A 68,187-nucleotide genomic window follows, 5' to 3' on the forward strand; every position below is an offset into this window, starting at 1 on the left:
GTACTTTTCTAGGAACGTTGACTGAGAAGGAAAAACCAAGGACCATAGCAAATAATGCAATGGACATTGTGTTATTTACTACCGGTGAGATCTAGCTAGCTCTTACAATTTCATGTCATACTGACGACAATTTTACCAAAAATGAAAATGCAAACTAGATCGTTGATTAGTATTTACAGATTACATCGATGACTCTGACTTTAGCGTTATTGTAATATAGATAGCTAAGCTAACTAAACTACAAATAGGTAAGCACTAACATCACGCAAAGACATCACAGACTGTGTCATTAAGGATAAGTCTTCAACAAGTCAGTGTCACTCGATTGTCACGGCTTATGTTAATTATAGGACTTCTTTAACATACATTTATTTACTAGTTAATTATGACAGATCCTTGCCGGCATCCGGTGGAAATTTACGGTGTAACATTCCAATGTCACGTTAAATAATATGTCAAAGTTTTTAATTAATTAAAAGATTGTACATTTCCAATCCTCACCCAAATTTACTACAATACATAAGTCCTCAATAGATTTTTCTACATTTGAATTAAAGACAAGTCAATCAATGAGAGATTTTTCCACATCTGTTTACTTTTCTGCATTTACTCGTTTTTAAGTTGCTTTATTTTACTTTAGTGTGTCTATTCATTTAAGGGCCAAAACTGACCAAGTCATAGCAATGATAATCGGTTGGTTGAATGATTAAATGTTGGTAGGAAACCAGAAAAGAACCAACAGCCAAGTACTCCAATAAATAAGTACTAAATTATTAGGAACAGGTATAGCTTCTCTTCAATCACACCACCCACCCTTGCCATTTGTTTATAGGTTCAGTTTCTAGATAGATAGCAAGAGTTTGGTCCCATACCGAAGTCCCAACTAAATTTTACTTGTTCAGAGCAACTTTCGTTTTCAAATTCCTTTCCTTGACAAAACAATCTGCTCGCACTTTCATGCACGCTGCTTTTACAACCAGAACTTGATTTTTTTTTTCCACCACTTAGAATGGCTTAAGCTAAAGCTATGCAGCAAGGAATAATAATAACTGATTAATTTATTACTAAAAACTAAGTCTAATCTTGTAGATGAAAAACTGCAAAATACAAATTCCATTGTCCTCCAGCAGAAGACTAATTCAGATTAAGGGGAAATCATTCAAAATCTTTTCCTCTTCACTCTGGAAATATCATCAAAACTGTCATCACTCCAAACTTGTCCACCATGCCTGAAATTATCTTCCTGCTCATCCATGTTTCTTGTTCTTCTAGGTGGCCCATTTCCATTCCTACCCTTGATCCTTCTATCAAAGTCCCTTTCCCTCAAGTTATTGCCTCTCTCATGAAAATCTGAATCATCTGAACAGAATCTATAATGTCTAGGCCCGTCTTCAGCATTTATATGAAAGTTCTCACCGGCATTGTTATTGCCATTGTTATAAGGAGGCCTGAAAGAACGCACAGGACCTCTTCTTTCACCAAACCTCCTCCTCTCCTCACCATTTCCTTCACCATTGTTAATGTTAACCATCCTACCAGAATGCATAGGCCCTCCACTACCAAAGTATTCATCATCATTATCAGATCGATCTCGGGGATCTACAACATCAAATCTTCTGTTTCTGATTAAAATTCTACCAGATGGACTCCTATTGGAAATGACAGACCTTGGATGACCATGGTCCCTTGCAGAGTCAATGTCCCTCATATCATTAGAGGGTCGTGATATAAATTGAGGCGAGCCATGTCTCCTCACCACTCTCTCCCCAGTGAAAACAGGTCGATCAGGGGATCTCATTCTGTCAACCCTGTATAATGGTGATCTTCTATGAGTGATTTCAGGGTGTCCACCAAAACCATCTGGAGATCTTCTTCTGGGGGACCTCCTTCTAGGAGATGTCCACTGACCAGGTGAACGACTCCTCGATCTGATGGGTGATTTTGAACGCATTCGAGAAAGACCACCCCTTCTCTGCATGGAAGAAAAATTCCTACCCCTTCCTCTTCCTCTTGAAAACCGACCATCCATTCCCTCAAATTGTTGGGGACGTGTATACACAGAATCTAGAGTATCATCATTAAAACCTCTCATAAATTTCTCACTATGCCTCATGCCACCTAACTCTGAACCATCCCCTCCAATACATCTACCACTAGGACTAACAGGTCTTTGATTCCTATGACCCATTTGAATGCCATCTCTTACTCCTCCTGGTGACCTCCTTCGTGGTGCAATATATGAGCCATCATTCAATGGCTTTCTACCTAACCGACCATTAACATATGAATCATCGGGTCCAGCATTATTGTACTCCAGATCATTATCAGCAATAGCAGATGAATATTTTGACCTTGCGCCACGGTACTGTTGATTTGGACCATTGTAAAATTCACCAGAATATTCACGCTCAGATTCCCAGTCACCACGACCTCGGCTATTAACTCTTCCTCTACCACGCCCAAAATTCAATCTAGAATTTCTAGTGGACATGTCTTGATGTCTTTCTCTTGAAAATCTGTGGGGAGCATCAATGTAAACTTCATCCCTGAAAATCAAAGCAGGAAAAGGGAACACTTGAGCAACTGAATACAATTCAATTAATAAGGGCAAAATGGTAGTAGTATATATATATATAGGACTAAAAGGCTAATAAGGAGAAAATAGTAGTACTGTAAATAGGACTAAAAGGCTTACCTTCCTCTGTATAACTTGTCACCGTCAAGTGTGTCAGGAAATACATCTCTTCCAGCTCGAGTTGGCAGCGATCTGCCTGAAATAGGCCTGGTTTTACTAGGGGATGACGAACTGGCAGCTCGTGACAGATCTATGATTCTTCCTTGATTACTACTGTTAGTAACATCTTTGGTTATATCTTCAGTATTAGCAGATCCTTCCATCTTCGGAAAATCTAAGTCAGTTTCTCTAACAGTGTCAGTTGTTTTCACAACCTCATCAGCACATAGAACATCTATCACATGTCTTCCATCAGTGGCTTGATTGCAAGGTTGTTCAGTCTCCTGAGTTTCAGAGACAATTATTCTTTCTAAAAGATCTAATGGTTTCCCTTGCGAAACATTAACTGGTCTCTTATCAGCAGCAATATCAGATTTTTCACCATCCATTGACTCTTGCACACACACATTTTTATCAATGACTTTACCAGGTTTCTCATTCATTTGAATGTCCACGTCATCTTTACTAACTATTTCATTGTGGATTACAGTCATATTGTCATTTTCCATCACACGAGATGAAGTGGGATAATCACTACTCACCACCACTCCTTTCTCCACTGGTTTATTATCATAGTTACTTAAGTCAGGATGTTCTGTTTCTCTTACCTCGCATATGGTATCCTCCACTTTGGAAGGTTCCAGTGGTTCTCGAACCTCACCATCCTCATAATCATCATCTTCAGTGTATCGCTCAGTGTCTACAGCAACAGTTACAGCATGGTTTTCATCGGACTCGAGACCAGAACCAAAAGAATCGTCTTCCAACATATCAGTTGACAAGGTTATCTTTTCTTCATCACTAACACAGCCTACACCGCTGTCTCGTGCATCAGTAGGCTCATTCATGAGTTTCAATCTGCAACCATCATGTTCATCGGCAACTTCTTTCTTGGTTACAATAGAAGAATATTTCAAGCCAGTAGTAACCATAGGATTAGAAATAGCAACTGTTACCAGCGGAACCTGCTCAGAATTTGAGGAAACTACGTCACATACTTTCTCAACATTGACTCCTTTAGCACAGCTATAATTTTCCAGTTGACCTACTATATTTTTACCAGTAGTTAATACTGCTGTACACACAGGTTTCACAGCAGGATGAACCACCTCTGCAAAAACTTGTGTTGAATTCAACATGACTGGCACTGTCATGGAAGATGAACATAATGACATTTGAGGCAACACTTTACCCAACTGATTTGTTGTAGTACTCTCTGCTGTTTTGGATCTTTCTTGATTACCCTCGTGACTTGGTTCGGATTTAATGAATGTAGAATCGACATTAGATGGCTTGATAACTGAATGCTGAATAAATTCTTTTTTGACAGCAACACTATCTAATGAACCTACAAGATGGGCATTGGCTTTTTTCAAATTCTTTTTCAAGTTCTCATCATACGGTTCTGGCTTTACCAACCTAACACTAGAAGTATTTGCATCACCAGCAGTAGCTGCCAGACTTGGCAAACTAACAAGAGGAGCCGCAACACCTGAATTTAGTTTAACAGATACTCTAGAGGGTTCCTCGACATACTTCTGAACAAAAGGCGAAAGACATAGATTACGTGGATCCGCACATTTATACTGCTGTCCGTACAGACCAGTTGAAGTAACGAAAGCTTTGCTCTGACTCTCTTTGCGTGTTTGGTTTACAGACACAGCACTTGTTGGTGGTGTCATCCCAGTCGAGCACGTTAACTGTTTCTCACCAAGTGCACTGTGACTAATATTCAACCCATCAATAGAAGTTTTAACAGAACTGGCATCACTCCCTTCATCCCATGCATCCATTGTAGTATTCAGATCCCAGTTTGCCCTGCTAGAATGCACACGAGTAGTGTCACTATCACTTTTAGCATCCGTATTTGAACTGTGAGTACTACTTTCCTCCTTGCTTAAAGATAATTCTAATGAGACAGGTTCTCCTTTCTCCATATTGGGTTGTATCTTATTAATATCCGAACTTGTAACAGACGAAAACAAGTGCTTCTTCATGCTTAAAGATAAAGTAGTACTTCCAGGAACTATAGGACTCTCTTGCTTAACTGTGTCTTGAACAATTTGTTTACTCAGATCCGCTCCAATGCTAAGTGCTAGACCATCTTTTGCAGCCAATAAGAGTTCGGGATTTGCCTTAATTGTTTGGGATCCTGAATTTTTCTCATTACCTTCATTGAGCATCACCTTTTCTTTGCTATTCACAACATCCAAAGTAGGGTTTGATTCCTCCCGCTTGGGCATAAGCAAAGAACTTTTTTGCACCATGTCAACATTTGTAACATCGGAACTTGATTTCATTTTTTCAATTATCGGGTTTCCAATGGTATCAGATAATCCGGCAGAACTGGTAGAAAGGGTTGAACCCAGTGATGTGGTTGAATGTTCCTTTTGCATAGTATGACTCTTTTCCTGAACCGAAGCCTCTTCCAAAGAAGCTTGAAGTGAAGGAGGGAACCTCCTTTTCTTGATAGGTGCACCTGCAATACTAACATTTGATAGAGTTGATCCTTGAGAAGTGCTTGAATTTTCTTTTTGTTGTAAATCAGTTTCTTCCGTACGAGGAGGTGAAGGAGACTGGATCAAAGGCGGATACCTCCTTTTCTTGATTGGCACACCTGCAACTAAATCACTAAACTGCCCAGCAAAGGACTTTATCCCACTCTGTCAATATAAGATCAAGTAATCAATATCCAAAATAGAACAAATTGTCATGGTTCTCTAATCAATCAATCGTAGTTAGCTGTAAATCAATCAGAAAGGAAATAAACACCTCTTCACGGCCTGAGATGGGCATGATTCCAATCTTCGCTATAAGAACGCTCACAAGTCAAAAACTTTCTTTCAAACTACTTCAGTTATGATGATGATTCAATAGCAACAAATCCTCAATAAAAAATATTCAAGTTAACAGAAAATTCCTGCATCGAATAAACTATTCTTAAACATTTCGTTCGAGATCTGTTCAACCTTTTAAAATACTTGTTCCACTATCCTTAGCCTCACTTCAAATAAAGTAGCGGGAACCTGCAAAAACAAAACATGTAAAATCTTAAACCACCTTAAAACCATTGATCAAAACAAAACAAACAACCTATGAAAATTTAATTACACCAAAATATCAATAATATACAATAGATCCAAAATCAATCAACCACGTGATCACAACAATTAACAAACTAACTAATTAATACTTCGAAAACATAAAAAATAAAAAAATAAAAAAAAACAGCATAAAAAACCAAGTTAAGTACTACTATGAAACCAACTACCGACAAAAAATCCACTCTAAATTACCGAACAAAAAACAAACTTTACCAACCAAATATAATCATATGTTGGAACAAGATCTGTGACGTTGAAAAACAGAAAAAGAAAAAATAAAACCCATTGAGGGGATTTAAAAACACAAAACTAAGAATCAAGTGGCGTGAACCGAGAAAACCCACAAGGCAAGAAACAGATCTAAACCTATAAACAAAAAGCGGAAAATAATGTGTAAAGGAAAGAATCATCATCGATAAAATATATACCGTAAATTGCAGGCCACGGAAGAATCAAACAGAGAGTAATAAAAAATAAAGAAAAATAAAAATCAGATCTTGACGATGAAAAAGAGGAATAGGAAGAAGAAGAAGAAGAAGAAGATAAAAACCTGATAAGAAAAACAAGGTTGTGATGTGAGAAAAAGGGTTTTGGGGTGTTGTTGTTCTGCAACTTCCACGAAAAAAGTGCGAAGAAAGAGATATAAACGAATCTCTTTATTCTCACGCGCGCACACACTCGCTCGCTCGCTCTCTTTGAAAAAAACTAGGGTTTGTGATTTAACGCCGAATTTATTGATTGAATGAAATTATTATTGACTTTGTGGTTGTGCAACTAGTGGAGGCTTTATATTCTTTTTCCACCGACGTGACGCGTCAACTATACATTGCCACGTATTCTTCTTTTTACGTGGTCAATACTTCATCGTTCATTCCTTATCATTTAATTTTGTCCGTTCGATCAAAAGTATAGACTTTTTTTGCTGGACCCTACCCACGTGTCGCATTCCTTCTACCTAATCTTCTCACGTTACCTTCCACTCAATTACTTATTTAAATATATTTTCTGGACAAAAGAGAAATAACAATGATAATAGAACGTTTTCGTGTACATGTCAAGTTGTCAACTAAAAAAAGTATATCCTATAAAAAATGGTTTAATTTGTTTTTCTAATTTTAATATAAAAGAAAATTTCAGTAACCAATTAAACGGAGTGACCCCTACAATCCAACAAGAGGAGTGCATGAAGTAAATTACACTTGGAATTAACCAAAACAAGATAAAAAGTGGCAGCATGTTCTTTCAAAAAGATTAGCTATGTATCAACACAAACATTAGCCACTCGGAAGAAAGAAGTGATGTAAGATATAATAGATAAGGGCAATGGTTAAGGAAATTAAAAATAGCATGTTTGCATTTGTTTCAATAATATTTTGACTTTTAAAAAGTTAAATTTATCACTTTTATCATTTTTCAATACTATATTTCTATTTTTATCCCCTTATCCAATGCCTCCAATAGTAATGGTTAGCATTTTCTAAATTAAAAAGATGTAAAAGATCATAGTTAAATATGTTTTTATCCTTATAAATATATTAATTTTTCGTTTTAGTTTCTTTAAAATTTTATTTCAAATTTTAGTTAATATCAGATTTTTAATCACTATTTTTTTTTTCTATTTTTAAGTAAGTTTTTGTATTTTTTAATAAAATTGTGTAGAAATATATAATATTATAAAAATCAATTCAAAGATAGGTAAGTGAAAAAAAATGAAAAAACCTCTTGTAAACGTAAAATTAATCTAAACTGCACTATACCCAAGTGAAAAATTATTGCCACCTTGACAAGACTTGGTATAAGTAGTGAGTTTTTCATTGCATTATTAACCACTAGCGAAAAGATGGACACTTACTTTCTGTTTTTTTTATTGCGTTAACGTTTGAAAATTATGAACGATATGTTTTTATAAAATTTTGATTTTGATAAACTAAAAATATAAATGTGTGTTGTTTTCAAGTTATAACAAATCAAACTGACCATAATTGTCTATTTTAATGACACCAACAATATAACTAAAAAATATAATCTGAATTCTTTCTTTTTAATGATACCAACAACAATCTTATTATAGAAAAGGTTGTTTAATTCAGATAATGAAAAAGTAAGTATGAATGTACTCATCTAGTTTGTTACACTTTTTAAATAATAAAGGAAAAACTTTATATATATATATATATATATATATATATATATATATATATATATATATATATATCGTGCTTGTTACATTTTTTAATTTTTTTTTTTTAAGATTTAAATTCATTCTTATCTATCTGTTTTATATTTTTTAATGTTTAAAATTATCCTTATCTATTTGTTATATGTGTTATTTATATTGAATATTAAGGATATTTTTGGAAAAGAATAAAGGCAACTCAAAAGAACTGAAAAATATTGTTTTCTTTATATAGACTATAGCCTTGGTTGTTTTCTAACCAAGACTACTCAGTGCGCAATGTAACGCCTTATTTCTATTAAAGCGATAAAACACGCGAATAATCTAAATATTCAATAAATAGACGCTACGCCATCAACAAAATTCAAACGACATGCATGTATAAAAATTCTCGACAGATGCAGCAGATATAAACCATATAATTCAAAAGCATACATGTTATGACGTCAACATACATCATCATCAAAATTCTCCAAAATCCCGACAACTGGGTAAATCTCCAAAACATAATAAATCCACAAGAGATAATCTAGAATAATCATAAACAGACACCTAGATCAGAGTCTATCCTAGGCTCTAAGGACACGATAACAGAGATAGCTCCCGCTATCCAAGCAACCACCAAGCAACTCACCAAAACAACTAACTCTGCATTTCGTCTACCCATCCATACAGACAGGTCGGCGGTCAAAACCACTGGGGGTAAGCTTTACATCAATCATAATCAATAAAATAAATTTGAGCATATATGAATTAAATCAAATTCCAAGTACTTAACATAAACGGTTAATTCAATATACACGTTCGCATAACAATCTCAAATATCACGATCAAGTACTCACCAAGCACACTTATCATCAACAATTATCATTCACAATCTTCAACAATTATCATTCACATACATTAATTACGACTCATGTCAATGTGCTATGCGCCTAATTCCGACACATACATGCATGTGGTACCAAACAACAACAACAATATGTTAACCGCACATCTGTAAGAGCTCTATTGTCAAAGCGGAAAAGCGGCGCGGCCACCCAAAAATTGACGCGGCGCGGTATGCGGGCGCTATTTCATAACGCGGACACTAATATATTTAATATTAAAATACCATACTATACAAAAAAAAAAAACTAAAATACCTTGCATATTACTTTAAATTTATGAAGTATCCATAATTTGAAATAAAAGCCACAAGTCTTAGACATAATTGAATAAAATCATTAGTATATATATAATAACAAGGACTAAGAAAGTATGAAAAAATATGTTTAGTATTAATATAAATGAAAAATTAAAGATGATTAATTTTTTTTTAGTATTAAAAACTATAATAAAATGTATTTAATAATTACTATCAATATAAATGAAGCATATATTTATTATTATTTTTTAACAATATATTTATTAATTTATTAATATAAATGAAAAAATTATTTTGTATTCATATTTAGTATTAACACCATTGTTATTTACCTATTTAAAATCTGTAAGCTAATGTCTTGTTGGGCCTAACCCAATGACACAATCTAATCAAGAATACATAACCCTAACTCAACTGTCTCATTTCAGATCTGATTTCCTACTTTCTCTCTCCCAGCCGCCACACTTTTTTCAGATCTGATTTCCTTCTTCATATTTTTGTACGATTTGCTTGTTTGACATAAATAAAAGGATGATGAAGAGAGAACAAAGAACAAAGATGAGATTTATTCCCATATCTCTAATCAATCTTTCACTTCTTCCCCTTCTTCTTCATTTTGACTGCGAAAAAAGGACGACGAAAAACGAAAGGAGAACAAATATGAAATTTTACCATGAGATTTTACACACGAAGCAAAATGTGCCCGCTTTGACCCGATTTCGACCCGCTTCACTTCATTGAAACGCGCCCGTGAAACCCGCTTTCCACAAACGCGTGACTCTGTAGCGTTGTGATGCGGCTCCTTTTTTTGGCCGCGATAGCGCCGGGAGCGGCCACGTTTGACAACAGAGTGTGAGAGTACACCTCCTTTTACATTTCTCATACGACTCGATATGACGATGATGCATGAACATAAGCGAAGACTCAATAATGCAAACTACTCAACATATACATACACTAACACAATGTAAAAGTACACCTCCAATTACATTGCTTAACTTCAACAGCAATTGCATTATCAAGCATTTACATCCACACAATCAACATATCAATTAAGAGTCAACACCAAAATATCATAATTCATCAACATGTATTCATTAATCCACTTCAACTATATCATATAGTTCAACAATGTAACACCCCGTTACCCAAAAACAATAAAATAGCATATAAACATCAGAGTATTTCACCAAACGGGCATGCTACATTGCAAATTCAAATTCTTAAATAGAAAATAAAACTATTTAATTCAACATCAGTCATAACTTCAAAATACTGCAGCGGAAAGTTTTGCATTTCAATAACAACCACAACGATGTAAATCTCCAACAATATCCTGGCATTAAGCCTAAACAACAAAAGTCAACCAACAAAGGGCCACATCATCAAGTTCCAAAATTTGATACATAGGAGGAAAACAACAATAAAATAATATAAATATTCTCATCCCACGTATCAGAGCCCTAGACACGACAATGAGCCACCACCAACTACTCAGGATCACCTGCAAGTTACCCATAGGAAGGGCAACGTTTTCAAGCAGAAGGGGTGAGATTCACAACAATAAATATAGATATTAAAAATCATCAAATGAATCTAACACCCTAATCAACAACACATTATCTTGTAAACATATATATGTATAAGTCACAAGGAACAACAACATCAACAATACACCATATAAATCACCCAAAATCACACATATAAATATAAGCATATGCATATACTCCACATAAATCACCAAACCATCATATATAAATATATATATACTCCACATAGTTTAAAATTAATTAAATAAATAATTAGGGCGTTACAAACAACTCCATACAACTTCTCATAATACAAGTAAAGGAGGAAAATACAACACCTTATGATAAATATCATATTCAAGACCTCACAATTAGTCACATATCTTCACTCAATCATATAAAACTAATCACAAAAGATTATAAGGTATTTGGCTTTAATGAATCGTTTTTGACAAAGTTCGTCTCTCATTTTACCATTTTTCAAGTTATCCGACAAAACAAAGCAAACACATTTGGGAACCTCAACTAAGTATATATACAAATTATATTTGAGTGCAGTAGTGTATACATCAACGTCTTACATGCCAACTCACTTAAATTTCAAAGTTTTCCCATGAACATTTTAGCACAACTTCACCAATTCCACCCATTTTCACAAAATCAACCACAACAACTTATTTCACATCACCAACTCATGATTTATGAACACCCAAGCTATGAATCATCAACAACAACATCTCTCAGCAACAACAACGTCAATTAAACATGATTCTCATCATAATTCAACAACAACATAGCACAATTCAACATTTATAGCACAATTCACAATATATCATTTTCACATACTATGAACATGCAATTTCACCAACAACAATTCAACTATCACCAATTTCATGTATTCAAACATATCACCATAATTAGAGCACGAAAGTCAACAACTATGAACAAATAATCACTTATTCAATTAAGCACTTAATCATGCAATTAATGAAAAATTACAACTAATTGATTATGGTTGAATTCTAACCCTCTTACCTTAGTTAGCAAAAATCCTAGCCCAAGCTTCAATTTAGCTCCTAGAATCTCCACCACCTCTTAGGTCTTCAAGTCTCCTCTCTTCTGACCCTTTTCCTCTTCTTTTGCACTTTCTCTCTCTACCACTCTCCAAAAATCTTATGAAATGAAAAATGAATGTTATTTTCTCTTAAGACAAGGTTTATATAGGTTATTATCAAATGGGCTTAACCATAATGCCTTAGTGGACTTAACCCACTCGATCACAATTCTAAAATGTTTTTACATTTAACGGTAAAATACTAACAACGGTCACTTACCGACTCACAACTATTTACCACTATAGTAACTTAGTAAAAATAATGGTTCTCACTTGAAACACTAAAATAATCCTCACTAGAAATTACTAATTTACCCTTCTAACACAAAAACCCATTAAAATGCACCCAACGATAAATAATCACGCACAAGCACATAAAACACATATCAAAACAATTAAAAATAAATCTAACGAAAATCAGACTGTTACACGCAAAACCTATTGTTTTCTGACGGCACCCGATGAAGTATTGGGCGGCGATCGTACTCCTCAAGTGTGGCATAAACTAGTTCATTCTAAGATATCTGTTTTTGCTTGGCGTTTACTCCATAACAGAATTCCTACCAAAACTAATTTGTTGTGTCGAAGAGTTCTTCATCAATATAACATTATGTGCATATGCGGTTGTGGTTGTTCTGAAACAGCGGTCCATCTTTTCTTAGATTGTACGACTTTTGGCAGCACGTGGTACTTGTTGTGGCGGTGCCGCATTCATCTCATTTATTCTTCAGATTAGATTAATTTGGCTTGCTTGTGTTTGGGTAATTTGAAAAGTTAGAAACAACCACATATTCAAGAATGTGGCCTCTGACATGTTTATTCTTTCTGACAAAGTGAAGTTGAACACATTTTTGTTGTTGAAATTAAATCAACTATCTTTTGATTTTAGTTATAATGACTGGTGTCGGCACCCGCTCCTTCTTTTAAGAGGCACTACTCTCATGACATTGTAAATTTTTGTGTGTTTATCTCTTAGCACGCCTTGTGCTGGGAGAATCACTTTTGGTTTATATCCCATTGACTTGTTCAAAAAAATAAAATAAATAGACTATAGATGCAAAAGCGAAATAATCCAACAAGCTATTCATCGTTTTGCCTATTAAATCTCATAACAAAGGAATGTCATACGGTCATTCCAAATCAAAAACTAGTTACTTTTTTATTATCCTAATTATACTCTTAAACAATTTTTTCTAAAGATTATTATTGGTGTCATTAAAAAAATATGAATTTAGATTTTTTTTTTTATTATATTATTGGTATCATTGAAATAGAGAATAATGATTAATTTGATTTATTAGACTTTAAAAGCAAAAAGCATTTAGATTTTTACTTTTAATAAAAATCAAATTATCATTAAAAAACACAATTCATAATTTTCAAATGTTAACACAATAAAAAAAACTTTTCGTTAGTGTAGAATAAGATAAATACTATAAGTTATACCATAGAGTATAGCTAGAAAATCAACATAACATGCCATTTGAATCATAAAATTAGACATCAACCTTGAATGTAAGATGATGGACAAAAAGCAATCAACCCATTTTACAAATTGATCTCAGCCGTATCGGCAAAAAAAAACCTTTATCATGAAATAATAGTAACACAACTACAATCAAACGCCAATTCCTAGCATAAATTTGACAAACACGCTCTGACCAACATATACTGCATTGCTCAAGAATCTGAATACTGTAATATTGCTCGATGTCTCTTAAGATCTCGATATCATCCTGCAAACCATGATTGGGCCCAACTATAAGAAACAAGTAATATGAATTGAAAACCATACTAACTACTCACTTAAGAAACATTAATTCAACTAATTTAACGTTTCCAGATTCCAATACCTTTCGTCCAGAACGGCCAATCCGATGAATGTACAGCTCTCGGTTATTCGGAAGATCGATCATAATTAATAACTAGAGAAACCTGATAACAGAAACAAGTGTATCAACAATTAATTCCTCCATTTAATTGTTACATTTCTTAACAACAAAAAATGCTACTGTATTAGTGCTGAGTGCATACCTTCACCCCGACCAAAAAGATAAAAACACAAACAAGGCGCAAAACTAATACCACTATTAACAAACAAATTAAATAAAGAAGCACAATTGGAATGCTTGAGCACATCAAGTCAACATCAATATTTATGGTTTCTAGTTTAAGCAGTTGTGAACGTCTGATAAAAACAAAAGAAGAGACGAGACGCACGAGTTAAATATTGGATTTTAACATAAAACTACAGGTAATTTTGTAAGTCTAGTTAAAAAATTTAACACTCATCTCCCCTTCCTTCCAAATCCAATTTTGGATTTTGATCCTCTTCCCTCCCTTCCCCTCTTTGAAAGTCGAGTCAAATAAATACAGTCTCTGTTTTAAAATGAGCGTCATTTAGCTAAAAAAAATTGTTTTAAATGAATGTCACTTTAAATTTTCAATACAACTTTAAGTTTTCTATTCCAACTTTACCCTCAATAAATACTCAAACTTCTCTCTCACATAATTTTCAGTGCAACTTTAATTTTGTCTTTTCCTTATAAAGTAAGGGCAGTTTAATAACAGTGTTATATCCAATGATTATTTCATTCCATTTCTTAATCTGTATGTCAAAGCCTAAAGCGACATTCATTTTGAAATGGAGGGCAGTATAACTCAAATATTCCCTCCCCTCCACCTACGTCCAACAAAACATGTTAAAAAAGATGGTTGAAAAAGTAAATTTACATTAAAATTTATTTAATGTTTTCACTTTTACTTGTTTAACATGTGTAATATAACATTGCACATGTTAGATAAACAAAAAAGATAAATAATAGAAACACACATTTTCATATCCTCTCTTTGATTAAAATTCACAGAGATCCACCAAATTTATATAAAATTCACTCAATTTGATAGAATTTATGTGAATTTTAACCAATTAATAGTCCGTTTGTTATAGCTTTTTTAAGAAAAAAATAACTTTTTTTTAGGAAAATACTAATCACTTTTAAGAGTTTTGCATCTGTTTGTTACAGATTTTTACAAAAATCAGAATCTAAAAACAACTTCAAATGAGAAGCTCTTGAGAGCAGCTTCTCAAAAAATAATTTTTTTTAGAGGAGAGAGAAAATATGATTTAAAAGTTTGAACTAATTTTATAACAAAAAAAAAAATCCCTTTTATATAGTTGTATCCCAACAAACTAGATTATTTGTTTAAAAAAAGTGATTTTTATCATGCTAAACAAACGTAAAATAGATTCTGATTCTTCACAAAATCTCTAATATATAATCTCTAAATTATTTTATGTCAAAATCATTTTTATTTTAAATACGTAACAAACGGGTCCTGAAAGAGTCTATTGATAAAGTGAAATCCATATAACTTTTAACCAATAAAAAAAGTGTGATAAAAAAAAGGGTGAGGCTTACGTTACCCTATCTTGTTTATGGGGTAATTACCCTCTCATGATATCAACCAATCAAAATATAATATATATAGACAACATTAAATGTCAAATAAATGAGTCAATTTTTTCTAAAAATAAATGAGTTAATCTTAATCATAAGGTAACTTTTAATACTTTTAATTTTTATTTAATTATATTAAGGTGTTCAATCTTAATTAATTTACACTACAAGACTTATAACAAACAAAATTTTACATCAAATTTTATCATTTGGATGTCCTTAATCCATCACTTACATTCATAAATTTCTTCCATTCCAGAACCCCAAACGTGAGAACAAAAACATCTCCTTCATTCAAATTTCTTCTTCTTTATTCTCCCCTATTGATCAATTCTTGTTTCTTTTTCATTCTTCTTCTCATTTTGATTGTTCAATTTTGCCGTTCCAAACTGTCGCAGTTTCCAATTATATATAGTAAGAATTGTCGTTGTTTCTAGAACCGCGTCAGGTATCGTGACTTGATTTTTTTTATTTAAGCAGCCAACCTAATAAAATCTGCTAACATGCATAGACCAGCCTCACTATCAGCCAAACCTTTAAGTCCAAACAAAAGAACAAAAGCCTCATGACTTAACCATTTCAGCAGCAATCGAAAAAAATGCTAGCAAACTCCAAACACATCACAGCGGCAACACCTACTAGCAGTCCTCAAAGTACAACAAATGACTTACTCAATTATTATAATTAATTACCTCATAACCAATAAAAATCAAGTCACCATACCTGACGTGGTTCTAGAAATAACGACAATTCTCACAATATTTGGAATCAAACGAACGATGACGATTCTCACGAAATTTGAAAACTGCGGCAGTTTAGAACGACAAAATTGAACAATCAAAATGGTAAGAAATTTTTTTATGAACGTAATTGATAAATTTAAGGACATTCAGATGAAAGAAATTTGATGTGAAATTTGAATTGTTCTAAGCCTGTCGTGTAGTGTAAATTAATTAAGATTGAACACCTAAATATAATTAAGGCAAGATTACATTAGGGGCCGTTTATCTTATTTATTTGTAACATGTTGATCCTTTATCTTTATTCTTTCCCATTTAGGTCATTTATCTCTCTTAAAAGCACATATACATATTTTTTTTTCTCATTTTTTTATTAAAAATACATAATTTTATTTTTCAAAATATATTTTTATTAAAAATACAAAAATTCAGAAATATGATGAAAATGTTCATCATCTTCATCTTCTTCCTTTGAATCTGCATCATCTTCTTTAAATAAAAAAAAATCTACTAAAATATATCTCCAAAGTGTTACAAATAAATAAGATAAATGACTTGTAATGTATCATTTGGATGTCCTTAATCCATCACTTACATTCATAAATTTCTTCCATTCCAGAACCCCAAACGTGAGAACAAAAACATCTCCTTCATTCAAATTTCTTCTTCTTTATTCTCCCCTATTGATCAATTCTTGTTTCTTTTTCATTCTTCTTCTCATTTTGATTGTTCAATTTTGCCGTTCCAAACTGTCGCAGTTTCCAATTATATATAGTAAGAATTGTTCATCTTCATCTTCTTCCTTTGAATATGCATCATCTTCTTTAAATAAAAAAAATCTACTAAAATATATCTCCAAAGTGTTACAAATAAATAAGATAAATGACTTGTAATGTATCATTTGGATGTCCTTAATCCATCACTTACATTCATAAATTTCTTCCATTCCAGAACCCCAAACGTGAGAACAAAAACATCTCCTTCATTCAAAATTCTTCTTCTTTATTCTCCCCTATTGATCAATTCTTGTTTCTTTTTCATTCTTCTTCTCATTTTGATTGTTCAATTTTGCCGTTCCAAACTGTCGCAGTTTCCAATTATATATAGTAAGAATTGTCGTTGTTTCTAGAACCGCGTCAGGTACCGCGACTTGATTTTTTTTATTTAAGCAGCCAACCTAATAAAATCTGCTAACATGCATAGACCAGCCTCACTATCAGCCAAACCTTTAAGTCCAAACAAAAGAACAAAAGCCTCATGACTTAACCATTTCAGCAGCAATCGAAAAAAATGCTAGCAAACTCCAAACACATCACAGCGGCAACACCTACTAGCAGTCCTCAAAGTACAACAAATGACTTACTCAATTATTATAATTAATTACCTCATAACCAATAAAAATCAAGTCACCATACCTGACGTGGTTCTAGAAATAACGACAATTCTCACAATATTTGGAATCAAACGAACGATGACGATTCTCACGAAATTTGAAAACTGCGGCAGTTTAGAACGACAATATTGAACAATCAAAATGGTAAGAAATTTTTTTATGAACGTAATTGATAAATTTAAGGACATTCAGATGAAAGAAATTTGATGTGAAATTTGAATTGTTCTAAGCCTGTCGTGTAGTGTAAATTAATTAAGATTGAACACCTAAATATAATTAAGGCAAGATTACATTAGGGGCCGTTTATCTTATTTATTTGTAACATGTTGATCCTTTATATTTATTCTTTCCCATTTAGGTCATTTATCTCTCTTAAAAGCACATATACATATTTTTTTTTCTCATTTTTTTATTAAAAAATACATAATTTTATTTTTCAAAATATATTTTTATTAAAAATACAAAAATTCAGAAATATGATGAAAATGTTCATCATCTTCATCTTCTTCCTTTGAATCTGCATCATCTTCTTTAAATAAAAAAAATCTACTAAAATATATCTCCAAAGTGTTACAAATAAATAAGATAAATGACTTGTAATGTAATCTCGTCTATAATTAAATAAAAATTACAAATATTAAAAGTTACCTTATGATTAAAATTGATTTTTTTATAGAAAAAATTGACTCATTTATTTGACATTTAATGTTGTCAATGTATATTACATTTTGATTGGTTGATATCATGAGGGGGTAAATACCCCTAACCAAGAGAGGGTAATCTATAAAAAACCTAAAAAATGTGTATTAAAATGTGTGTTTTACTAGATTTTTGACCCGTGCTCCGCTCGAGTTTATTGTAAAGGGATTGCCATACGAATAATAAAATGCAATATATATTTGATAACAGTGAAAAAAATAAGTTGCAAGGTCACGTCTTTCCATTTGCAAAACTCTAAATATCAAAATATATTATTTTTGTGTGTGTGAAATTTTTACACGATTTAGATTTTTTTTTGTTGAGAGAATCACGTTTAGGGCTTGGTATATATAACCAAGTTTACATGGAAATTAGGGTAGCCGAGTTTGCATGGAAATTAGGGTATTCTGTTTATAAACGTATTAAATAAGCGTAGAAAATATTGTAAAAAAAAAAAAGGCAACAAGATAGGAATGAAATAAAGACATGAAATTAGTTAAAAAAAAAAGTGTACAAAATATTTTTTTTAAAAAAGGAATGAAATTAGTGAGATATTAAGAAGGTAACATTTGACGGTAATAGGTAACAAAATAGTTTAGATGAATGTCATGATTGCATATAGTATTTCATAATATTAAGAAGCATAAACGTTGGTAATGTACCATAACATAATTTTCCATGACATCGTCCTTGATACCGTAACGTAACATTATAGGTTAAGTACAGGGACGGAGCTAGGTACTAATGAAAAGAGGCAGTCGCCACCCATGAAATATATAGGACCCCTATTTGACCCATGTGCATATTAACCGTTCGCCACCATGCTTTCATATCCACTTGGTTCACTTATACTAAATTTTATTTTTTTAATTAAAGGTCCACTCATGTTCTCTTTTTTCTTACCATCCACTCATATTTTTTTATAATAGTAAATATAGCATATTGAATTGATCAGTCTATTAAGTTTTATTTTTATTTTCAAGTAGAAGCCAACAACGTTTGAGAAATTAGGGGTGATAGAGATACCCTAAATCATACATTCAAGAACAATTATATTCTAAAGTTACAATTTCTAAAAATTTCAAGTACCGCCACACCTCAAGATTTAGTAATATATTTGTTATTGTTTATCTTGCAAACAAAGCAGGAGCATGAAAACAAAATAGGAGGAAACTGTTATAGGATGGACTCCGTTTAGTAAAAACAAAGTAGCAACGATGAGTTGAAAATAGGAGCAACAATTATAGGATGAAACAGTTAACGGGTTAAATTTAATAAATAAGAGATTTCAAATAAGATTTTGATTAAATTAATTAAATTAAATAGATTTAATTAAACAGGGATAATACACTAAAATTAAGTATATAATTTAGGTTAAAATTATGATAAATTGATGTACACTTAATAAAATTAATAAATAAGGATAATGAATTGTTAGCTTTCCTCAACAAAGTGTTGAATATCGAACGCATTGCAATGTCATTTCGCGTTGCAACCCTCCGTCGCTGGTCTCTGCATACCGTTGTTTTCAATTTCTCTTCTTCTCCTTCTCCCCAATTTCAATCTCACTCCGTTCTCCACAATTTTTTGCCATGGTTGGAGAACAAAGCTTCTTCCACCATTTCTTCTTCCCTTTCCATTTCCAATTCTTCATATGGAAACTCCTTGTTTGCTTCTAAATCAATACAAACCGGTGATTGCATTTTACAAGTTCCTTATTCTCTGGTGCGCTTAATTCTCTATTGTTAATTGTTATCATATAGTACATCACTTTCACAACACAATGATTAATTTGTTTGTTCCTAATTGATTTTGCAGCAATTAACTCCGGATAATCTCCCTCCTGAAATCAAACCTTTTATCAGTGAAGATGTTGGAAATATTGCAAAACTTGCTACTGTTCTTTTAATTCACAAGAATTTGGGCCAGGTATTTGTATTGTATCACACTTTTCATCTACATTTTTACGAGTTTTCGAGCTCTTGCGAATTTCACAAAACAACATACCATTGTATGACAGGACTCTGAATGGCATCCTTATATCAGCTGTCTTCCCCCGCAAGCCGAAATGCATAATACGGCAAGTTTTCTACTTTATTTATGTTGACAAATGTATGGTGTAAGGCATTACTATAAGCTATTTTAATACCAGCTTATTTGTTTAAATGTCAATTTTATGTTTTCAAATTATTTATTTATGTCTGTGATTGTTTTTTTCTATAGATATTTTGGAATGAAAGTGAGTTGGAGATGATTCGTCAAAGTTCAGTTTATCAGGAAACTATTTACCAAAAGTCTCAAATTGAAAAGGACTTTTTGGAAATCAAGCCTGTGAGTACTTTGCATACTTACCTGTCTATTGAATGCATGAGTTGTTTTGATCCATTTACGCGAATTATGATTCTATCTATCATATATTGTCCATGTCTGCATTTATTTGCATGTAGTTATGCAGTTGGCTAGAGCAATGTCTTACCTATCTTGGGATATAGCAAGATATTTTCTCGTACAGTTAATTACTTTTATTTTTATTTTTATTTTTTTATAGAAAATCTGATGATTATTTATATCAGAATGAAGAAATTAAATTATATGGACTTTACAATGCTATAGGAGTACAAGCAACTGGGTCAGACACTCAGAGTCTCATTCATTTAAGTATAAGAGCTACAACATTGATTTGTGTGTAATTAATATAAGAGCTACAACATTCAGCACACTTTTTAGACTTATTAATGCCTAGGCTAGGCATTTTTTTAGCATATTGGAGTTGGGCTTCAGGTTGTAGGTTATAGTTAGAGTGTTAGACTGCCTAACAGCTCGAGGAAAACAATCAACCAAATTGTATTTAGTTGAACTCACAGTATAAAGACGAGCATGCGTGTCTGATTCACTTGTGAACATTCAATGAGCTTTTTACATTTCGATATCCCTTTTTCTGTCTCCTCAGAGATCTTTTCAGTGAAATATTTCATCTCTCAATCTTGTGTCCTATATGTGTGGTGGTGTGACAGTTTATTATTTGGGAGTTTGGACTTGATTCACGACCGGGCATTATAGTCTTATTGAGTTCGGCTGATGCTCTTTATTTTATTCTGAGTTGAAATGAATGTTCTAGCTTCTGAAAACTCTTTATGACCAATTTTGTCCTTTTATTTCAGGTTTTTCAACCATTTTGTCAAAGTTTTGGAGATTTTACTTGGAAGGACTTCATGCACGCATGCACACTAGGTAAATCAAGCACTTGAAAAATTTGTCCTTCTCTAGTACGCTTTATAAAGTACATTCTTTGTGCATGAGAATATGGAAGACCTACAAACAATCAAGCTTGACATTGAATTAGTTAGAGCCTCCCACGTCATTGATGTCTTGAAAATTTTGCATATCTTTGTTAAACCTCAAACACAGCCTTGGAATTTGTTGCCATTGTAACATCTTAGTGATCAGTTTTCATTTACTTGCTGTTTATTTGCATTCTATCATTCCACCCTCCCTCACTGTGCATCCTGACTTGGCACGTGCCAGATTATCTGACTATTATATCAGCAAATTGACTCAATAGTTTCCTAGTTTCTGGTTAAGTCATATTTTTCCCAAGATTTTATTAATTAATTGTCTCAGAATTTTACGAGAATCATCATTTTATAATCAGGTTTCAGCTTGGATTTTTAACTCTCTTTCTATTGGGTAGCAGTGGTGAAATATGGAATTAAATGTCAAACACATTTGTGTCAACTTGTGCTGCTGTCAACTTTATCTGTACCAGAAGGCTAAGTATCTGTTTGTTTTAGATCTCGATAGAACCGACGTTGAAAGAATTAGTACTGAGAAAGTTGATTCTGAAAGAACTGAGATTAAACAAAAAATGTATTTGGAAACGACACTTTAAAAATGAATTTAAAGAATCGATTTTGTTTGGATGATGAGCAAATTAATTTTAAAGTATTAATAAAAATAAATTTATAAGTCCCACATTCAATAAATTATACTCAATGGGAAAATGAAAAGTTTGCACTTCTCTGGAAATAAACTCTACTTACCGCAATATTGTTTTTAAAAATTTGAACTTTAACAAACCATCTGTGTTAATGAGCAACTCTATTTCACTGCCGCAGACATTATTTTTCTTATATCAAACAGACTATAAAATGTATCAGAACTCAAATTTTAGACTCCTTATTTAGTATTGATAATATGATGAACACTAATGTTTTTTTTAACCCCAAAGCCAAACAGAGTTAAAATCTCGAATTTGATAAATTATGAACTTCAGTAGTTCTCAATCCCATAGTCCCGTGTTGGCTCTCAGGAGTTTTACTTGAGCATTGGATTTTAACAGTATAAAAATAGGGTGGGTGGGGTTTCCTAAACATGTTTTCTTGATGAAAATGTGTTGTTGGGTAAAGCTAGGATTCAAATCGGAGTAATTTAGTCTTTATGGCTTCTCTTTCGAACTCTGGTTTTGAGATTTCTTAGAGAATTCCTTTAATAGACGCACACCGGGTATTCCTAGTTTTCCTAGTTGACAGTCTTTTGATCTTTTATGTCCTGACTTTGTTTGGTGGTGTCTGACCTTCCTGATCACGCTAGTTCCATATTTTTGGCTCTTTCGTAACTTTACTCAAGTTGAACTCTAAAAGGTGTTTATAAGCATAATTTTTTTTTTTTGTTGAGTTTGAACAATTGTTTAGTTCAATTTGATCACTTCAATTTCAAATGACCAGTTGGCTCTAGAGCATGGGGAAGCACAAAGGGTTTATCTCTGGTATTGCTACTGAATGGAGTCTTCTTTTTATTTTTTATGTTTGACCCTATTAATTAATCTGCTAACCATTTTATAGATTCCATTTGCAGATTTCTTGAATCACGATGGGATTTCAGAAGCAATTGTAATGAGTGACGATGACAATAAATGCTCAGAAGTACCCTCTCTTGCCTTTCATTAAATCTATCAATGGTTATTAGAGCTTAATTAATTGGTTGTTTAACATTTTCCCCATTACATATAAGTCAAATTCCATCGTTATGGTCCGAGTCGTTAATATTTCACTATTTTCATATTAAATCTCACGCTATACAGTTATTCTTGTTCTAGAACATAGAGTCGAAAATTTTGTGTAGGAGAAACGAGAGATGGGATACTCAAATCATTTGATATTTTGATATGTATAAAATACAAAACAAAAAATGGAACATAAAAAGAAAATTAAACGGTTAGCATCAATGCTTATGTATTCTAATAAGGCTAAAATACATTTTTGGTCCCTTAACTATTTAGGTAGTATCGCTTTGGTCCCTTAATTAAAATTCAATTTATTTTGGTCCCTTAACTTCTCTTTGTTACACATTTTGGTCCTTTCCATTAGTTTTAATTCAAAAACGTTAGGTTTTCTTCATTTTCTTCTGGAATTTTTCCGGGATTCTTGTTGTTGAAGGTTGAAAGAGATGATATGAAGATGAAAAAGAGGAGAAGAAGATGAAGAAAATCTAACGTTTTTGAATTAAAACTAATGGAAATGACCAAAATGTGTAACAGAGAGAAGTTAAGGGACCAAAATAAATCAAATTTTAATTAAGGGACCAAAGTGATACCACCTAAATAGTTAAGGGACCAAAAATGTAATTTAGCCTTCTAATAATTTAGGTCAAGTATTATACTACCACTAGTACAAGCCTAAGATCTCTAGAATAGACTCTTAAATCTAATTAAATATGCAACGTACACAATACATTGCTTCTCAATTAAATGATAACTAGATTCCACAAGGGTTAATGGTGCTTTACCCCCTGTAATATAGGTCATTTTTGGTTTCCCCCCTGTAAAATATTCTACAATATACATATGATATGATTTTGTGAAGATATTCCAACACTTCAATTTTAATTTTGCACTTATGTGCAGGTGTTCTCTGATCGTGATTATGTTCCTGGTGAACAGGTCAAATACTATTTTATTGAATACTATATAGTATATATTGTCTCCCATTCTCGTTGCATCTGTACTCGTAGTTGCGTGATGAAATTGTACGTATTTTTTCTCTATTTTGCAAGCTTGAATGGTTGAATCTTTAGTGGATAATTTATCATTAAGATTTGGACAACCTCTTCTCATATTTGTCTTTTCCCTATTTTTCTCAGTTAAATTAATCAGTGGATTGCTTCTGAAAAACTCATAGTTGATTCCTTCTGTTTAATGATTGTATAAACTGCAGCACTACATAAATTTTGCGCTGTGTTGCATCTCTCTTTTGAATAAAATTTATAGAAAGAAGATATAGTGTAAAGTATTATAGTATGCCAAGCTAAACTGTCAACGATTCCCCTGTCACTGCATGCACATTGGAGACTTTTGAAATATGCTATTGCATAAGCCGATTATAGAAGCTCGACCAAACTACCAGTATAGCTCAATAATAATGGTAAATGTCCTTTTCACTTAGAACTGAAACTTAAAAGAAAGGGTCTTGTTAACTTGTGCCCTTAGGGCACAAATTAAGGAGCTATAAAAGGAAATAAACAATTAATTTTGTATTGAAAGTATAAATGTTCAAACTTTTGTGAAGTTGAATACACAATTTCCAAAAAAATATTCTATCTTTAGCTTCTTAACTTGTGCCTTAAGGGCACAAGTTAACATTTCCCTAAAAGAAAAAGGTAAATTCCATTATGTGGCCCTGGTTTTTAGAGCCCCACTAGCTTCTTACCGAGCTTCAAAAGATTAGTTCTTGTTCTTCTAAAACTTAAATGAGAATCTTAGATTCAACGTGCTTCGGATAAAAAACTTAAATGAGAATCTTAGATTAGTTCTTGTTCTTCTAAAACTTATATGATATGGTAGTAGAGGACTTTTGTGATATAATTCTTTTTTATCCACCTGTGTCTCCTGTTACTTTATTTTTAAACAACAATCTGATGTTCAAATCACCTGTCATTGTTTGATTATCAATTTATAAAATTTGTTACCTAGTTGACAATTTCGTGCATTTTTTTGTTTCAGGTGCTTATAAGATATGGAAAGTTTTCAAATGCTACATTGATGCTGGACTTTGGTTTTACAATTCCATACAACATTTATGATCAGGTATTCCTTTCAATTGGATTTCAAGTATCATACAATGCGGGCTGATGTGTTTTTTTCTCCTTTGGCTTGTGGCTTTTATTGTTAATATGACTTGATTGCACCAGCTATCTTGATTCATAATAATGCTAATCATTCTCACTTCCCAGGTTCAGATCCAGTACGATATACCTAAGTATGATCCTCTGCGTCACACAAAATTGGAACTCTTGCAGCAATACTTTGTGCCTCCAACCAAAGATGCAAAGGGCTCAAAGTATTCCGTGAATTCCTTCGCAATCAAGTTTGCACTTATTCCTAATTTTATATTTGTCTTGCTGAATAATTTAGATAATATATTCTGATTTTTTTTACTGATTCTTGGCAGTGGGGTCTTTTGGCTAATATAATAATACTCCCTCCGTTCCTTTTTAAGTGTCTTTTAAGGGTGAATTTTTTGTTCCTATTTAACTGTCGTTTTGGTATTTTAAGGGTATGATTTGTCAATTATAACCTTTGTCAATTACTCGTATCTTTTTCTTTGTTTGGTTACTCTTATCTTTTTTAATAAAACTAATTAATGTTATATATTTGGAAAACTAAAGTTTGTTTTTTTTAAACAAAATTTGTTTCTTCTTATCTTCAGATTTAAACAAAATTTTGTTACATGTAATAATGATTTTATGAAGAGTTAAATCTTCGTCTGCTCTCTCTACTAATAGGAATTATAGGAAAAAAAAAAATGTGCATGTGTGTTGAATCTTAAACATGGTTGTTGAGTTTTATGATAAATTAGGATTAATAAACAAACTCGACATTAAACATGATGTAGATTATGATAAAAGTGATGGAGTAAACAAAAGTAGAGATAAATATTGTATCAGTACCATTGTTGCTCTTTTCTGTCTGCTCTACTAAGTTATCTTCATTCAATGTGGATTTAGCATTGGTTGAAGTCATAGTTGAAGCCTTAATTTTGATTAAAGGAGTTCGAGGAAGTTAATTTTTTTCTTAACTTTTAATTAATGTGAAGTTGAAATAATTTTTATATTGACTTAAATTAATTAAAGAGATGTGCACAATATTTAGAAAATTGACAATTGTTTGTTAGGAGAGAAAGTGTGCAAAAAAAAGAATTAATTTGAGAAAAAGATAGTAACTAACAAATGTTTGTTACGATCTTTAAAAAAAAATGTTTGTTACGAGAAAAATATAACATATTAAATTTATTGGAAAGAAAAAGTGTGTGCCGAAAAAATAGGGATATATTGGTGGATTAAATTGAGGGTATAATAGGAAGAAAATGTGTAAAAATACACTTTGCTATTTTCGTGGTAATTTTCTAAAACGACACTTAAAAAGGAACGGAGGGAGCAAGATTTTGCATTGTGAGTCCAAACTGTCCTTAATGCTCATGAGTGTAGTTCTTGCAGAAAAACTATATATATATATATATATATATATATATATATTTGTGTCTGTGTGTGTGCGCGCCAATTGCTTTTCCCTTCCCTTTCAACCAATATTAAGCATATACAATGAACCCAGCTAGCGACATTCAATGGTTAAATTGCAATGTTACCTTTGATCTGTTCCCTTTATCACATCTTGACATTTACGTGTGCGGGATATCCTTTGTTACGCTGCCTTGGGATTTATCTGTGACTTGTGCATGGAACATCCTTTGCTATCCTGCCTTGGGCTTTATCTGTGTCTTGACGCATGGAACATCTTTTGCTATCCTGCCTTGGGATTCATCTGTGTTTTGAAGCATGAAACATCCTTTGCTTTCCTGCCTTAGGCTTTGTCTGTGTCTTGATGCATGGAACATCCATGTTAAATTGTTGTAACCCTCTGCATATTTTTGATGTTTGATATCATGGACCTTCTGATGTGGTGTTTCTCTAAGTGTTGCTTACATACTTGCCACTGCCAGTATTTGGCCATCTGATGTAGCTGTGATCACATAGGGAGGTGAAGTCCGCTGGAGGAAAAGGGAAGGGTGTGCCGCAATCACTTCGTGCACTTGCTCGCGTTCTTTCTTGTACCACTCTTCAGGGTGTGAAAAATACTATTTTTGATTTTTTTTAAGTGTTATGTGTTAATAGTTACAAGTCTTTCCACCCAAAAAAATTGTTAAACTTGTTATATGACCTATATCCAACAATATTCACTTTTGGAATGTGTATTGACGGAATGCCAGAGCTTAACCATTTGGTCATGGAGGCTGCGCAAACTGATGGTAGGCTGGCTAGGCACCCTTTACAGGATAGGATCAAAGAGATACAAGCACACAAGATGTTATCCTCCTTATTCATCCAATTAATTGGGGAGCACAATGCAACCATTACGGTAAATATTAAAGGACTTAATCTAATTTATTGTTTACTATTGGTTACTGGTTAAACATCCAAAGAAGGCGGCAACTGAAGTGTGTATGTATCTGGGTGGACATTTTTATCACAAGAGAATTTTCAGATTGCTGGTCAAATAAAAATATAAGGATTGTTACAATGTTCCATATGTTACTCCAAAGATCTTATTGTTCCAACACTGGTCATAAAAAATGTGCTTTCTACACGTGTATGCAGTCATTAGATTCTTGCGATTCTTCATCCTCGAGTGAAAGACTTCCTGTTAGAAGACAAATGGCCCGAGATCTCTTACATGGCGAGCTTCACATTCTCAAATCTGCTTCTACCTGGCTGGAGAACTACTGTTTTTCCCTGACTTGATGGTCCAGTAAATGGCTACAGCCACAGGAGGACTACGAAGTAGGCAGAGTTAACACAAATGGAAGGTGAGATCGAATTCCTCTGGGAATTCTTATATTTTTTGGGATATTACATATTGTAGTCTCACATTTTTTTATGCGTAGTTCAATGTTACAAGTTTTGCAATTTCTAATTTATGCACGATGTTTCCTCCATTTGATATAGCAATCAGAGATATGTATCTGCTTACTAAAATTATTTAATGACATGCACCAAATACTGAGGTTATTTATTCTCCTTTTAAGTCAAACACAAGTACTACTGGCCGGACCAAATTTTCATTCCTGTTCTTAAATGCCAAGTGGCAACCAATTTGGGCACCCTGTATTTCTATTTTTTAAATGAAAAATGATATTTGGACAACTACTTTATTACAACTTTTTGACAACTTTCTCTCTCATACTCACATTATATTTTTATTCTCTCTCTTCTTTTTTGTCTCTCCATTGTTTTGGACCAATAAGAAGAGAGAAAATGAAAGTTATCATCAAAGTTGTTCCAAATAGTTGTATATATATCACTACTCTTTTTAAATATATCACCTTGGAATTGTTGGACCCATCGTGGATTTTTTATTTTTTATTTTTTATGTTGTAAACTTTGTAATGTTAAAGATTCATTGCAATATTTTGGAACGACAAAATAATGGTAATAGACATCAAATGTAATTGGAATTATGCGTGGAATCAAAAACAAAACTTCAAATGAACGAGACAGGAGACGAATTCCAAATTCTTCTCAAATGAATCAAGTAGTTCAACCTAAAAAAGTTCCGAAATCTAAGAAAAATGGAAACCCTGTAGAAAATGAGCGGAGAAGCTTCTAGATTCAAGAACAAGGAAGTTCCATTTGTATGTTTTAAATAAAAATATGTGGATTACGTGTGCTAAGGATGGTTTTAAGGTAGAAAATGAGAGTCATGAAGCTCCTCGTTTCAAGCAGAAGAAAGTTTCGGCTGAAAATTCTAAAAGGAAACCCGGGTATCACACTGGTCCAAAAGATCATAGTTTCAAGGTAGATAATGTGAAAATGAAGCTCCTAGAAGCACGCCAAAGTTTCGGCTGAGTTTTCTAAAAGGAAACTCGAAGCTCACACACTAGTAGTGCAAAGGATTGTGGTTTCAACGTAGATGTTAAAAATGAAGCTCCTATTTTCAAGCACAAGGAAGTTTCGGATGAAAGGTCTAAAAGGAAACTTAGGGCAAACACTTGCGCAAAGGATGATGGTTTTTAGTGCTATATTAGGGGAGCCACAAGAGGTAAATGCATGAAGATGAACAATGGGATAAGAAGGCTGTGAAATCATCAAAACATGAGATCAATGCTTAGTAAAATCTAGATTTCAAATACTTGAATTAACACCACCATCAGGGTGTGCGGCTTCACCTAAAATGGAACCAATCAGCCCCAATTTTCAAAACACCATTGTGGAAAGTAATAATCTGCCACAATAAACTCCAGTAGAGTTGAATGCATTAGTAGTCTCTAACAAGGCAAAATATCTGAGTTGTGATTTTGCAGACAGAATCAATTTTTGAATTCAAAAGTGAACAAGTTATACAGACAGAAGTTTGAGAAAGAAAACTGCATATTTAGGACCTATTGCAACTTGTTATTATTCTTCTAATTCATAAGAATTTGGGTCAGGTACTCTTATTTTCTTGTTCCTATCATAGTTTTCATCTACATTTTATGAGTCAGGATTGTCATTTTATAGTCAAGTATCAACTTGAATTTTAAATTTTATTTGTATTGGATAGCAGTGATAATCAAAAGAGAATTTAATGTTAGAAGAGAAATGACTCAAGATTTCCTACATAGCGAGATTCACATTCTCAAATCTACTTCTTCCTGGCTGGTCAGTTAATGGCTACAGCCAAACCTACACAAATGGAAGATGAGATTTAGGCCTGCTAAGAGCTCATATACCGTTTTCAAATTCATGCATTATAGGAGCTGTGTTTTTTTGGGTTCTTCCAAAACAGCCGATCTTGTTAAAGTATTTTGTCCGTCTTTCTTGTCATTTTTGTTTGGAAGGATCGAATTCCAAGACTTGCCGGACCCATTCATTCATTGTTTACATGATTTACATTTTCAATGATCAAATCAAAATCAAATCTAGGAATGAGTAATTATTAAATCTAATCTAAAAGTGAAATACAATCGGGTTGTTGTTCTCTACTATAACAATAAAATACAGTAGTAACAACATAACTGAAAACTACAATAAACCCATACGAACAAATCAAAATCGTTTCATCCCAAACACTTATCTCCGAATTCGTACCCTCCAACAACACTTCCACTCTCCCATTCATAAAACCCGAAACCAAAACGAATAAACCCGAAAGTAACCATCCAAATATTAACCTCTTTCCCCGCATCAAATCCGACCCGACCGTGATAGCTTCCAACCCTGTTCTTTCCTCAACGACGGAAACCACCATGCCCAAACCCATGACCCCCATCAAATAAACCTCGAAACCAAACCCGATCGCCATAATAATGAATCGCAATTCAGGTGATGTGAAAGCCGAAGAGATGACACGTGGCACGGATGAGAATACGAAAAGTATGACGTAAACAAAAATAGCGGTGACGAACGGGCGTTTCCAATTCTCTTTAACGGCGGTAACAACGGAGTTAACAGTAACCGATTTACCTTGAATGAAGTTGTATGTGGTGTGGACGGATGAAACGGCGGCGGCGAGGGAGAGAGGGAGGCAAATGAGTAAGAAGAGTGCTCTGATGCGGAGGAGATAAACAGCGTTGTCACGTGATTCGTGCCAGACGTGACGCGCTTCCATGAGAGTGGAGGTGAAAAGAGCGAGGGCTTCGAGGTGATAGATATGGGAACGAAGGGTGTGTGTGGTGATGGAGAGTGTGAACAAGAGAAATGAGAGTGGAAGTGTTGTGAATAATGCGATGAACAATAATACGAGCTTGTTGTTGTGAATAACTCTCACTGGTTCTAACACTCTCCAAAAACCATCTTTTCCTTTTCTCAACATTTTCGTTGTTAACTTAACAATCAATGCATCATCAATTATAATATCTATGCTTCCTTCCACTTTTGCTACTTTCTCAATATTATTTATTATTATACTAATATTTTTATTTCAAACGGCAAAGATCACTTAACTAAGTATACTTCTTGACAGAATTTGTTCGGAATTATACTTTTTGAACTACTCATGTTAGAATCTTTACCTTGAATGACTGGTCCGCTACTAAAAGACATATATATATATATATTGTAACATTGGTGAGAGCAGTGGTAACAGTACTCACTGCCGCTTTGGAGAGGCATTGTTAAAAATACTCGTTAGAATTGGTGAAAGCATCAAAGTAATTTGATGGGCAAATTGACATCATCTTTGTTTTGAAGTCAACTTGGAGAATTCTGATAAAATATTGACTTAAAAAAAGTTTATGATATTTATGAATTGTTAATAATTTTAGTTTTTTTTTACTTCATTTAGTATTTGTACTTGTTTTTAGTACAATAGTCTGCCGTCAGCCGTGACCCTCTATCAGGGGTGCGAAAACTTTAACTAAGGGGCTTCGACTAAAGTGAGAATACATGATGGGGCCACCGACAATTCTTCCATAACCATAGGATTGCACCAAGACTCAACCCTAAACCCTTATCTAATTTTACCTTAATTTTGGATTTACTAATGGAACACATTAAAGATCTTGCACCGAGATGTATGTTTATATTTTTCTCTTCAGATAATGTAGTCCTACTTGAAAAGTCGATGGAGGAATTGAATGGAAGGTTGGAAACTTAGAGACAAGCTTTAGGAGTGTATGGCTCTGCCTAAGTTGAAGCAAGACATGATATATGAAATGGAATTTCAGCAAAAGGTGAAGTATCTCTACCTTATAGGTGAAAGTTAGAGATCATATCATGCCACAAGTTACAAGTTTAAATAGCTTGGGTCTTTAGTACAAAAGACATAGAAATAAAAGCATATGTTAATCATCGAATTCAAGTTGGGTGGTTGAAATAGAGAAGAGTTTAAGTGTTTTTACGTGATATGAAAGTACCACTCATGTTGAAGGAGAAATTTTATTGAATAACTTTAAGACGGACAATGTTGTATGAAGTAGAGTGTTGGACAATGAAGAACTAACACGAGAATAAAATAAGTGTAGCGAAGATGAGAATGTTACAAAAATTGGTGAAAATAAGTAGAGTTTAAATTTAATACAGTTATATGTTGGAGTTTACCATTTACAAAAAATCTTTGTAGTGAATATTAGTTATATCCATCGTTGAATTATACTAGAAGTTGTAAGTAATAACAGAATACTAGAAGTTGTAATAACAGATTTTGTTTAATACGCGCAAGGAAAATAGTCTTACATCATCCACACGAGTGTGTGTGTTTTCATCCATGGATCAATAAATATTATCATATCTTAGTTGATCCCATGATGCAATTTATTGATTCAACCGTCGAAAATAAGTTGTGTTTGATGCAAAACTTATCTTATTTGTGCACCATAAAACTAGACTTAACAAACAGTATGAAAATCTGAACCTAAGTTTGTCTGATTTATTAAAAGTGTGATTTTGATCAACTGTGTTATTTTGACAGGGAAATGACATTCTTTCTTTGGAATGGCTGTCCGATATTGTGGATGATTCTCGTGATGAGAATATTACAATGAAAAAAGTGGAGCAACATCCATCATCATCAGTCAACAAGGAGGATTTTGTGCTCCCTAAAAGCAATAGTTCACCCACTTGTGAAAAGACCACAGTGAGACGTACACGCTCCAAGCGTCCACGTCTTGCAACCTTCAGCTCCCATCATTCAACCATGCAACTCATTTCTTCCACTTCCTCTTTTGTAGGGGAGAATATGCAGGATAGTGTTATTTCCAACAAGGGAGCGTCTACAGAAAAATTTCCTGACTCTCAAATTGCAGCAAAGAAACAAAAGCTTTCTTCTGGAGAGTCCAAGAAGAACAAGAAAACAAAGGCGCCACTTCTTGCTGCTCTAGACCATAATGCTTTGGGACTTGTCCGGCAATGCACGCATTGTGAGGCGACGAAGACTCCACAATGGAGGACAGGGCCAGAGGGGCCGAAAACACTCTGCAATGCTTGCGGTGTTCGGTACAAGTCAGGCCGACTCTGCCCTGAATACCGGCCTGCGGCTAGCTCAACTTTTTCTCCGGATCTTCACTCTAACTCACATAAGAAGATCCTTGAAATGAGAGTGATGAGACGCAAGGATAATAAGAATTCTGGTATTCTTGCCTTGGAATACATGTGAAGGGAGAATGATCCAAGTTATGGATATTTCTCTCTCGTCTCTTTATCTAGTGTCGCGTCTTAGGTTTTTTTTTAAAGAATTTTACTTCTTTTGGTAAACAAGTTTGGGTTTTATGTGTAGTAATTTTAGTTCAGTTAGGTAATCAGGAGTTTGTGTCACGTATGTCTTAGGTATTCTTGCATGCAAGTATTAATTTCTTTTCGTATTGCTTATATTCTCTGTGGTGCAAGAAATGTACCATAAAATCATTAATAACCAAACCATTTCTACTGTGCTTGTTGGCTCTGAGAGTGCTAGGAAATATGTTGTTTTAATAAATCAAAACGTGAGAAATAGTGACAAGCTTTTGAGTTTATTTAACAATATTTTGGTGTAGTGATCATTACATTGATTTAAGATTTGACTCCTTCAATAATACAGGAAAGAAAAAACGTTAGTTATCATTTATAAGGCAAGTTACTTATATTGGGAGACACTGCATATTCAATTCTAAATTACAACAGAAATCCAATATTATGTGTTCCCACGAGTGCTTTTGTTTAAATTCTTAATAATGCGAAAAATTGGGTCGAATTTAATCACCAACCTCTTAGGTCTAATAACCAATCTATTCAAATGCAAGTTTGTTTCAAGTTTTCTATCATACTGGGTAGGTCTGAGTAGAGCAACTTCTTCCAATTCTGTGAATAGAAGATGACAACATAATCATTGATCATTTAAATTATTATAAAATTGATAGAGATTAGCATCTATTCCAGTTCCTTAGATTACAAGTTTCCAAGTCAGTGAAAAAAACCTAAATCTCCAATAAAGTGCAGCGCTGTTGGTTCTTTGCAGGCTGGTGTGTTTGATTTCTACTTTATTGGGAGATTGTTTCTATCTCTTATTTCGAAGGGGATTCGTCTCTGGTGTTGCACAGCCTTTTGGGTATCTGGACTGCATGGTGGTGGCTATAGTTTGCATTTCTGGGAGTCACGCAGTTTGTGCGTTGCAGTCATCGTTGTGGAGTTTATTTTTCAGGTGAGTGGCTTTTTGCTCTGTTGATGCCTCATTTCGTGGACCTTGTACTGTTAGTTTTAGTCTTAGGACTCTGTGTGGTGTGTCTTTGCTAATTATGTGGCGTATTGTGAAGGAGAGGCAGTTGGTGAATGGTATTCTTCCTCTTCTGTTGTCAGTAGCTTTGTCTTAAGGTGGATGCGGTTTCTTTGACTATTTGTGTTTTAGAGTCTTTGAATGTTGTTGGTCATCTTGTTTCCGTGCTGAGTATTAACTCTTATTTGAGTAAGTTGCAAGAGATTGATCCTTTGTTTGATTGGACTTTTTAGCATTCTCCAAGTTTCTATTGATTAGGATTTTGCCTCATTGTGAACTAATTAGCTTGTTCCAATTTTGGTTTGTTTTGGTCTGTTATGGTTTCAGCTTAGTTTCTAGTATGGGCAGCTTGGTCTCTTTAGTCATCAAGGTTGTTGGTTATTTTATTTTGCGGTGTTGGGGTGTAGTGGCCGTCTATCTGTTCTATGTTGGAGTTTTTTGCCTTATTTTGGCGATTTACTGCATTTGTTTCTGACTTTTGCTGCTTTGTGTAAGTGTAGTTCGAAATCGTTGTACACTTTTTGTTTGTTTCTTGCGTGCTTGATTTTAGAATCGATTATTCAAAAGATATGTTTTCTAACAAACTTAAGTGGAACCCTGCTAGGCACAAGCAAATCCAATGTTTTTAAGTTAAGGCTGTAGTTACGCTGCAGGCTTTTATAAAGTAGAAAAATGCAAAATAAAAAATGTTTTTGCTGTCAAAATTGAGATTGGGATGCTGTTGTGGAAACCTCAAAATCCGTTATATTGCAATTGGAGATCACAATTCAAAACACCTTGAGAAAAGCAAATTCGCAAAGAGTAACTAACCAACATGATTGGCCACTTTCACCACAACCTTCCGTAATTTCCTTCATGAAACAAATTGAAAGCTTAACTACTATAAGAGAAATCAGTTCGCGGCTGTTTTAATGCAAATAGTTCATGACATATAGCAGTACTGTTAAGACAATCCCAAGTAGATTGTAGATAGAGTTATCCTATTTGAAAGTAGAATTTGCATCCATTTATCAATCCAAATGTGTTATTCTAAATTCATTTTGTAGTGCGCGTGAGTCCATATCTCTTACTATTCTTGGATCTTCAAAAAAGAATTTGTAAATATTATATGTACTTAGAGAGAGGAGCTGTTTCGCTAAGTAATGATCGACCATCTCTATTTATAAGATAATAAATATAATCATTGAATATACGATAGATTTAGGATAGGCGCCGACTTGACTAAAATGACTATAAGCATAAAACCGAAAATGGTTAGTTAAGAATAGAGTCAAATTAAAAATCATTGAACGTTAAGATTTTACAAAATGGGTGTTAATAAAAATCCGGTCGGATAAGGTCCAAGCTAACTTGTTTTATTCTGGAGGATCCTTTGTTATTATTGGATTTGGAGGTTTTCATTATTGTTTTTGGGCATTTTGGTTTGTGTAGGTAGCTGATGAACGTTCAAAGTCTGTATGTGAAGCTTTTCGACATGCCCTGCTGCAATGGTCGATTTGCATTTATGCAAGGTGATGATCATGTAAACACTGATTCTATACCTTATGCTCAAGTTCAACCATCATCCTACACTTGTATTCTTCAATATCTTTCTAATTTTATGCTTACTTTTTTCTAACAAATTGTGTGTCATCAGTAAAATCCTTTGTGGAAACTGGTCCGCAATTTGCTGAAAACGCAAGACAAGAACAAAAGGACTGTCCACAACCATATGATTGGCTCAGTTAAGTTATGGCTAGAGACTGGTTTTAATAGATTATTTACATTCCTGAGAGCATTGCATAACTTGATCTTCTTGACTAGTCCATTTAGTAAATTCAGTTATTGTGTTTTATTTTCTTTTAGAGAAACTTTGGTAGCAAATTTACCAAGACCGAAGTTTGATGGCAAAAGCACTTTTGTCCCAATGAAGTTTTAGACCTTCTGCTGATTTATACAAATAGGCTTCCTTGAGGGACAAGTCACATGTGCTAGAGTTATTCCAAACAAATAAATATGTCTTCAATAGGCACAGATGGAATGATAATTTTACTAACTATTTGATTCAATTGAGGGAAGACTATTTGGACAGAGGTAGGAATATTCCAACTAAAGTTTGAAATAAAGTCACTTACAGTAGACTATTGTGTAGCATATTATGATTTCAAGCTAGTCCACAAAGATGAAAAGATGTGATAAGCAATTAGTCTTTTGTTTGATACCTAGCTAGCCCTCCCTTCATCATAAGATTTACATAGTTTCCTCTTGGTAATGTCACCACTCCATATCAAATTCCTTATCCATTTCTCTATACCTTTCAACAATGCAATGGGCCAGGATCAGATAGTAATGCATGAATTACAGACTTGTCCTTTTCATATAAAGTTTGGCACATTTGAAAAAATAATAATTCTTACTTGTGAATTTATTTGTACTAAAAATATATATTTTTTAGCAAAATTGTACTCATATATTTTCATCAAAAACAAATTTCATAAAAAAATCCCAACATTATATGTTCGAATTCATTTACTACTTATACCATTTCCACCAAAATATACTCTTCAAAAATTTCTACCAAAAATAAAATAACTAATTACCATATTTAATTGTATTATTTATTATAAGAAGAATGCTATTGAGTGTCCATGATGCATTGGTTAAAGTATTGTAAATAACTTTGCATAAAATTTTTATGTAATTATTGCTAAGACAAAAATAAAAACTTGAATATAAGACAAATTTCTAGTAATGGATTCTTTAACCAACAAGTTATAAAACATTAACATCAATAATACAACGCAATATTCATGCAACTCTACCCTAACTCTAAACATGGATGTGTTTGTTACATAGTTTCAAAATTTACTCATGGGATTAGTTTTCCTAGGAATCCTATTACCGGGAATATAAAATTCTCACAAATGTGTTTGGTAAATTTTTTTATATTTTTAGGAACCTTTTTTCTTTTAATTATTTAGTATAAAAAATTAGTTACATGGTAAAAATTAATCACCATGTAGAAAAAAAATCTTTAGTGAACACTGAAAATTATTGATACAAAGATTTTTATACGGTGTACACTAAAGATCATGGGAACAATTAAATATGCATCAATCTTCTATTTTTTTTATCAAGTAGTTTAATGGTTAAAAATTCGAAGAATAAATGGATAATACGGCCGGTCCTACATATCACAATGTTCTTGTCAACTTGTTAATGATGCTTGAATTTTATTTTGTTTTTGAGAAAAATTAAACTCTTGCATAAATTATAGAAATAAAATATTTAGAAGTGTTTTTTATTTTTTTGGTCAAGTAGTCTAGTGGCTAGAACTCACATCATTAAATGTGGAGAAATGGGGTGTCTGGAGTTCGAACCACGGCCCCTGCATATAATATGCAATATCCCTATCAACTGAGCTAAGCTCACGGAGATGAAGCGTTTTATAATATAAGCGAAGTTTACACAAAAAAACAAACACCTGCTCCCTTATTAAATAAAATAAGGCTTATTTTATTTCTCTCTTTTCGGAAAGAAAAACAATGCAATCGCTCAATTGGAAACGGAATAAATAGCTCAATTTGCAGTGTCGCAACTGTTTTTTATTTATCAAAGTGTGATAACAGTTTTTGTTATTAGAAACCGGCAAAGTTTATTTAAAAGTTCTTAACTCAACTGACAAAAATACCAAAATTGTTAGGCCAGATGCTATGATCGGGGTTCAAACCCCGGTACCCTCGAAACCATGAAGTGTAGTGCAGATACATTTTATTAGTAACGTTTTGCGTATTGATTACTCCCTCCGGTCTTATTCATAAGAAACGTTTGACTTTTTTGATTCATTGCATAAATGATGTATTTCCAAGTGTGGAATTGAAAGAGAATCTTGAAAAAAAATGAGTTCTTCAGCACTTAAGTGCCGAAGTTTTTTTTTCCGTTTTTTCGTCGGCAGTTAACTGTCGAAGGAACTTCGATAGTTAACTGCAGCCGGTTCCAAACTTCGGTAGTTAACTGTAGCAGAGGCATTTTCGTCTTTTACATGTGTTTTTCAGTCCTATCATATATGTCAACAGCAATTCTTGAAGGCGATACAAATTTTTTGAGTCTGAAGGCCAAATGTTTGTAAGTTTAAAAGTGAAGAGGGTTGGATAGGGTCTAAAATGACGATAAAGTTTTTAAAGTCGGTCCTCGAATCATAAAAAAGTCCATGAATGATTCAACTTACAATCATAAAATTCTCTAAAAGGTAAAAAAATATTATTAAAATAATCCCAGAGCTTTATAATGTCAGGAGCTAAACTAGTTGACGCTTTCATGATTGTATAACTAATTTGGATTTAAAGTAGAGTCTTTTTTTTGTTGTCAAAGTTTATAATAGGGTTTGGGACCAAAGGAAGTAAAAAGTGGTTTATCAACAATAACAAAAAAGAGCATGGCTCTAGGCTTAGCTTATCCCATTTGCGCCTTAAAAAATTGAAAAGACTAAGCTAATGGATGAAAGTATTTTGAAAAAAATATTTTACATTGGTCGTAATTTAAAAATAAAAATAAGTCCTCTCCTCCCTTCCTCTCATAAACCTACAACCCAAATACACCTTAATATTTATTCATATATAAACAAATGGATTACAAGAAATGAGGAGGAAGAATAAAATGAGGAAGAAGGTTGAGATTATATTTCTAGGTTTTCATTTTGAAGAATTTGAGTTATTCACTATTTTATGAATATGAGCATGATAGGGTAGGTGTTGAATCGAGAGTCTCGACCACCGTTGTGGAGGGTAGAGACGACGTTGTGGTGGGTTGGACACGGCGAAAGGGCAGTTGTTGAATCACAAATCTTCGTCATCATGGATGTGTTTGATTTTGATGAGTATGATGGTGTGGGTAGATGTTGGCTGCTGTTTTGGGTTAAAAGGGTAAGAAGGAGATAGCTTGAAAATGGTGATGAAGATCTTGAATGAATGAATGAGAGAGAGATGGAAGAAGAGGAAAACGTGTGATGATTGTGTTTTAATTTATTTTATTAACAAAAAAATGACTTGTAAGATATTTATACAAGTGGACAAAAAAAATTATACAATCAGCGCACCATATCGACTTCATTACAAAGTCAGATGTCATGAGGAGTTAAAATCAAACAATCTTTAAATGACAAGGGGAAATCTAAAACCTTTTTTTTTATATGGCATAAACCAAAACTCTTACAATTGACAAGAAAAAAACATTATTTAACCCTTATTATTTTGATAAAAGTACATCGAATTGAGTAAAAAGAATAGATGGTCAAAATATTGAATAGAAAAAGTAAAAAGTCCAATACTTTCTCAATCTTAATACTACCCCATCCCTAATTATAAGACCTTTTTGAAAAAATAATTTGTCCCTTTTTATAAGGCTCTTTTGGTATTTTCAAGTACATTAATTATTTCTTTACCAACATACCCTTATTTATTTTGCATTTTTTCTTCAATCAACAATAAATATTATATTGAAAATATAAATTAACTCTCTCTCTTAAGGATAAAATTGTAAAAACAATAGTAATTATATACAAATTTAATACTACAACCAACTTTATTAATCTCCGCAATTTTGGCAAAAAGCTCTTATATTTAGGGACGGAGGTAGTAACTGAATATACATGTTATTGACAAATTTAATGTAATAATTACTACTCCTTTCGTCTCACAATAATTGTCTTTTTAGTATTTTTTTCTTTTTCTTAAAATAATTGTCACTTTACAATATCAATGCAACATTTATTATTTTTTTTCTCATTATTATACCCTTATTTAATGAATTTCATTCAACTTAACTACTCCACTAACTACAATTAATAAGGGTATTTTAATAAATGACATTAAATTTACCATCGTAATCAACCAAATTAATCATTTCCTTCATAATCGTGCACAAACCTTAAACGATAATAATTTAGAGACGGAGGGAGTAAATATTTTAATCTGATCGTTGAAATCTTACACATAAGAATAGAGGTAGTATGTTTGTCAAAAAAATAAAATAAATAGAGGTAGTATATTTTAAAATTGGAGAATGCTAATCTTTGGGGCAGTGGTTAAGCATCAAAACAAGTAAGCTTTAATGAAAAAAGTTGTGTAATCATTACTAGATCAAGAGTAACATCTTAATTTTCTAAGACAAAATTTCAATTTATAGATTTTTTAATCATTGCCCTGAGGCCTGAGGGCACTGGTTAGCAAGACCCTTTAAAATTTTAAAAAATTTATACACCAACAAAATTTTATCACACTTTCAAAAAAAAAAAAAACATGTTTTATCCCACTAAATAAAATCGATTGCATAAATAAAACGATGTCATAATATTTTATCAAATAAAAATATATATATTTCAAACGTTTCATCGTGTGCGTGTCCATTTTTGTCGCCACCTCTATTTATAGTTGTATGCTAATTAGTGAAGGTCAATAGAGAAATCAATGAATAATTAACATTCAACAAAAAGATGAAGAACGTTGATTATTTATATCTCTTACTTCTTCTTATAGGGAGTATCAATGACTTAGCGTTCTCAAATTCTCTCAAATCTATTGACAGAAACAAAAACACAATCTTGTTTTCTATTTACAATCGTATGTCTGGTAAGGACGTGGAATTCTATTTCAACAGCTTAATTACTACTCGAACGATTTTGTCTCCTGGAGAAATGATAACTGAAACGTCGAATCTTGATCCCAAAACATGTTCAATCTATATGAATCAATTTTGTACCTCTTTTCATGTGTACGATCCTAAGATTGATGGAAACAATCATGACATAGTTTTTATGGTAACTAACAATGGTGTGTTTTACAGTTTGGATGATAGCGGCATATGGAGTCGTAAGTCAACTTGGTATCACTGTTAATCTCTCTTCTTTTACCAATAAATGAAGGGTTCTTATTATTCTACTATATGGTGTTACAGTGTGGAACCTTAATGTTAATTTACATGAATGAAGAGTGTTCTATTTATGCATAATATATATATATATTTTTTTTACTTGCAATTTGCTAGGAAGATAGAAATCTAAAAAAATAGAGGAATCTATTAGTCCCAAAAGCTGGACACTAAACTTCCTACATATAATAATATTTCGAATTTCAGTTCTCAACTCATACCAAGCGTACTCAATTTCCTAAAGAAAAAAGAATCTATTAGTCACAGAAGCTAAACACTAAACATCCTACATAATAATATTTCGAATTTCTCAACTCATACCACGCTTACTCAATTTCCCTTACTTTTATGTAAATTCATGCGGCGTCTTCTTCGAAATTTAGAAAAAGAAAATTCAGTAATGTGTAGTAGATTATAGAAATTTCACATGATGAATAAAATACTCCCTCCGTCCCTATATATAAGATCCTTTTGTCAAAATCACGGGAATTAAGATAGTGGATATTTGTATTAAAGTTGTTTGTAATGACTATTGTTTTTACAATTTTATCCTTTAAGAAAGAAGGTTAGTTTATGTTTTCAACATGTTATTTATTGTTGATTGAAGAAAAAGATGTATAATAAATAGGGGCATGTATGTAAAGAAATAATTAATGTAGTTGGAAATAACAAAGGGGTCTTATAAAAAGGGACAAAAAAAATTCTCAAAAGGGTCTTATAATTAGGGACGGAGGGAGTATAAATTTCCAAGTTTTCTGTGCTTAAAAGTTAATATTCAATTCGTATTTTGTTGAAAAATTATAAATTGTTATGAGAAATATTTGTATACTATTATAAACATATTTATAGTCATCGTGAGTTTAACTCAGTTAGTAGAGACAATAAATAAAATGTGCAAAATCTGAGATTCGAATCATGGCAAAAAAAAAAATCTTTATAAAAATTTATTCAAAAATATGAAAGATGCATATTAGTTGACTTAAAGAAGAGACCAAGTGCAAAAATATTCGGTGGAGCAAAACAAAGTTCAAATTTTTTAGAACCACTAAGAATGAAATTTGAAATTTTTACAAGGACCAACAACTAAATATGAATTGCCCTTATATGATATAATAAGGGAAATGCTAAACGGTACCTCGGGTACTGATTACTAAAAAAAAAATTATATAGTAGTTAATGCATTGAAATTGTGTAATTAATTTATAAAATGTCAAAAGCAATTTTCTTTTATGGTAATAATTTCCTTTTTTTGGTATGCTTAACCAGTGCCCCAGGGACACCGGTTAGCATGACGTAATTTACCCAATAATAATGCATTTTTATTGAAAGATTGAAAAACACTATCATTGTCCCCACGAGTTTAACTTAATTAGTATTAACATTGCATAATATATGCAGGGACCGGGTTCAAACCCCAAACACCTCACTTCTCCACATTTAAAATATGTGAGCTTTAGTCGCTAGACCATTTGACAAAAAAAATACTTTCATTATACATATTAAACATTTAATATCGGTCTAATGCATCCCCAACGGAGCTCCTCCTCCATTTGGATGCATGATTTTATTATTATTTAATAATTTTTATGTTATGTTATAACTGATTCATTTGACCACTTCACATATATTAAGAAAAATACACCCCCTCCTTTCAAAATTGTATGTCACTTTGCAACAACAAAAAATATTGTCTCAAATTGTAGGTCATTTTAGAACATCTATAAAATATTACTCCCTCCGTCCCTCAATAACTGAGTTATTTGCAAAAAAAAAAAATAGTGTCCTAAAATAACTAGGTCATTTTACTTTTCAATACAATATTAATTACTTTTTTTCTTTTATAACTCTAATTAATGTTACTTTCACAACTTACAATTCAATATATTTCACTTTACATTTATGGTAGTAAAGAATGCATCAATACTTAACAAGAGCACTTAAAATCATTTTTCTCTCTTCTTCATTTATACATTTGTCTTAATGTGTGTGAAAAGAAAAAATGGCTCAGCTAATTTGGGACGAAGGGTGTAATATTTTGAGACTTATAACTTGAGACGGATTAAAGAGGGAGTACTATGTCAACATAATCACCCTTATCAACTAATGGTGTGCTCGTTTTTTCTACATTACCTCTTGATGAATTTGGGGTAATTTACCATTATCAAATAATAAAATCATATTTTCATCTTTATTCTTATAATCAATTACCATTTTCATCTCAAGAACATTAAACTTCTTCATCTCCTTCATTTAACAAGTGATCTCCATCTAATTTGTTCTATAATCGAATTATATTTACCATCAGGGTAAATTACCCTCAGATCATCAAGGGATAATGAAAGCATCACCAAAATGATTTTTTCTTCTTACAATTAGTTATCATTTTCTTCTCAAAAACATCAAACTTCTTCATTTTCTTCATTCGACATGTAATTTTTATCTCTTTCGTTTCATAATCAAATCATATTTGTCATTAGAGATGAATTACCTCCAATTCATTGAGTCCGGGTATGCTCCATTTACCATCAGCTTTATTTACCCCATTTAGGGTCTTGGATGAATGACACGTGGCACAAATGAATTCAATGGTTCAGATTAAAAATAAACAAAATATTAGGAGTAAATAGAGTTGATGGTAAATGGAGCATACACTCCAATTTATTAAGGGGTAATGTAGGTCTCATGTTGTATTATGTAAAGAGAAAACTGTTGTATTATGTAAAGAGAAAACTATTGAATTGTGAGTGATGCATGTAAGATTAATTAGATGGTTATAATTGGAGAAAAAGAAATTAACATTTCACCCAAACTTAAATGTCATTTATTTTGAGTCAACTTCTTTTACAAAGTTGTCATTCATTGCAAGTCAAAAGAAGTGTCTTATAAAGCACTCCAACAAATGTATACGTAAGTCTTTCTTTTAATTTACTACTCCTATTTTTTATTTATAGACAAAGTAGTACGTAATAAGTATATCACTTAAAACTCTCACACAACAATAAGGTCTTGAATTTAAACTCTCAATTAAAGTATCTTATCTTGTAACGTCAACATGCCCGGTTGTGCTTTATCTTACTAAAGTGTGAGTCATTTTTTGTTTTTTTGTAGAAACTAAGCCAGTCTTTATGCTAGCTTGATGATATTCCAACCTTTCATCAAATTATTTATTTAAGTATAATCTTTATTGCAGATCTTACAAATGATAGAAAGAACAAATTATAGAGTTCTTTCAAAAAAAAAAAAAAAACAAATTGTAGAGTTACTTTTACTCGTTAAGTATAATTGAGGTAATGGTTGATTGTCTTTGCACGGGTGTAATCTTGTACATGCTCTAAGAAGAAAAATAAAGATATTGCTAAGTACGTACCACCGTATTTCCCCAAAAAAAAAAATAGGGAACTATATTTCCCCATTTTATGTGTTTATTTGAGTATGTGTTAACCAATAATATATAATAATCTTTTTACATATACTTTCAAAAAAAAAAAATCTTCCTACACATTAATCTTTTGAATTTGTCAACTCATACCACCTGAACTCAACTTTGCCCGACTTTTAGTCCATGCTTATAAGTAAATTCATGTGTATTTTTCAAAATTTTGAAGAAAAAAATCTCAGTCATGTTTAGTATATTATAGAAATCTCACATGTGGAAGCTTAATTTTTTTTAACTAAGGATGAATAAAATATGAATTTTAAGATTTTAGCGCTTACTTTTTTTAAAGAATCGCTTAAAAATTCAGATTTAATATCGTCGCGGTGCATCTCCAATGAAACTCCTCCATTTCGATGCGTGAATGGAATATGTATGTACACATAATTCTTTTTTTGTCAAGTAGTCTGGTGGTTAGTACTCACACAATTAAATGTAAAAAAATTGGAATATCCGGGATTCGAACTCCGACCTCTACATAAAATATGCATTGTCCATGCCAAATGAGCTAAGCTCACGAGGACCACATAATTTATTATTATTTAATATTTTCTATGTTTCGTAATAAGTGATTCATGTGACTACTTCACCCTTATCAAGTAATGAGGTATTCACTATTATGATTATTGTAAAAAGAAAGATATTGAATTGTAAGTGATGCATCTAAGGTTAATTAGATGTCGTCGTGAGCTTAGTTCAGTTGGCAGAGACAATGTATAAAATATGCAAGGTCTGGGGTTCAAATTCTGACCACCACAAAAAAAAAAAATTAGATAGTAATTCCAGAAAAATAAATTAATATTTCACTTAAACTTAAATGTCATTTATTTTGAGTCAACTTTTTTTTACAAAGTTGTCATTCATTGTAAGTCCTAAGAAGTAACTTTTTCTTTATATAATAATAATAATAATAATTATTATTATTATTATTATTATTATTATTATTATTATTATAAATAAATTAAACTAGTCCACCCAAATTTACATCGGGGAAAATCGAACATGAGACCTTTAAAAAAAATCTCTAAAGTCTCAGGCCAACATTATCAAACCAACTCAAATGGATTAGAAAAGATATCTTATAAAACACTCCGACAAATGTACTAAATGAGTTTATCTTTTAATTTATTTTTTAACTGTAGACAAAATAATAAGTATCACTTGAAACTCAATACACACAACAATAAGGTCTTGAATTTAAACTCGAGTTAAAGTATCTTACCTAGTAATATCAACATGGCCGGTCGTGCTATAGTATCATCCTGAGTGTGAGTCGATTTTTTTTGTGTACAAACTAAATCTATCTTATGTTAGCCTGATATTCTTACATTTCAACAATTATTTATTTAATTATAAACTTTATTGCCTGTCTTAAAAATGCCATAGAGAAGAAATTATAGAGTTCTTTCAAAAAATAAATTCTAGAGTTACTTTTACTCGTTAAGTATAATTAAGATAAAAGAAATATTAATCAGCACTGGTTAAGGAAGCCAAAAGAAGAAAGTGAAAATAAAAAAAAATACTTTTTAATCTTTTAATGCATTGATTATACAGTTTTCAATGCAAATATTATTATATTTGCTTCCTTAACTAGTGCCATGGGGACACTGGTTAACATGATTCTCAAGATAATGATTGAGTGTTTATTTGGCCCTAATTCAAAAACACGGTCTAGTCTTCTAAATGCTTTAAGAAGAAAAAAAATAAAGACATTACTAAGGACTATCATATTTTCATTGTGTTTATTTAAGTATATGTTAATGAATAACAAAAAGAAAGTCATAAGATATATTAATTATTATTCACAAAAGTACGTCTAATTAAGTTAAAAGAATAACCAGCAAATAAAATTAAATAAAAGGAATAAAAAACTCCAATCTTTTCCCACTCTTGAAAACTGAGAGATAGTCTTGAAAAAAAAGAATGTACGTTATTAACAAATTACATAATTTTTATATTTTGATCATCGAAATCTTATGCACAAGATAAGAGGTAGTACATTTTAAAATTTGTAACTTTTTATACTACAATAACCAAATTTTATTCCCCTTTAAAAAAATAAGCAAGTTGTATCTCACTAACCGGAGTCAGTTATATAGATTTTTTATAATCCAAAAAACATCAAATATTTCCTTGTGTGTTTGTCGTTGCCTCTATTTGTAGTTGTATGTTGATTAAGAACAGTGAATAGAGAAATCAATCAATAATTAATATTCGGCAAAAAAATTGTTGGATATTTGTATATTGGCTTTGTTTTTGCCTAAAACAAATATTCAAGTGAGATGTTGAACACGATGTGCCAACATCCTTGCATGGTTCAGTTGACCTGCACCTTGCCTTGTTTTACGCACGCACTATTTTATTTAAGGAATCAACGTCTTTATTTTTGTTGGTCAAGCTGCGTGTTTTTAGCACATTATCAGATCATTTGTGATTTCCTAAGAATGTGCTATCTACTTAGGAAAGTTCGAAGGTGATCAGGATGTTCCTAATAATGTGCCTACATATTAGGAGTTTCCTTTTCTGGTTCTGTTGTTTTTGTGAAATAGATCACCGATTGTTCTGAAGCCCAACAAAGTTTACTGACCCGTATTGCTTCAGTATTTAAACAAGACTGGAAGAACTAGAGAATCATTCAAGCCGTCATTTTGAAGAATATATTGTTTAAGGTTTTGAGTCTGTTATTTGTGAGTCTTTCGTGTATCATCTTGATGCATGTTTAGAACTGTGTTTGAGTTAAAATTTATGCACTACTCTGAAGCTTTTAAGCAAAGAGTTAGGTAGTTTGTAAACTGCACCAAAGCTATGAAGCACGGTGTTTAGTTGTTTTGTTTTGAAGGCAACTTCATTTGATTGTGTTTGTATATTGAGAATCACAGGGGCTGTGATCATTTGTAAGGGAGTGGGATGAGATCTCAGATCTAGGAGTTCCTAGGTTGAAGTCAGTACGGGTAGATCCTATGTCATATAGTGCGAACGAGGAGTTTACTGAAAGCTATTGAATAAGGACTGTACTAGTGGATTTTCTTCCTGACTCGGTAGCCTCCAGAGTAGGTGACGTTGCACCGAACTGGGTTAACAAACTCACTGTGACTTTTACTTTTCTGTTTATTGTTTTACTTGTCTTATGTTAGCTTAATGTTCCAAACATATTGTTCAACATCTATTTCTGTGTAATTGGTGTTGAAACATCGCGAAGAACATTGTAAATCTAACGTGCCAGAATTTCAAAGATGAAGAATACTCTTTAACGGTTTAGCGTTCTCAAATTTTCTCAATAAATTCACAATGCCTATCCATTTCGAATCCAATTCTACTGACAGAAACAACAACACAATCTTCTTGAACAGAAGCCTAAATAAAAATGATTTAAACATGCACATTAAAATATATATTATTTACTTATTTAAAAAAATATACATTGTTTATATTAGAAAATAGCTTAATTATTTTTATTTTACTTTTTCTCACTCATGTGAGTGGGGCCAAATCCTTTTTATTTGAACTTGTGACTAAGTAAATATTGCTCCAATATTGTTCACGGTTACGATCCTAAGATTTATGGAAACCATCGTGACATAGTTTTTGGAGAAATGATATATATACAACCATTTTTTAATAATTTTTGTGACAACTTTCTCTCTCATACTCACATTATATTTTTACTTTATCTTTCTATTGCTTTGATTTTCGTATCAATACATAATTTTATTTGTAAAAAGATGGTTGTCCATGTGATTGTCAATCACATTGATATTTAAATAACATTGCTCTAATTTTTATAGCAACTGACGGTGTGTGTTATTGTTCGGGTGATAATAGGATATGGAATCAAAAGACTATTAATTTCTTTCTTGTTGACAAGATGCGCGTATCATCAATAAATGTTTCTTATTATTGTAAGAGAAACTAAACGTTAAACTTCCTACATACTGGTCCTTTGAATTTCTCAATTCATACTAGTCCTTTGAACTTCCTACATACTAGTCCTTTGAATTTCTTAATACATCATATGGTCTTTTAACTTATTTTCTGTTTTCAATTTGGTCTCTTAACTATTAAATGTTTTAAATTGGTCATTTATCTTCTTTACATCATTTAATTTGGTCCTATTTTATTTATTTTAACACAAAAAAAAAAGTCCGTTGGATAAACGAGGCCTATGTGTATCACCAGATTTATTTTACATTTTTCATCTTCTTTCCTCATCTTCATCTTCATACAACTTTAATCAATCTTCATCATCTTCAACTTTTTTTTTTCTTTCAAAAATTCATCATAAGAGATTGTTATTTTCATTTTTGCTCTTTTTTCTAACGATGGTGGGTGATAAAACAAAATCTTTAAAAGCTTAATGTTCGGTCTCAAATGGCAGCTACAACAACAACAACACAATTGATCAATCTCACGCGCTTTCCACGCTTCAATCTTCACCACTTCTCAGTAAACAATGTTCACATTCTTCATCACCAACCCTTTCCTTCCAAACTCTACTACAACCATCGTTCAAATCTCAAAACCATCAATTGCAATTGCAAGGTATATAATTTTCACCTTCATCTTGTTGTTTCAGCAAAAAAGGGTCACTCAAAATTTTGTTTTTAGAAAAAGGGTAACTCAAAATTTGTTATTGAATTTATTTTTTTTACTCTTGTTTGCGATTTTTGTAGCTGAATAACTCAAGTGGGGGAGAACCATATGAGATTGATGTAGGTGTTTTTGGAGGATATAATGGGATTGAAGACGAGAGTGATGAGGATGACGAAGAGAGTAATGTTGATTTGTTGATAAAATTCTTGAATAGGTATGAAGGGTGTGAGAATTAAAGTTATGGGTTTGGATCCAATTGAAGAACTTGAGGGAAATAACCGTGTGGTTTTGAAGTTTTAAGAGGATGTGCTGGATTTTGAATGGGGCAAGAGTTTTTGATAAAAGAGTGAGTTTTTTCATTGAGAGTGGATTAAGTGATTGTGGAAAATGTTAATGAAATCTTGATCTTGTCAATTTTGATTTTGGTGACAGAGAAGGATAAGGTTATGTGATGGATTTAGATTTCAATTTTTTTATTTTTGAAATTTTGGGTTTAGATTATGAGGGTGTGATAAAGAAGAAAAAGGAAGAAGATGAAGAAATGAAAAGAAAAAAAAAATTACTTGTTGATGGTTCACTTGATTATGTGATTTTTATTGAAGTTGAAATGATAAATTTTTTAAAGAACAAAAAAAAGTTGAAGATGATGAAGATTGATGAAGGTTGTATGAAGATGAAAGTGATGGAAGATGATGAAGAAAAGTAAAGTAAATTAGGTGTTGGTGATACACAGTTAGATCTGATAGACTTCATTTATCCAACGATCTCCTTTTTATGGGTGTTAAAATGAATAAAATAGAACCAAATTGAATGATGGAAAGAAGATAAAGGATCAATTTGAAACGTTTAATAGTTAGAGGACCAAATTGAAAACAGAAAATAAGTTAAGGGACCAAATGATGTATTAAGCCATAAAATAAAAATCAGTTTCAAACATAACAATAAATCATTGAAACACCGTAAAACCATTGAAACAAGATAGAGCAAATAGTCACTTTAGCCCCTGATTCTGCAGCTCGCTGTCACATAGGTCTCTGGCTCAGGATTAAATACAGATAAGTCTCTCTGCATTTCCGTTATCACTTTAGTCCCTGACGTTAAAAAAATCTGTTAAGTGATGATGTGTCACAAGGACCAAAGTGAAAGTAGAAAATGGTCACTTTGATCCCTAAACCAAAAATCAATATCCTCAAATTGAATATCAAATTCCTAAATCCCTAAATTTTAAATCCTTAAATGTCATCTAATTATCTTTTTTGTTCAAAATCAATCTTCCATTAAACACCAACCTACTGTTAGGTCCCTGACTGCGCATACTTACTATCAATTAGACCCCTGACTGTGCATACTATTATCAGTTAGGTCCCTGACAGTAAACACGAAATTTCACTAAAGTTCCTGGCTATTAGAGACTTTTTTGGCTTGAAAGTTGATCTTGAGGCAATGATATGTTGGGCTAAGGTTTGGAGTTTTATAGTAGTATCATAGTGTTGTGGTTCTGTTATTTCTTTTACTTTTAGTATATAATGACATCGGGATTACATATATAGAAAAATGAATTATGAACGGTGTATTTAATTATAATCCCCGTAAGTATTTTAAAGTCATAGCTTGATTTTTTATGTGTCTTTCAACAACAATATCCAATTATAAACAATAGAAATTATGTTAAAAGAAATAAATGAATTGTCATTTGAATATATCTTGAGCTATTGGTTATTGTATGCTCAGACCTACGGGGTAGAGATATGAATTATCATGTGAATATAACAATAATCAAGAGTAATAGAAGCTAATGGATTTGCTAATTCATTGTCAAGGACCTAACTGATAGTAAGTATGCGCAGTTGGGGACCTAACACTAAGTTGTGTTTAATGAAAGATTAATTTTAAACAAAAGAGAGAATTAGATGACATTTAGGGATTTGAGATTTAAGGATTTAGGAATTTGATATTCAATTTGGGAATACTTATTTTTGGTTCAGGGACCAAAGTGACTATTTTCTACTTTCACTTTGGCCCCTGTGACACCTCAGATGCACTACATCATCACTTAACACATTTTTTTAACGTCAAGACTAAAGTGATAATGGAAGTGCAGAGTCAGAGACTTATTTATATTTAATCCTGACTCAGGGACCTATGTGACAGCGATGTGCAAAGTCAGAGACCAATGTGATTATTTGCTCAACAAAATATGAATAACAGGTGTGTATACGAAAGCAATCCAAGTAACATGAGTGTATCTACAGAACACGGGTGTATATAGCAATGCCAATAATCACAAATGGTGGAGGTGTGTTGGCTTGTATCAATTGTTGTAAATTCCAATGGTGGGGTTATATGACCGTGGCGCTGCACCATCGGGAGCACTGCTTCTACAATAACAAAGATGACGACAGTGGTAGGAAAAGTTGGTATACTTTTCTTGAAAGGGATGAAGTTGAAAGGAGGAGATGAAAGGGACGCGATGGAGAACATAAAAACGAAAAGTTCTTCTTGAGGTTTTAGATTTTGGAAAGAAATTAAAAAACCATTTTCAAAATAAGCGAATAACCAACTTAACCCAATTTTATCCCAACAGTTTAAAATCAAGGAATTTCTACAGTACACCGGCGGTGTACTTTTGCTTCATAATTTTATAAATTAACGATCATTTTTTATGTAATAAATAGTTATTTGTCAATATTTATATTTTATAGAACATCATTTCATAAGAAAAAATATCATTTCATTGTTTATAAGAATTATAGTAATTTTTTTTTACATATTATCATAAAAAATAATGAATGTTCTCGATTATGAGTGATAAAAATTCAAAAAATAATTTTATTTTGTTGACATTTTTGATGAATAAAATTTAATTATTATAATTATAAATGACAAAAAATAATATTTTTCCTCAAAAAACAACTTATTAGATTTTTGTTTTCTTCAAATTGTTTTTTTTTTTTTTATGAAGTATTAGATTTTTGTTTTCTTCATATTCTTTTTTTTTTCTTTGGGTGGTGGCCGGGGTTCAAACGCCGGACCTTGCATATATTATGCATTGTCTATACCAACTGAGCTAAGCTCACGAGGACAAATTCTTTTTCTTTTATGAAATACAAATTGTTAGGTATTCAATACTTTAACGAAAAGTTCGCAAAAATCAATTAGTATTGTTCATTATTATAAAATGCATAGAAGTTAAAAAGAACCTCTACTGGTAAGTTCAATCCATAATCCCATGAAAGAGAAGTTCATTACAATGGAAAATACTAAATCAATCTATGCACATGTTTAAGTCATCCAAGTGATACTAAAAACAGTTTACATATGTACAAGCTTTAAGTAAAGACCGGAACACATATAAATAAATATATTGACTGGTTAATGAAAGGGTCGTAAGAGTAACTTTGCAAACATTCCCAATCTGAAAGCCACAGTAGCTTGAAGCCAATGGCAGGGTTCACATTTTCAATCATTAATCAAATTTAAGTATTTAGATTTATGAAATATATGCCTTGACCAGTTCTGTGTAACTGCAAACTAAACCTGTCCTTGGGCAGATGATTCTACCATTATTCTTCTTAGCCATCTCTTCAAGAGCCTAAAAAGGAGCAAACGACAATATAGGATTAGCCTCAAGTCATTCTTAAATGTAGAACATCTAGAATAACAGGACTTGTATAATAAATAAATAAATAAAAGGTACCTTGGTGCTATAAACATATCCATTGGGCAAGACTTGCGGTGGGTTCTCCGTGTCCATTAGCTCCTTTGTTATGTAGCAAACAAGTTTTGAGTGATGCTGCTTTGAATATGGTAATGGCAAGGCTAGTGTGCGGAAAGCCTCCTGTGATAGAGGATCTTCTTTTGTGCAATCATCCTCGTAACAATATCTTTATCAAGTCAAGGGACATTTATCAATAGAATTATCACAGACAAAGTTTACAGACAACCTAAGGTTGCAATAACAAATGTGCAAATTTATGAGCAAGAGGCTTGGTATTATCAGTATGAGCCTTTAAATCTTCAACAAGTCTTAAAATCGACAACAATCAAGACTTATCCCGCTAAGTGGGGTCGGCTACAAGAATCAAACGGCATCATATTGTTCTACAAAAACTATGTCTTTATCCAACTCATTAACATCTAGATCCTTCTTGATAGTTTCTCTTATATTTGTTCTAGGTCTTCCTCTACCTCTAGAGATTTGACTCCCTTCCATCTGATCTACTCTCTGCACTACAGAACCCACATGTTTTCTCTTCACATGCCCAACTCACCTAAGTCTAGTTTCTACCCCAACTCTCTCTCCAATGTTCTCATTTCTAATCTTATCTTGTCTAGTCTTACCACACATCCAACACAACATCCTCATGTCTGCTACGCTTAATTTATTTTTGTGTTGTTTCATTACCACCAAACACTATGTCCCGTACAACACTGCCGGTACTTTCGCCGGTCTTAAAAATGAGAAGCATGTAAAAGAGAGCAACCATACTTTAGATGGATTGATGGAATAGTAGTAAAAGATCTGTTAGACCTTGAGAACTGACATAAAAATCAACTGAAGGCCTTGGCCACCAGTTAAAAATGTTTTGAATAATGTACCCAAAATAAACTACGATTATCGATAACTGCTACAAAAGGCTCAAGACAATAGATTGATTATCAATATCAACAACCCATTAAAGAGAGTCCAAGTGATTTAATTTCATTTTTTTGTAGGTCATTTGTATATGAATGTAAGTATTGATAGTGACTTGTGACTATCCCGGAGGATAGGAATTTTAGGTAAAAAACTTCATGCAGATCATAATCTATATTTTTTTATGGATACGGAGTTTTGAGAGCCGAAAGTCCAGCTTGCAGATAGATATTGAGCAAAGGCTCTAAAGTCATGCCATATAACTTGCAGAACTCTTGTTTGAAATGGTCTACTAGATAATCCCATTGTTTAGGTTCAAATAAGACCTGTAAATTATGTGAAAGAAAATTGCAAATATATCAGTGCTGAAAAGGAAACTGCCAAAGAATTGGCAATGCAATATGAAGCAAAAAGTCTACTAATAAACAAAAGCATCAAAACGATGTGTCCGACCAATATCATGTTGATAGACTTCATTGTAACTAGTAAATACAACAGGCATGGAAATTTTCTTCTATAAGAAATTATCGTAGTTAAACAGAAATTCATGCAAATAAATTTTTGTTGCTTATCAAATAAACTCCTGTTACTTATCTGATCAACAAAGGAGGAACTATGTTTGACAATGAAATAGGTGATACATACTGCACAACACAAGTTATCTCGATTATTAAAACATGTAGGCAAATACATTACAATTAACAGCTTAAGAGATCTGAAGCATGTTTTGTCAACTAAATCATAAACTATAAAAACTAAGAAACATAGTTATAACTGCTAGCAGTTAGATACTGTTATTAGCATATTGCTTGCCAACTCATATCAGTTACAACTAGAAAATTCAAAGCCAACTGTGATTCAACAAATAATATGAAATACTGGCTGCTTATGCTCTGTTTGGTTAATGAGAGAACGAATAAAGAAATAAATTAGAGAGAGATGTGAGAAAAGGAGTGGATCGTTGGTATTGTTTAGAGAGAGAGAGTAATAGAAAAGGATTCTCTCTCCCTTTGTTTGGTTAAATAAAAAAAGTGTGATGAGATAATGGGTGTATTTTTAAAACAATAATACCCCTGTCCACTCCAATTTTTTCTAGTGCAACTCCTATCCATCAATGTTTCTCATATGGTTGTTGCTTGAAGATAAAAACCCTGGCTTGTAGCTTCACTTTTTGGTACTACATGATTTATAAAATATTGTTAATATTTTGAAAATTATAGTCTCCGTTGAACATCCATAAAAGAAACTTTAAATATTATCATGAGATACACTGAATTTGTGGTATGAGAAATGCCAGGAACACTCTTTCTCTAACACTCACCACTTTCTGTGGGATCCATTTCGAAAGTGTGGTACCCACATAGATTCACCCAATAAGAGAGGGAATGTTAGAGAGGGTGTTAGAAAGAGAGTGTCCATAGCACTCCTCTTTGTAGTCAGCTAGTGTCCTTTTTAAAATATTTTATTCAAAAAAGGGCCCAGCTCAGCATCACGCATGTCTAACTTTGTTGAGCAAGCCAAACTCCTAGTTAGAAAACACGCCCAGGAACATTATGAAGGAGGGCAAGTCAGAATGACAGATATTATAGGAAAATTGTAGAAACATTAGCTTCTAGCCTCTTTTTTTTTTTTTTTGTACCTTAAAGGAAAAGCAGTTCAAGTGCTCTGATCAATTCATCACGTTCACTAAACAAAAGGAGTTTCACACTCTCTTTCCTAATTATCTCCCATCTATTTCTTTCTTCTAAATTTCATTCATACCAAACATAGTGTTGGTATAAAATCAATGGTGTCAATAGCGCATAGCAAAAAATAGCAGCAGGTTGTTAAAATTCTGCTATGCAATGGTGCTATAGCGCTACTATAGCAGCTATTTGACAACATTTTTCCCTAAACAGTGTATCAAAGGAAAAATAGCGGTTCGTCCAAATTCAGCTATGCTATAGCAGTACGGCGTCGCTATGAATGGTGCCATTCAACAACTATGAATATTAAATACAATCATAACAATATTGCATTAAGAAAAATAAAATTAAAGACGCACCAGTATCACTAATGCACAAACACACACAAAAGAAACCCCATTATCACCTTATATTTTGTGCACGGTGTATCTCTTTTAAAAGCTAGTAATGCTGTGACTTCCTGCAGTTCTTTCATGTGGTTGCCTGCCCATGGTGCAAGATACTTCTTAGCATACGCGATGGCTCTTAAATTGCTTTCAGTTCTTACCAATTCTATGAACTCTTGAAGTCTCAACTGGAACTCCAACTTGCTCTGTTAACATTAAATCGCTCTTAATTAACAATTGTAAATAGTATGACGCCAAGTTATGCATCAGATACCAACAATTAAACATCACACAAGAAAATCTGGTAGTTGTTGATATTCAAGAAAGTCTGGCTTTGCATCAATTTAAAAAAAAAAAAAAATCAATTTCGAACCAGACTTGCATCATTTTTATTTATTTTTTTCAAACAACCTCATACAGTGGTTATTTCTCTTTTCTATGAATATATTCTATAGTTGCTGGGTGAGTGAGACGATCCTACAAATATTCTTATTGCCTTAACATAAATGCATTACCTAGACTTAAGAGCCAAAAAAATACCAGCCTATAAGTATGAGGAAGCAACTATTAATAAGATCAAACAGCAGTATAAACCTTAGACTTCTTCAGCCTTGATTTGTTATCAGCACACCATGCTAGGGCAGGTGCAGCATCCTTATTTTGCAAAGCATCAATAACCGTTTTTGCCTCTTGGAATACATCAATATCAACTAGATCCTGATACACAAAGACCAATAAATATCACTATTATATCAAAAGTAACCAAAAACAAAACAACAGATTGCAACATGTTACACAAAGAAGACCCAAAAGAAACAGCATATTACCAGCATCAAATGATCATCAAAGTCATTACCTGCAAGTTGCTGCATTCAGCAAGTTTCTCTGCAGTGTCATAATACGACATCCTCAACATATAATCAACAAGAATCCGCTTCAAGCGAGTGGTATTCCATTCAGACATATTTTCTGCCTCAGCAGATTCCAAATGTTCGATGCGCACACGGCACTTCTGCGCTTGCAAATTCTCTGCTCGATTACCTTCTTCCAACTTAACATATTTTCACAATTAAAAGCCAAAATAATCAAAATTACAAAACATAATTAATCAAATATGCAACTAAAAATCATACGCAGTATCTACATTGCAACTAAAACAAAGTGAAACGAAACATCAAATTATTTACACAGTTGTGCTTAAACTAACACTGCAAATCAAGATTCAACAAATTTAAACACGAAACTGAAATAATCTACGATTAGCGTAATCATGAAAACATGTGATTCGTATGAAAAAAGAACAAATAATAAAAAACAAATCTGCATCATCGAAAATCGAATCAAAAAATTAGGTTAGTAATTACTTTTCTCTTGAGCCCTTGGAGGCGAGAGACGAGAGAGTTAAGGTGATTGACGGCGTCGTCAGGGGATAAGTCAGAACCGGCGGCATCAGAGACGCCGGAGATAACGGCGGACATCTCTTTCTCGACGACTCGGTGGTTGGCACGGATGGTTTTCTTGTAGTGTTCAAAAGGGACTCTAAGGAACTGGTGTTCGAGCTTGAGAGATTCCGTGAGTCGAGGGAGGTTGGAGGACGGAGCGGGTGTAGGGTTGACGGCGGCGATAGCTCCGATTTGGGCTCCGGCGGCAGTGTTGTTTCCGTTTGGAATGGAATCCATTTCCATTGGGAGAAGGAACAAAACAGAACAGAATGGAATCTCAGTTCTCAGATTGTTACTCGCAACTCGATAAATGCTTCTACAAAACCAAAACCAGTATATTTTCAATATTTAGATTTGAATATGTTTCTTTAGCGATTAAAATGGGATTTTTTTAATAAATTTATACGATTTTAGTCCTTTTTTTTATTAATTTTTAGTAAAGAAACTGAGTATTTTACCCTATAAAAATAAAAATGTTAATTTTTTTTGGTAGTGAAAAAAAAAAGTTAATTTAATAAAGAATAAAAATATATTTAATCTCAAATACATAATTTATAATATGTTAACCTCAAATTAATATGAATTAGAAAAGGAATGTTTTTGACTAAAAAAAATTTTTTTTTTTTGAAAGATTGACTAAAAAAATTATCTATAACAGTATAACTATAATAATAGTATATATATATATATGGAGTATACTTCTTTAAAAAAATGTATATATAAAGGAAATATATGATTTTTTGTGCTGGATTTTTCATTATTTCAGTTATATCTTAAACATATTTGTTTTTAAGAAAGCTATAGTATTGGTGCTATTGAAAAAATTAAGAGTTTTTATGATATTTGTTATATTGTTGATAAAAGATAAACATAGTTTATTATTGTTTAAAAGTCACACACATTTATATTTATTTATTTTTTGACAAAACACACATTTATACATTTTTTTTTTTTTGAAGAAACTAAGCCACATTTATACATATCATTTTAATAAAAATCAAAATTTTATTAAAAAAAGTGTTTATAATTTATAAATGTTAGTGTAGTAGAAGAGCGGACATATGAGTGCTCGTCAGAACGCAGTAAATATATTTTCTTTTATTGACAAAATTTTGAATTGGATTTTCATTATTCAAATTATATCACTAAACAAATTTTTCTATGATAATGTTATATTATCGTTGGTGTAATTGAAAATGACAAGTTAATATTATATTTGTTATATTGTTGATGTAATTGAAAAAATTAAGTGTGATTTGTTAAAATTTGAAGTCACAAACACATATACATATAATTTTGATCAAAATCTAAATAACTTTAATCAAACTCAAAATTTCATAAAAATATATTGATCATAATTTATGCTCATTAACACAATAAAAAGAGCGGACATAAGAATACGAAATACTCATCTACATGTACTAATAAATGATGTAAAGAGAAAATTTAGGGGAGAACTCGCTAATTATATTTTTTGAAAGGGGAGCGAACTCATTCTATTGTCCAACATATTCTTCAACCAAGATCAATCTCAACTAAACAACGTTGAAATCTATAACATATAAGAAAATAACTCTGATTGGCCAAAATGTAAGGAGACTCTTCCCACTCTACAACATTGCGTGAGGAAAATTCTCTCACATTTCCAAGCTAACATTATCTTTTTGTGTTAACCATTATGGGAAGGGTTTTAGTAGCATCATCTCGTGAACAATATACTCATTCCTCGGTTTTAGTAACCCTTTCAACGCATAATCTCGTTAACAATATACTCTTTCCATACCATTATAAGTGACCATTTTTTTCATTTCACACATATTAAGAAAAAATGTAAAGTAACGTAAAGTAAAATATATCAAACTGAAAATGATGAAAGTAATATTTAAAATTAATATTGTATTGAAAAGTGATATGAGACAGTTATTTTAGAACAATTTTTTTTAAATGGCTTACTTATTATAGACGGATGGAGTAATGCTCAAGTGATATTCACAGAAATCGCATTCAAAGACGAGCTAAATGGCAATCCAGATGTGACTGTTTCAGTGTGGCAATGGCAAATGCACAATTGCAATTCAACTTTCTGGGTAATAAAGAACTTGCAATTTTACGAGCATATAATAATTATATTATAATTTGGATATTGCTTGAAAAAGAGAAAGGTCAGCATTCCACTAGGAGACAACCCCCCACAAAAGGATCATAAATTACCGTTAGTATTTACATTGATCAAGACTTGAGATTGGATAATCAAAATAAAAAACTACCAAGAGAATGACTGTCTATTACAAAAATGTTCATCGGCTCAAGTTTCAAGCCATGTTAAGGTTCCCAAAATTAAATACTTGCTTGGAAGTTCTCCAGCAGATGGTGTAAGGTATGTTATCTTCTTTCTGTAATATAGAAATCAAGTTAGAAATGCAACATCATGTAAAAATTCTCCTCCATAAACAACATAACAAAATCTAACAATACCAACCTCTGAATGTCAATGTCTGTTACATAGATAAAGCCAGCAACATTGCTGCAACATAAAAATGTGACACATTAAGATACAATGGTAGGAAATTGGGGATGGGAAAGAGTTACATAATACTTTTCGCTGCCAATCAACAAAGTATAATAACAATCAACAAAGCCACCTAAATAAGGTTAGGGTCAAGCTAACTAGTGTCCAAGGGGCACTTGTTAGCATTTTCCTTGGTTATATTATTTTCTGTCTAATTTTAAAAATTCCATAAAACAGTTTTCGTATCTTTGAGATTTTTTATCCATTACACGTCAAATCTATAACCTTGATATAGCATCACATCTCACAAACGGCCTCGTTTGCACAGGATTTTCTTTTGAAGGACAAAGGAGGTAAGTTCAAACAACAAAAATGATTAAACTAAGTCTTTAAGAAAAATCTTAGAAGCCATTTCTGTCACTTTTATTTCTTAATAAATTAATATATGTTCTCAAAAGAAAAATACAAATCTCTCCTTCCATATCAACCTACTTGCAACAGCGCACATTGCTAAGTAATCTCAGCTCCCTGACCAACTGTTTTTAACTAATCAACAGAGGTTACCTCATGGGCCAATACACTTGTTCTTTTCTTTGTTGGCCTACACTTGACATTATGAAGTGTGATACTTCCGAAGCAACAACAAATAATATAGGGATCAAACACTATCATCGGGCTGTATAAAAAATTAAACCTTAAACGAGTATTAAGATTTGGATAATTAATTGCTCGATCCAAATCATAGTTACCTTGAAATGATCTCATCAGGTTCCTTGGCAAATGAGACAGCAAGGACTGCATGGAGCAAATCTCGATTTATATTCACAGCTACAACTCTCGTTGGATCTGCAGCAGGTTCTGCTCCAATTGGCAACGCTGAGCGTGGAGCTTGTGGCCCACCACCAACTCGATAAACAAACAAGTCACCAAAATTTGAAATATTCGAATGAGGAGAAAGATCATTTGTAAGACCATAAAAGTATTCCTGCGTCAAAATCAAATAGCAGCAATTTTAATTAGAGTTACAAAATAGTTGGAACAGGCAAGACAATTAAGTGAATGTTAGGAATGCCCAAGGAGCAGGGAGAAAAAAATAAAAAAAAAACTAACCCAAAGGCCAAAGCTACAAGCAAAATATCCAGAAGCAATCTTTGGGCAATGCAGTTTTATATCCAAACAAATATGTGCTTACAAGTTACAAGGTTTTTAACAGTGCTGATAAATGCAAAGGATCCTACTATTTTCAAAAGAACTATTTCCCTTCACTAAAATTTTATGTTTTTTTGGTTACAATTTTCTAATACACAACCCAATACTTAATTCTACCTATTTCTCATAGAAAAATCATTCTTTTCTCATTAACTGCAATTAACTGCTTGGCTAAGCCAGAACAATTAACATTTAATATGTTGAAGTGGAATCATGGGATTATGAGGTCACGGGTTCCAGTCGTGTAATAGGCCTTTTGCAAATGCTATGTAAGTTTTTTTTACAATAGAACCTCAATGGGCTCAAACCTTCCCTAAACCCCACCGTGGTTACCACTTGCCCATTTAACTAACATTTAACAATCAAAGTCCTCTAAAATGAAAAAAAAAAAAAAAAGAAGACAAATGAGATTTTTTCAACATGCAGAAAATATTGAAAAGTGGAAAAGTAGGATTACCCTTATCCTATTACTTCTGGACCTCTGACGGAACTTCACAGGCCTAGATACAACTCCACCCGACCTCTGAAGTTTCACAACATCTACTTTAGGCTCACCCTTAAGCACGTCTCTGAGCAAACTGCACAGTTTTTCCTATAAGGAGTTCAAACGGAAAGCCTGAGACTGAGTTTACAAAAAATTATAATATACAGAGCACCTCCCAAGGAAGATTCATTTATTTTGAGTGAAAAATCAAGGTATTAGTTATGGGGAAGTGTGATGCATAGTAGATAAGGCTACCATCTACCTGGCCCAAAACCAAAACAACATTGGCCTTGAATGTACGGATTGCATGCAATAGCATCTGCAATAAAATACAACCAAAAGAACGAGTAAGAGATGGGAGAAAAAGACCACCATAATCAAGATCTAGTAATCAGAATTAGCAGTACATTCTGTGTTTCAGCAGTGTTCAATTCAACAATAATTTAAGGTTCAAAAGGTTAATTACATCATAGCCCAGTCCTTCTATCCATCCCATGGTATTTAACACCATTCCAGCAGCTCTGGACTCAGCATTGCCAGCAAATTGTCTCTCCAGTATCCCCGCGAGCTCCTTGACAAGCACTTTATACAATTCTACATTATTACTGAAAAAAAGAATTATTTGGTGATTGTATTTTCATTTCCTTCGGTGTGCTGTTAATGATTTTTTATAACTTCAAATGAATGTGTGTTCATGTGATTTTGCCAATTAATAGTTGAAAATATGATAGGAATTACAGCTCTAATTACCTTGGAGATGTGTGTCCATAAAAGTAAACAAGAGGCATTTCAAGAGGAATTCCCTCCACCGGATCGATGGGCATTTCAATTGGAGTGGCAGCAATGCATCCAGGAACTGTTATAGACCCTTGGCCAATATCCAAGTCAACAAAGGTGGGCTTCCAACCTTGTTTAGCTGCCCAACTAAGAAGCATCCTTGACAAGGTAGTCTTTCCAGAATCTGAAGGTCCAACAACAATCACCCTAGGACCCTGACCAATCAAATCATTTGATACTTAATTCACATACTACAACAAGCTATACATCATACACCTCAAAGGAATCACAAATTTCATTCTTCCAAACACAGCAATTTATAATAAACGCTCAAATTTTGAAACCCGTAATAATAATAATAATAATAATAAACCATAAAAAATAAAACTTCAAAAAGATATACCTACAGTGCAAAATAAAAGCCATACACGAAAAAACAATCAGCACCAACACATACATGAAGCATCCAATCTCCTAATCACAAAACACGATAAAATTACCTGAGATAATACAGAGTCGTCTGAAGGTGATTTCTTAGCGCGATCTCTTCTTCCTTCTAAAATAGCATGCACATTTACATAACTAACCATTGGTGTCTGCAATTCAAAAAAAAAAAAAAAAAGAAGTTGCAATATCCTCCCTCCATGAGTGGGTTTGATAGAAAGATTGAAAGCAATAATCTCAAAGTGATTTACCTCATCCGCAGTATAACCAGTTTCAGGAGTACCATCCATTTCAATGGTAGCACCATACCAAGTAAAAACCTAACATGAAGAAAATGATATGTTAATGAATCTAGCAGAAAATATGAAAATTGTTATAAAAGAGGATGGAAGGGAATAGAAGAGTTACGGCGAACTTGAGTCTAGGAGGAAAATTGAGCCAGATTTCAGGTGGAAGCTCGGTACCAAAAATCTCAGCGTTTCCATTAAGGAGTCGAAGACGAAGAGGTGAGTCGGAGACTTCAATTCTCAATTCGCATTCTTTTTCCAATTTCACTTGCTTAATTGTCGGTGTCGAATTTGAACTAGTAACAGCGGGACCTGCACCGCCATACGCCATTTTGAACGGGTGAGAATGTGAAAGACTAGGGTTTGTGGAGGCGGCGGAGATAGGGAATGGAAAAAGGTTCTGTTGAAAGTAATAGATAAGTAGGAGAATGATAGGGCTTCGCGGAAGTGCGACGGGCCACGACGGTGGAGCTTTTGGTTCCCGACAACAGATGTGAAGCTTTTAGTTGAGAAGCGCAAAGATTTTATACCAATTCAATTTTGTTTGAGTACCAAAGAACTCCATATTTTTTTACTTCTTTTTTTATACTCCGTACCCTTGCCCTAAAATCCACCTTAAAAAGAAAATATAGGACAAAACATTTTTTTAGTTAAATAACTTATAGATTTAATAAATAATTTTATCAGTTTTGACATGTCAATTACCTCCAATTCTTTTATATTATTGATATTATGTTTTGTTATTTCATTTAAATATTTAAAAAAAATTATATTTGTCTTTTTGAATTTAATTTTTGGTTCTTTTTCAATGTTATGGTACTAATATTGTAAGTTTTAAAAGTTTGATAGAAATTTAAGCTTCGATCTTATATAATCTCATCTCATACATATGCATCCGATTCTCAAGTGAAAAAAAAAAATATTGTAATATGAAATTTAACCGGGGTGAATAAAACATAATAAATACTATTCAAATTAAACATAAACTTAGATATTTGATCTATAATTTAATTTTTAATTTAGAATATTACGTTTTATTCAGAACTTAAGTGATGCAAATAATAATTAGAAAATGATAAAATTAAACGTATCATTAATTTTAAATTAAAAAAAAAAATTGAATATAAGAAATGTCATGAAGTCATGCATTTCAACCAATCAATTGTACATACACATTGCACCACCAATATATCTTGTAAAATAATATATTTCATCTCATTTTTCATATCTTAAATATGATTGTAGGAGTCATGCATGTCAGGTAAAAATTAATATTATATATGTTAAAAATATAAAACGGTTGTAAATCATGAATAACTCATTCAGTGACGGATTTTGAGTTAATTTGTTGGGGGTGCCAAACTTTTATGGAATATATATTAACTGGTTTAAAGTATTATCAATAATTAATTGCTGGCCAAGTGGTATAAAATGTTTTAAAAGAACAAGAGGAAGTGGGTTTGAATCCCCTCAAAATGTTTTTTTTTTAAATACAATATGCTATAATAGAAGATTAAACAAGTAAAAAAAAGATGGCAAAGTGTTGAACTATAACAATTCACGGTTCCTCTTTCCACTGCAGCAGCTCAATTCAAATTGATATTATACTCCTAATATAGTATATAAGGAAACTTTGGGGGATACCATGACACTTGCCTGCCCCCAAAGAGATCCGCCCCTGAACTCATTAATGGTTCCTTGATGAATGTGTTCCTATACCTAACCAATTTGACTTGAATCGAGGTGCGTGAGAACAATGTAATCCCCTTATTCTTTCATGCTCTATCAATCATTTTTCTAAATTCATTGTACAAACTATAATTTTCCAATGTTATTTTTGTGTTGGAAGACCTCAGAAAATGGTTTTCAAAAAATGACAGGATTCATATATCCTCTTTATGTTTCGCGATTAATAATCTCAGGCAATAATCGAAACCCATTTTGGATTATTTCACACAGACGAACTCTCACATACCTATGTCTAATTGCAATTGCCCTGATCTATGTAGTTATAGAGCTATGCATGTTGCTTGCAACTATTAGAGTGAAGATCAAATCATTCAACTCTTGAGTGGTCTGAATAAGTAATTTTCTATAGTTAAAACTCAAGTTTTGTTCATTGATTCTCTTTCCTATATCAACAAAGTTTACTATCTGGTTGTTCAATAAGAGATCAACAATGCAATACTTAGTTCTCATAATTTCAATGTAATCTTTTTTTCATTGATTCTCTTCATGATTCTAGTGTATTGATTAATACTTATGAATACATTCTTTCTCATTTTTCATGTGTTAAAGTTCGCTCAAATATTTGAGACTAAAATCACGAACAACTCATGATTGCATTGTTTTAATTATTTGCTACTTTTGACTAATTTATTAATAGATGTGTTATTAAAAAAAGCTTAAATAAGTCTTTCGCCCATGCAAATATAGGTCATTTGACTTTTCGTCCATGAAGTTATCAATCATTCCAATCTGCCACTGCAAATATTAATATTTGACTTCTGGTCATAAGTAGGTTTTTTTGTTGAGGTGGGTTGTCATTAGTGACGTGGTGCCCATGTGACAAATGATGATTGAATGAGGTAGTTGGCTTAAATAGGTATTTCGTCCCTGCAAAAATAGGTCATTTGAATTTTCATCCCTAAAGTTACTAATCAGATGTAATTATGACCATTTTTCAAATGATTAATAGTTGCAGTGGCAGATTGGAAGGATTAATAACTTTATGGACGAAAATTTAAATAACTTATATTTGCATGGACAAAAAACTATTTAAACCTTAAAAAAAAAATTAACACTCTTGAACATAGTGAAAGTTAGATGTCGCTTTCACACTATATATATATTTTTTTTTTAGGGAACACACTCTATAAATATGTTAATAGTCCTTTTATTACTCTAAGTAATTGATTGTATGAGCAGGACGAAGTCCTAACCTTAGCGATTTATCTTCGATAAAGGAGGCAACAATAACTCGTTATTATTTTTTAGTCCAATGACTCATTATTATTGTTGTAAACACTTCTCGATTTATAAGATATTTACTGCAAATAAAAATGAACAGTCGAATCATATATATATTTTTCCCGTTGGGATGGATTAAAAAGATTTAGATATCAAGGACAACACAATCAACCGATGGCAATCGTGGTTCGTGGCAGACAGGACGAGCATAGATACCAAATTTAAATTGATTGAATAACCATTACATGACAATCAACCGATGGTAATTTGTAATGGTATTCTAAAAGGATGCAACATAGTTTTGATCAAGTTCAAAGACCATACGACAATTTTCCTACATATGTGGCATGGTAAATAAAGTGGTTAAAGGAAAAAATACATATAAAACTTATCCCAATGTCAAATTCAATGGCAAACCATGGTCAAACATCCACTATCTAAAAAATATAATTGTGGTGAACACGGGTAGATGTCAACCAAATAGCTAGTCGTACAAAGTACAATTTTCCCTTCAACTCAACAATATGAACAAGATGTCATGGATAATTGTGGCCGACTAAGTTCAAACATTCATGAAGATTTACTCCCTTAATAATAAGGTGATGGATGACATGGATAATATAACTATGCGAACAATACCATTTTAAGTTGTAATTCAATCCACGAGGTAGTTATTTACCGTGGCGGATCTTGAAATATTTTTTTGAGGGTGTTAGAATTGTATGAAATATATATTAAGTTGTTTGAAGAAAAGGATATAATTGTTAACTAGTCCAATGGTTTGTTTTGCTTGAATGCAGAGCAGGGGTGCCAGTTTGAATCCCTATAAGAGCCATTTTTTTTTAACAAAATAGTAAAAATTGAACAGAAATATAAAAGAAAGCAGTTGGAAGGGTCGAACACGCGACCTCTAAGGGAAAAACAAACATCATTTCTACTGCGCCTACTGAGTACTAGTGTATAGATTATGCCTAATCTAATATATATAGAAAACTTGGGGGTACCATGATTGTCAGGGGTCCCTGGAAAGATCCGCCCCTGGTTACTTATATTAGTGATGTTAGCCATGATCTTACATGATATAATATGATAGATAGTCATTCAAAAACATGGTAAACAATGTTAGCATAAGTTGCTTAGTTATTCTAAGTGTATAACTACTCATCGCAAAGATTATTCAAGATACATCACATCAAACAAGTCTTTACACCTTTTTTTTTTTTATCATTCCTTTATCATTTTCTTTTACTTTTTTTTTTATGCATTCTTAGGTGGTAGTTCATCCTTCAAAACTAAACGCTCTTTATAGCAGTATATGAACCCACATCTAAGAAACAAAGCCCTTTCTCAACACAATCACTTGACAAAAAAGGGAATCATCGTCTCACGTGAAAATAAACCCACATATCATCTTATAAATTGAGGAATCGATAAATCAACCAAGTTATTATGACATCGGATAATCACACAACCATTTGGCAGCATCGAATTTTGCACGACAACAACAAATGGCATGCCCAATGAGACCATGAAGGTGAACACCCTATTCACATTTTTGGTACCACAACAAATGCAAGCATGTGTTAAGGCATAACCCTTTACCATAGGTTCAACCAAATGTTGTTTAGGCAGAACTTTTATCACAAGTTCAACCAAATTATATTCAAGCAAGGTTTTCACCAAAGATGTCGCCGAATATGTTTGCTACTACCTGTCTTGAGGGGAAAATGGCGTCGAAAGACATGGTTGACAATGCATTAGAACAAAGTGGAAGGTCGTTAGTCATGTCAAATGTTCTGACTTATGGCGCAACTTTGCATGCCCTCAATCAATAATATGTTCTTTATAAGGATTTGGACTCTGGTATGCATACACGACTACTTGATGGTTATATGATGTGTTCTTTATAAGAGATCGAAACCTTGAAATAATTTTCCACCAACCTTATTTCATCAACCATTTTATTAGCATGTCGTAGATTTGCCACCTTACGGTGATGTGGGTTCGAATTCTCCTTACGGGATTTTGTATGGAATGACTAATAATAATGAAAGAAAGCAATCATGAAATAATATTCCACCTTTTTCGAGTAACCATTCATTGAGCTCAAAATGAAAATATT

General features: G+C 32.5%; 7 protein-coding genes across 15 annotated transcripts; 3 read left to right on the forward strand and 4 right to left on the reverse strand.

Annotated features, from left to right (window-relative positions):
- Positions 1-675: 675 nt before the first annotated feature.
- Positions 676-6,575, reverse strand: LOC11421925 (uncharacterized). Of its 2 annotated transcripts, none has more exons than XM_003592726.4 (4): positions 6,389-6,575; positions 5,507-5,760; positions 2,696-5,397; positions 676-2,546 (listed from the first exon to the last, which is right to left on the reverse strand). In XM_003592726.4, exons 2-4 carry the CDS (start codon positions 5,528-5,530, stop codon positions 1,160-1,162), a joined length of 4,113 nt encoding a protein of 1,370 aa, XP_003592774.2. In that variant the 5' UTR covers positions 5,531-5,760; positions 6,389-6,575; the 3' UTR covers positions 676-1,159. The 2 variants fall into 2 exon arrangements, with proteins under 2 accessions (XP_003592774.2, XP_024628767.2); XM_024772999.2 differs by having other exon boundaries at positions 6,267-6,402.
- A 12,952-nt stretch (positions 6,576-19,527) lies between these two features.
- LOC11440742 (ribulose-1,5 bisphosphate carboxylase/oxygenase large subunit N-methyltransferase, chloroplastic) lies at positions 19,528-28,209 on the forward strand. 8 transcript variants are annotated; one of them, XM_003592730.4, is made up of 13 exons: positions 19,528-19,822; positions 19,916-20,026; positions 20,118-20,177; positions 20,321-20,428; positions 21,259-21,328; positions 22,822-22,862; positions 22,939-23,019; positions 24,000-24,035; positions 25,095-25,178; positions 25,325-25,431; positions 27,125-27,213; positions 27,358-27,506; positions 27,746-28,209. In XM_003592730.4, the coding sequence occupies exons 1-13, from the start codon at positions 19,574-19,576 to the stop codon at positions 27,887-27,889; spliced, it is 1,329 nt and encodes a 442-aa protein (XP_003592778.2). In that variant the 5' UTR covers positions 19,528-19,573; the 3' UTR covers positions 27,890-28,209. The 8 variants fall into 8 exon arrangements, 7 of the variants coding, with proteins under 7 accessions (XP_003592778.2, XP_024628785.1, XP_024628790.1 ...); XM_024773017.2 differs by having other exon boundaries at positions 25,331-25,458; XM_024773022.2 differs by having other exon boundaries at positions 25,331-25,431.
- Positions 28,210-30,068: 1,859 nt separating this feature from the next.
- On the reverse strand, positions 30,069-30,938 carry LOC11440743 (uncharacterized). The gene has a single exon (XM_003592732.3). It carries the CDS (start codon positions 30,936-30,938, stop codon positions 30,069-30,071), a length of 870 nt encoding a protein of 289 aa, XP_003592780.1.
- A 94-nt stretch (positions 30,939-31,032) lies between these two features.
- LOC11424677 (GATA transcription factor 5) lies at positions 31,033-33,488 on the forward strand. Its single transcript, XM_003592733.3, has 2 exons — positions 31,033-31,797; positions 32,535-33,488. Exons 1-2 carry the CDS (start codon positions 31,741-31,743, stop codon positions 33,216-33,218), a joined length of 741 nt encoding a protein of 246 aa, XP_003592781.1. The 5' UTR covers positions 31,033-31,740; the 3' UTR covers positions 33,219-33,488.
- A 15,445-nt stretch (positions 33,489-48,933) lies between these two features.
- Positions 48,934-49,763, forward strand: LOC11446746 (uncharacterized). Its single transcript, XM_003592737.4, has 2 exons — positions 48,934-49,185; positions 49,317-49,763. Exons 1-2 carry the CDS (start codon positions 49,015-49,017, stop codon positions 49,470-49,472), a joined length of 327 nt encoding a protein of 108 aa, XP_003592785.2. The 5' UTR covers positions 48,934-49,014; the 3' UTR covers positions 49,473-49,763.
- A 2,662-nt stretch (positions 49,764-52,425) lies between these two features.
- LOC25485750 (protein MAEA homolog) lies at positions 52,426-57,728 on the reverse strand. Its single transcript, XM_013615041.3, has 7 exons — positions 57,308-57,728; positions 56,800-56,994; positions 56,538-56,660; positions 55,964-56,149; positions 54,065-54,198; positions 52,934-53,120; positions 52,426-52,828 (listed from the first exon to the last, which is right to left on the reverse strand). Exons 1-7 carry the CDS (start codon positions 57,626-57,628, stop codon positions 52,727-52,729), a joined length of 1,248 nt encoding a protein of 415 aa, XP_013470495.1. The 5' UTR covers positions 57,629-57,728; the 3' UTR covers positions 52,426-52,726.
- Positions 57,729-59,490: 1,762 nt separating this feature from the next.
- On the reverse strand, positions 59,491-63,426 carry LOC11428339 (protein CLP1 homolog). Its single transcript, XM_003592738.4, has 10 exons — positions 63,217-63,426; positions 63,060-63,128; positions 62,865-62,960; positions 62,338-62,579; positions 62,054-62,192; positions 61,850-61,906; positions 61,561-61,695; positions 60,644-60,879; positions 59,865-59,909; positions 59,491-59,778 (listed from the first exon to the last, which is right to left on the reverse strand). The coding sequence occupies exons 1-10, from the start codon at positions 63,424-63,426 to the stop codon at positions 59,691-59,693; spliced, it is 1,317 nt and encodes a 438-aa protein (XP_003592786.2). The 3' UTR covers positions 59,491-59,690.
- Positions 63,427-68,187: the final 4,761 nt, after the last annotated feature.

The sequence above is a fragment of the Medicago truncatula genome, chromosome 1 (genome assembly GCF_003473485.1).
Source record: "Medicago truncatula cultivar Jemalong A17 chromosome 1, MtrunA17r5.0-ANR, whole genome shotgun sequence".
In the NCBI taxonomy this organism is placed as follows: Eukaryota; Viridiplantae; Streptophyta; class Magnoliopsida; order Fabales; family Fabaceae; genus Medicago; species Medicago truncatula.

Excerpts from the sequence above, each read along its gene's own strand:
- LOC11440743 (XM_003592732.3), bottom strand. The coding sequence starts at position 30,938 with ATGTTGAGAAAAGGAAAAGATGGTTTTTGGAGAGTGTTAGAACCAGTG.
- LOC11421925 (XM_003592726.4), bottom strand. The coding sequence starts at position 5,530 with ATGCCCATCTCAGGCCGTGAAGAG. Across the intron at positions 5,398-5,506 it reads CCATCTCAGGCCGTGAAGAG|AGTGGGATAAAGTCCTTTGC; the intron begins GTGTTTATTTCC and ends TTATATTGACAG. Across the intron at positions 2,547-2,695 it reads GACAAGTTATACAGAGGAAG|GGATGAAGTTTACATTGATG; the intron begins GTAAGCCTTTTA and ends TTTGATTTTCAG.
- LOC11446746 (XM_003592737.4), top strand. The coding sequence starts at position 49,015 with ATGGCAGCTACAACAACAACAACACAATTGATCAATCTCACGCGCTTT. Across the intron at positions 49,186-49,316 it reads CCATCAATTGCAATTGCAAG|CTGAATAACTCAAGTGGGGG; the intron begins GTATATAATTTT and ends CGATTTTTGTAG.
- LOC11440742 (XM_003592729.4), top strand. The coding sequence starts at position 19,574 with ATGTCATTTCGCGTTGCAACCCTCCGTCGCTGGTCTCTGCATACCGTT. Across the intron at positions 20,027-20,117 it reads TTCACAAGAATTTGGGCCAG|GACTCTGAATGGCATCCTTA; the intron begins GTATTTGTATTG and ends ATTGTATGACAG. Across the intron at positions 22,863-22,938 it reads GCACAAAGGGTTTATCTCTG|ATTCCATTTGCAGATTTCTT; the intron begins GTATTGCTACTG and ends ACCATTTTATAG.
- LOC25485750 (XM_013615041.3), bottom strand. The coding sequence starts at position 57,628 with ATGGAAATGGATTCCATTCCAAACGGAAACAACACTGCCGCCGGAGCC. Across the intron at positions 56,150-56,537 it reads CAAGGCTGAAGAAGTCTAAG|AGCAAGTTGGAGTTCCAGTT; the intron begins GTTTATACTGCT and ends TAATGTTAACAG. Across the intron at positions 53,121-54,064 it reads CTTTCGGCTCTCAAAACTCC|ATATTGTTACGAGGATGATT; the intron begins GTATCCATAAAA and ends GACTTGATAAAG.
- LOC11424677 (XM_003592733.3), top strand. The coding sequence starts at position 31,741 with ATGGCTCTGCCTAAGTTGAAGCAAGACATGATATATGAAATGGAATTT. Across the intron at positions 31,798-32,534 it reads AAATGGAATTTCAGCAAAAG|GGAAATGACATTCTTTCTTT; the intron begins GTGAAGTATCTC and ends TTATTTTGACAG.
- LOC11428339 (XM_003592738.4), bottom strand. The coding sequence starts at position 63,426 with ATGGCGTATGGCGGTGCAGGTCCCGCTGTTACTAGTTCAAATTCGACA. Across the intron at positions 62,961-63,059 it reads CTGGTTATACTGCGGATGAG|ACACCAATGGTTAGTTATGT; the intron begins GTAAATCACTTT and ends TTTGAATTGCAG. Across the intron at positions 62,580-62,864 it reads ACGACTCTGTATTATCTCAG|GGTCCTAGGGTGATTGTTGT; the intron begins GTAATTTTATCG and ends TTGATTGGTCAG.